We start from the raw sequence: 72,089 nt of genomic DNA, 5'->3' as shown, positions 1-72,089 counted from the left end.
AAAACACAAGAAATGTAGCCTACATGAATCCAAAAATACACTGATGATCGTGCTGCCAAACAATGAAACTGTAGGCTATGGAATTAACAGGTTGTGGGGTCCCTGCTTCATCTCTCTCAACTAAGGGGTCCCTGGTATAGAAAACAGATCTCACCTTATCCAGACAGTTGACTTTCTCCGTCGGATAGACGATCTTCCCACAGCGAGCGCACTGAGGGTTCATTATGTCACTGATTCACCTGCTGTCCTCCCAACACTGTCCTGTTGCTGTTGTCTGTATGGATGTATTATTCCTGTTGTTAATCACAACTCTTTCTGCAAAGAAAACACACACCACACCGCTCTTACGCTGCTACTGCTGAGCTCTACTGAACCTCAATACACACACACTGCACAGAGAGAGAGAGAGAGAGAGAGAGAGAGAGAGAGAGAGAGAGAGAGAGAGAGAGAGACACTACACAGAGAGAGAGAGAGAGAGAGAGAGAGAGAGAGAGAGAGAGAGAGAGAGAGAGAGAGAGAATTATGTAATTCATAAGTGTGGGAGATCAAAGGAATCTGCAAGAGAGTTAGAGACAATATTAAATGTAATATTAAAATATTAATTTGTTGCAATATTGTCTACATTCATTTGCAGTGCATGGTGTAGGCTAAAGTAACTAAGTATTTAAGTACTGTAATTAAGTACAATTTTGAGGTATTTGTACTTTACTTGAGTATTTCCAATTTCCAATACTTTTACTTCTATTCCACTACATTCAAATATTGTGCTTTTACTACACTACATTTATTTGAAAACTTTAGTTACTTCTTTGTAGATTTTGATTACAAAACATATAGGCCTATACATTACCCACTTCAACCTATATTTCGGCCATTTGAGCCGAATCAGATATTTTCAAAAGATTTTTATATATTTGAAAACTTCAAATAGGACATTCTGCATATTGAGTACTTTCTACTTTTGATACTTAAGCCTATTTTGATACCAATACTTCTATGCTTAATTTCAAGTACATTTTTAATTCCAGACGTTTACATTGCGGTATCGATACTTTTACTTAAGTAAAATATTTGAGTACTTTTTTCCAACACTGTTCATTTGCTACCTGAAGTTGAGAGAGAGAGAGGAGAGAGACAGCTGGATGATGATTAACGCAGGACTGGAGTAATGCAATGGCGCTCCCTGCTGGCAGATATATGAATAAAGAATTGTCATTTATTAATTAATTGTATTCAAAACGTTGGTGCAGTTTGTCTTTTGGGTTACAGGCTAAAAGATGTGCGAACCAGCTGAATTAGTTAAGTGTGCCTGCCATGCGACAGGCAAAACACTTATTGTAATCCGCCATACTTAAAGGGGTATTTCACTTTCAAAAAACTTTTGGTCATTGTATCGTCTAATCAGGCTTTTATGAACACCCTGAACAGTTTTTAATTTGCTTGATTCACTATTTAGATATTTGATGTAAATGTTACCAGGCCCTCCAGGCCCAGGGCCTCTCCCCACACACACACATTGTAACTTCAAACTTCATTTTAACCATGATAGATTCATTAAAAACACCCATTATTTTTTCTGGTGACTCATACTACCCTCCTAATATGTGAGCAGGCCGTGTTTTTTCAATAACTTTTTTAATTTATTTTTAATAATTATTTTTGGTATTTCATTTTTTTCCATTTTCCCAAATAATTATTAAAAATACATGAAAACAGTTATGGATAAAACACGGCCTGCTCACGTATTAGGAGGGTAGTATGAGTCACCAGAAAAAAATAATGGGTGTTTTTAATGAATCTATCATGGTTAAAATGAAGTTTGAAGTTACAATGTGTGTGTGTGGGGAGAGGAACCCTTCCACTGTTACCACTGTTTCCCTGTTGAAAGTGGAATATCCCTTTAAGTCATTAAGTAATTAAGTGTGCCTGCCATGCAATGCAATGGCAAAACACTTATTGTAATCTGCCATACTTAAGTAAGTCAGTCAGTAAGTAAGTAATGTTCTTGCAAATTTCTGCACGTAATAACTGCCGCACAATTTACGCCACCCACGCGTCCACTATAGTCTGACCTCTGGACACACACACACACACACACACACACACACACACACACACACACACACACAGTTGAGGGTACATCCCCCTAGTGCTGAGCACAAGAACTCCTGTGGACTCAACTAGAGCAGGGGTCTTCAACGTTTTCAGGCCAAGGACCCCTTAAGGGCCATGTATAGTTACGTATGGTTGATTTTGTGTACGTTTGGGGGCGAGACAGTACGTACGGTAATTGCGTTGACATTCATACTTACCGTACGGTCTCTGTGTACAGGGTTCAATAAAGCCTATATGTACATACTAGAGATGCGCGGATAGCGGTTTTAGCCGCGGTGGACCGCGGTGATCCGTGGTGCAGTCGGATTTGGATCAATCAAATATAATTATTAATTAATTTCGGATATCCGCGGATGAAATAATGCAGGAAATAAATTATGGCCTAATATATCTATCAATAAAAAGCGAAATCTAGGTATGCTTGTGTCTGTGTTAGTGTGTGTTATTTTGTATAATTTGTAAAGTAACCATCATTTTTCATGAGGCAATGTGCAGTCCACGATAAAACTAAACAGCTGTGTCCACTTACGGCATCACGCCACGGCATGCATCGTCGCACTCATTTACCTCTGGTCGCGCTGCTAAAAAGTGAATCTCTCTCAGCTCCATAGTCCATATTGTAAAGTACTGTACAGGTAAGTTAAACTTCCCACTAAGTTGTGTTTGTTAAATTGTTCCTCTCTCTTTCGCTCTCTCCCTCGCTCTCTCTTTCTCTCGTGTGTCTGACTCTGTCTGTCTGCATCGACGCGCAGCACCGACTCCAAAAAAAAAAAAAGAAAGAAAAAAAGACGAACGGAGACATTCCGTAGGCTAGATCAATGCATTTCTGTGATCGCACAACTAAGAAAACTAACAGGGAATAGCCTACCAGAAAATAATATAGCCTAATAATAAGGGTAATAATATTAATACTTTTGAAGTTGCAGATGAGGATGGTGCGGATTTATAAATTGGATGATATAATTAATGCGGTTGGATAATGGGCGGATAATGAATTTGCGCGGATGGATTCGGATGACTTCAGAAGCCTATCCGCGCATCACTAGTACATACTATATCCACTAGATGGCACCCAAATGCATCTTCCCAATGAGCAAATGCTACATGCTACATACATAGCGCCTACATTGTTGACAGAGAGGTTTATAGACACCCTTGGAGGATACACTCAGATTGAACGACACTAACCATCGGCGCTAGTCACTGTGCTGTCTGGGTATAATATAAAAAGGACTGGATAATGGATGAGCGTGGACACATGCCGTTGCGACCGCCCTAGAGCGCAATATCAAGGGGGGGCGCCGCCGACAGTTAATGAGCCACGGTAGCCACCCAAACCGACCCAAAACCGCAAAAATCGCGTGCACGGGAGTGGAGAGAGACGCATTCGAGAGAGCTCAGCTGGTAGAGAGCGCTGATTAGGCTGACATGCGGGTCTGCGTCCGGCCTGTTCACTGTTCAGCGTGTAGTTGTGATTTTTTTGTTTGTTTTTTTACTTCCTCCTACGAAATGGATACAAGAAAAAAAGACGAAACATTTCTCCCTCTACTGCCCCCACGGTTGACACAAGTTCGCCACGGGTAGTTCATGTGTACGTACGTTCTTATCGGTTTTTATCCGTCGGGTTGAGTGTTGTCCGTAAGGTTACGGAGACAATCAATTACGTCCGGACGGCCGGAGGAACCGGATTAAATCACTCTCCCCCTCCGTCTCTTGTGTATTCCTGCGGTCCTTAAGTACTACTATGCATGGTACTTTAGTTGAGAGAGAGATGAAGCAGGGACCCCCACTACCTGTTCATAGATTCCATATAGTTTCATTGTTTGACAACACAATCATCAGTGTATTTTGGATTGATGTCAATTTGTGTTTTCAGATATTCAACCACTTGAACCGTCAATACTTGACCTTTCACTCTGTACATAGTCTGCTCTTTTCCCCCTCTACACCAAACCTCTTGCAGATCTGCTGTTTTTGGCTAATGCTCTCAGAATATGGACGTTAGGGTTCAAGTTGTTAATATAAAAAAAGAGAAAAAGGGTTTCTTATCACACAAAGATTTGGAGGACCCCCCGAAGTAACTCTGAGGACCCCCAAGGGCTCCCGGACCCCCTGTTGAAGACCCTTGAGGGTGCAGCTCCTAACAGGAATGGAAGTGCACTTTAGATGAGGGTTTTATTCATCATGACACTTTAATTAAGAATCACATTTAAAACTCCTTACTGTTCTTATTTACAATAATTGCTTTAAAGGCTGTGAATATATACATTAATCTGTTTATTTTAATTTTTGTTTAGACCAGGACCTGGCCCTTTGATCATCTCAATACGGCCCTTGAACTCCTCAATAAAAATAAAATTACCCCCAAAAAATCTACATCTTAAAAGGCAGCATTATATATTTTTTAGGGATATACTGCATTACATATTCGTATGTACTCAAATGTACATTTTTTATAATTTAACAGTGAAATAGTCTGCCATCATCGATCTATATTTATAAAATAGGCCTAATTCATAAGCCTTAAAGACACCACACTGAATCATCTATATGTTTGTCTATCGTGTCTATCAAATTCATGCCGTTTTAACCTAATTCAGCACTATGTGTTTCAAATGTCCAATGTGTGGCCCTTCACTCACTTTATCAAAGTCAGTATGGCCCCATGGAAAGAGGTGTTGCCCACCCCTGGTTTAGATTATGGGTTGTAATGTTATTCGTTTTAAATTGTATTTCCATACTCTACCTTGCACATGTATTTTCATGTGTCCTGTCCCCTTAATTTTGAAGCAGTGAAAGCCGCTTCCAAGGAGTGGCTTTGTCTGTCCCGTACAGTCTGTCCCATAGGCTTCCAAGGAGTCCCGTGTCCGTGTCATGTCCCGTGCATGCAGTATTGAGGATTGGTCAAGCTTCACATGACAATTTGGCCCTCCAGACAAAATCATTCCTTCATTAAGAATTCATACAAATATAGAACTAAAGCACATAGAATGTATAGATCTAGAACACAGAATGTATAGATCTAGAACACAGATTTCATAGCTCTAGAACACATAGAATAAAAATTCACTGCTTCACTTCGAACCATGCAAGGTTTGATTTTTTTTACAAAATCACTGACTTACTGATTTCAATCAGAACAATCCTCAGGCCCTCAAGGTGAACGAGCACGTTGGCTTAGGCTCAGTCAGTCAGTCATTGGAATTTGGCCTCTGAACCCCTAGTTGATCCTGATGAGCAGGTTGGTGCCTTGCATGGTTTCCTCTGCCATCTGCATAGTCCAGAGCTTGGACTACATCACTGATGATACGTCCCAGGTGTATCCATGGGATGTTTTTTTGTTATGAAATAATGGAACATTTCTTGCAATGGTATCATAGCTTGCAATGGTATCATAACCAGTGCGATTGTGCTCTCTGCTGAATAAACTCTGCTAAATTAGTTTTTCCTCAGTGACCTATTAACAAATGAAACATCTGTCCCAGTTAGTTTTCTCAAGTGTTGTGATGGCTTCTGCCATGTCTTAGGCAGAGGCCGAGGGTTTATCCTTTTACCACCTTTTACCAAGCACTTTGATGTATGGGATACAACAAAGTTCATGCCTTTACTTAACCCTACACTTAGTCCAATCGTTCTTCCAATGCCATTTAAATCCTGCGCGATCTGTACACCATCCTTTTAATTAAACCCCCATTAACCATGGCTCGGCTCTCCCACACTGGCACAACCTGTCAATTGAGGTGCGGCTATCTAACTAGCTGACATTGAACATTGAACTCTGAGTTTAACAGCAGTGATATATCACCAATGTGCCCTGGTAGTGCAGATACTTTTCTAAACCAATGTGCCCTGGTAGTGCAGATACTTTTCTAATCTATCTATGATCAACACTGTTGTATGATGAGGTGTTAAAAGTAGTTCTTTAACATAATCTAAAATAAAATTTCACCAAATCGTCCTTAATGAAGAATACATACATTTCGATGAGACAATGGATCTTTTGAGGATCCAGGGGGCCATCTTGAAAATAGAAATTTCAAGTGGCTGGAAGTGATTTCTTGTCATAAAGACTGTTCTTACCAATTTGCATGCTTGTGTCACTAACTAAACAATTACATTGCTTAATGCTCCATTTAGGTGGTGGCAATCTTGAAAAATGGCTGCCATCTTGAAATTTCAAGTGGCTGTGGGTGTTTTCTTGTCAAATGAGCCTTTGAGACAGCTCATGGCAATTTTCATGCTTGTATCACCAAATAAACCCTTATATCACTTAACTGCTCCACTAGGTGGTAGCCATCTTGAAAAATGGCTGCCATCTTGAAATTTCAAGTAGCTGAGGGTGGCTTATTGTCAAGTGACCCACAGAGACTGCTCATGTCAATTTTCATGCTTGTATCACCAAATAAACCCTTATATCACTTAATTGCTTCACTACGTGGTGGCCATCTTGAATAATGGCCGCCATCTTGAAATTTCAATTGCCTCGGACAATTTTCTTGTCAAGTGACCCATGGAGACTGTTCATGCCAATTTTCACGCTTGTATCATAAATTGAAAGATCGTAGCACCTAGCTGCTCCGCTACTTTAGGACAGACGCTCTACACTTCAATGCATTCCATCTTGGGATGCACCGAAACGCCGGCGTGTCTCCGAACAAGTGTCATTAATGTCATGATTGCTAGATCAGATTGTGTTTATAATATAACGCCGGCGTGCCTCCGTCATCTCCACCGAAAACAAGCGCTCCCCCCTTGTTCTACTGGCCGTACTCTGTTGCTTTTTTGAAACACGCGTGTGTCAGTGGTGTAAAGAAACTAAGTACAGTATTTCCAATATAGTGTAATGTGTAAAGTAACTAAGTACATTTACTCAGTTTTGAGGTATTTTTACTTTTATATTATATTGTAATTTTACAATTATTTGAAAACTTAAATAAGTAACTAGTTACTAGTTACTTAGTGGATTTTGATTATTTGTTTACAAAACATACAGTAATTACTACTTCAGGGCTGTATTTATATTTAGGCCATTAGAAAACTTGGGAAACAGGACATTCTGCATATTGAATACTTTGTACTTTTGGTTCTTCAAGTACATTTTGCCATTACTTTTTACTTTAAGTAAAATTTGAATTTGGGATTTCTACATTGCAGTATTGTTACTTAAAAAATAAAAAATAAAGAAAATCCACCACTGGTGTGTGCATGTGTGTGTGTGTGTGTGTGTGTGTGTGTGTGTGTGTGTGTGTGTGTGGGGGGGGGGGGGGGGGGGGCTGGTGCAGTAGGCGGGCTCTCAGGTGGATCCACAGGTATAGCCAGACTCCTTCAGTCCAGTCCAGTCCAGTCCAGTCCAGTCCAGTTGCAGTCCAGTCCAGTCCAGTCCAGTCCAGTCCAGTCCAGTCCAGTCCAGTTGCAGTCCAGTTGCAGTCCAGTCCAGTCCAGTTGTAGTCCAGTCCAGTCAGTCCATCGTTCCATCAGAGCTGTGAGAGTCCAGTCCAGTGTGTCGACTGATCCAGCAGTGTGCGGGCGGTGAAACCAAAGGTAATTCACTCTTGTTTTCATAGTATGATCTCAGTAGGAGCTTAGATTTTTGATAGTCGTTTCTATTTTGTTGGGTTTTTCCCACGCGTTGTTTTGATGTCTAACGTCTTAATGTTATTGAGCACCTGCTCATTCATTCATTATGTTTACTTCATGTCAGGTTGTGTCTCAGACAGCCAATGGGCATTCAGTGAGTGAAGGGGGGGGGGGGGGGGAGGTGAGCTATAGGCTCAGTATCGTCTGACCGTTTGCATTTACATTTGGCGTTTGCGTTTCTTGCCCTCAGTTTCATTCATCTACAGTTTCACTACACCACTTATCTTATTATTTAGTGTTAATAAATCATCTCAACAGCGAGAGGTTTTCTGGTTTTGTTAGGAGTTGGAAAACGCCTCACACAGACAGTTCCTGCCTCTTAGCGCTGCTTTTAAATGGTTTTAAATAATGTGAAGAATTATTCCACTGAGAATGCAGCTCTCAGAACCTATGAAACAGCATTCCGTAGCTTGGAATGGCTGCCTTGGACATTTTTAAGAACCACTTAAAAACACTGGCGTTTAAACAAGCATTTGTGGAATGTCTTAGATTTGGTTGTTGTTTTTAATCATTTGAATGCTTCGTGTTATGACCTTATTTGACCTTATTTCTACGTAAAGCACTTTGTGAGTTCTCTGTGAGAAGTGCCATGCAGATAAAATGTACATACTGTACTTACTTACTTCACCTCATTGCACAATCATAAGAGTTGATCAGTGTGCGCAGCACACACACTCCCTGCATGCCAGATCAGAACCTCTGACCCAAAGTTTTTCCACATCTGCCTGTTATAGCGCCACCAGGAGGCCAAGTTCTGCTACACAGTTATATTGCTCATACATATTGTGTCCAAACATCAGATAAATCGCTACACAGTATCTCTATAGACTTGTCAGGTTTTTCATATTCCATTCTGATGGTGAATTATTAACATGGCTGGTTCACAATATCCTACCTGACCTGGCGAAGACCTTTTCTCCGAGGAGCACTTTTTCAACTTTTATTTGGAACCTGTGCTGATAATGCTATGAAACAAGCTAAATTGATGTTGTTTTACAGTGCCATGGACACATTGATTGGATATTTCACTCTCATGTTGGGGACAGGTCAGTATTTAGATATTTGATATTAAATGTACGTATTTATGACCCTTATACTTCAACCTCCATTTGAACCATGTTAGATTCATTGAAAACCAGTGGTGTAAATTAACTATTATACTTAAAGGACAACTTTGTTTTTTTACAATGAGGGTTAATATTTTAGATAGTCATTAGAGAAAAGAAACTACGAGTGTCAAAATGTATTAATTTACTTCTTTCTATCGTTTTAGTGATTTTAACGATTTTGATTTGCATGCATGCCCCCAGGTTGGGGGCATGCATGCAAGTGGCAAAATATGTATTTTTAAACACAATAAGCCCATTCCCAAGATGCACCGCAATCTTTCATGGGCAGATGTGACTTATGGGGGCTGGTGTAAATAGTAACAAAGAAATTGCCGGCTTATTGTGTCTAAATATACATATGTATCCACTTGTACGCATGCCCCACCTCACTGAAATCAAAACACTTAAATTGCTAATAGTAAGGGGATTTTATAAGATATTTGACCAATCTGCGAAGTAAATCGTTACCAAGAAATTTCTTCACCAATGTTTTTCTAAAGGTGTGTAATAATATGTACTAAAAGGTTGAAATTCAACTCCTGGGGGAAACCTCATAAAAAACTGATTTGTGTTTGTGTCCCATTAATTTACTATAAAAACACAGAAAATAAATATGCTTTAAGTAGCATGTGAGGGGTCTAACTAGGGGTTTTTCATGATGCTGAATCCATTGCAAGCATTTGTTTTGCATGAAAAACATTCCTTGGGCTAAAAACAGACCCACAAAACGATGGTTTAGTGATGAATCATCACTTTTCACTGTTTTGTAGGGGCCATTTGTAGCCCACGGAATGTTTTTCGTGCAAAACGAATGCTTGCAATGGATTCAGCATCATGAAAAAACCCTAGTTAGACCCCTCACATGCTACTTAAAGCATATTTATTTTCTGTGTTTTTTTCCTGTATAGTAAATTAATGGGACACAAACACAAATCCGTTTTTTTATGAGGTTTCCCCCAGGAGTTGAATTTCAACCTTTTAGTACATATTATTACACACCTTTAGAAACACATTGGTGAAGACATTTCTTGGTAACGATTTACTTTGCAGATTTTCTTATGTTCGCCTTACTATAAAACAATAGAAAGCAGTAAATGAAAACATTTGAACTCTATCAACGCTTTGGACGTTCCCGTTCGCCCCATTTTTCCCGGCGGAGCGATGCCAATAGTACGTTCTTTGGCTCGTTCTTTTGTACCTTGGTTTGATGTCTGTAAACTGATGAAGGGTCGCGCGGGTGTGTACCATAGAGACAGCTCCTGTAAAAGTGCTCTCAAAAACCCACTGGACGTTAGCATCAATGGAGTAACAAAACACTTCCATGTTATTTTCTCTGGGTCTATTGCTCTGTAGCGATTGAGCGGCCTTGACGGACGGCAGCCTACCGCGGCCATTTCACATTAATTCTTGCATGAGAATTCCCTCTACTGCTGGTATAGCGAAAGTACACCTATTTAAGGAGAAAATAAAATAATAATGATAAAATAATATACATCTTTGTCTATAACATCGCAAAGGTAAGGTGCTTTTGCTGGCACAAAACCCAATAAATAAATAACAACATCTGGCAGTAAAACAGTTAACACTCTTTTCTCTAATGACTACTAAATATGAACCCTTGTTGTAAAAAAAACAAAGTTGTCCTTTAAGTACTGTACTTAAGTACAGTTTTAGGGTATTTGTACTTTACTTGAGTATTTCCAATTTTCAGTACTTTTACTTCTACTCCACTACATCTCAGAGGCAAATATTGTACTTTTACTCCACTACAATTATTTGAAAACTTACTAGTTACTTTGCAGATATAAATGATTATATTATAAAACATACATTAATCTATGTTATACCTAGGCTATTTGAAAATAGCCGATCTACAAGCTCACAACGCGTCACGATGTGACGTGTTGTGAGCTTGTAGATCTGCTATTTTCAAACATTTTGTACATTTTCTTTTGGTACTTTAAGTATATTTTGACCCCAATACTTTCGTACTTGTATTAAGTACATTTTGAATTACAGACTTTCACTTGTAATGGAGTATTTCTATATTGCAGTATCGATACTACTTTTAAAACATCTGAGCACTTTTTCCAGAAAAAAGAAACCAAATAAAAATAAAATAAAAAAATAAACACGATTAATCAAACAAAATATTGTTTGAAGTTACAATGGGTTTGTATAGGAAGGGGGCGTGTCTGATTAAAATGCATATCAAATATCTAAATACTGAATCAAGCAACTTAATTAGTAAAACCGGGAAATCATCTGTGTCATTTTAGATTTTCACATTGGCCAATCCGAAATAGCAGATCTACAAGCCCGCAGCGTGGCACAAAGTGACGCGCTGCGAGCTTGTACATCTGCTATTTATTTGTTTGTTTATTTGTTGAAAAATCGTGAGAGTGTGTATTGTTGGGAATCAGAAGGCATTTGTACAATCAGCCTCAGGTCTTTAATGCCTGGGGTTTCTCACTAAAGTCCAGTATTAAAATGACACCTGAAATGTTAAAGTGAAATATACCTTTAATTACAGGGCAGTCAGATTGAATTAGTGTCAGTACAAACATCTAGGTATTTTAATTGATCGTTTACATTTTTTATATCACTTTGGAAACTTAGTTAAAGGTGCAGAAAGTGATATTTCTTCATTAAAATAAGTGTTAAACAGCTCTATATAATGATAGCAGTCATTGTTACATTAGTTATAGAGCAGGGGTCTTCAACAGGGGGTCTGGGACCCCATGGGGGTCCTCAGAGACACTACAGGGGGGTCCGCCACATCTTTGTGTGATGGAGACTTATTAGGACTATATTTGTGTGTTGCATCAGAGAACAGCATCGAGACCACCATGAACCCCAGGCTGACTCCAGACCAGCAGAGGGCGCTGTGCTCCCAGCTTGGTGGAGGGGTGTCTCTGAAGCTCCTCTACAAGGCTTCTGTCCATGGTTTCACTGCAGCAGAGTTCCACGAGAGATGTGACAACCAGAAGCCCACTGTGTCTGTGGGGTACAATACGTCTGGATACGTCTTTGGGGGATACACCACCGTAGCATGGGAAGATGATGGACACTATGGAGAATACCGAAACGATGACAAGGCTTTTCTTTTCACCTTTAAGGGGGCAAATGTTATCAGATATCAGGTCACCCAACCCGCTAGAGCAGTGTACATGGACAGCAGCTGTGGTCCTTGTTTTGGACACTGTAGTTTGATTCTTGTTGATAATAACCAAGCTGTAGCGTCCAGCATTCCTAGTGGACATGGTTATGAATTCCCTGCTGCAGAAATGCATGGCGACGACCTGAAGCTCACTGAATGTGAGGTTTACACAGTGGAAGGTGAGTTCAAAACAAACACTCGCACGCACAAACGCACACACACGCAAGCGCGCGCGCATGCACACATATACACACTAAACACACGCATAGGCATGAAGGGCATGCACGCACACACACACACACACACACACACGCACACACACACACCAACGCCCACACGCAAGAGTGTGCGCGCGTGCACTCACACAGACGCGCGCGCACACACACACACACACACACACACACACACACACACACACACACACACACACACACACACACACACACACACACACACAATGTTTATGTTTTAGTATTTATGTATTTATTAAGTGTGCCTGCCATGCAATGGCAAAATATTTATTACACACACATGCACAGACGCGCACGCACAGACGCGCACAGACGCGCGCACACACACACACACACACACACACACACACACACACACACACACACACACACACACACACACACACACACACACACACACACACACACACACACACAGTGCAAACATGATGTTTAATTGTTTTAGTATTTATTTATATTACTTTTACCGTCTTTCATGTTGTTCTGACTGTGGAGATTTGTGGTGTCAGTCAAATAACAAACATTTAGTTGAGTTCACTAAAACGTTGTATTGTATTTTAGCGGTGCCTTGATGGCGTCATAATGCCAGATTTTACACTTGGTTGCTCTCTGAAAATAGCCGATCTACAAGCTCACAACACTAGTAACGAAATTTGACAGTAGGCCTATATTTAGTCTTATAGTTTTAGTCATCATAGCTTTGTTTTCGTGTAGTTTTCATTTATTAAAACTAGAATTGACATGTCAATATTAAGCTGTGTTGACTTGTCGTTTTCTTTAGCATAACAAATAATATTAATGTTGGCTACACCAATATGTACTTGACTGTTCTGCATTTCTGTCTAATAAATTATTTGATCAATCAATTTACTAAGCTATAATCGCGACCCACCCGTGGGTCAAAGTGTCAAACATCTTGTACTTTTACTTTAGGCGTTCTGTCCTCGGTATTAAAACTACTATTCTCTTCTACGGTATAAAACATTATTGATTACTTAATGGCTGTTGGTTTTTTATATTGTGGCACGTTTAATTGATCATATCTTGTAATAGTGTCTCTACCAGGCGATTGAACACGGCAGTGCATATGCAAACATGTTTATTTTTAACAATATATTTATTGGATTTTCTTTTTCTCATAGATATTACAACAGTTATCATTAGGCTACATTATTTTTTTTATACAACACAAAAACAAAGAAATATACATGCACACACTCCCACATGTTACCATCAATAATAGTAATATCTTAAATATTTCCATCAACCTCCAAATCTTTGTGTGATAGGAACTTTTTTTCCCCCTTTCTTATATCAACCACTTGAACCCTATAGTGTCCATATTCTGAGAACTTTAGACAAAAATAGCAGATCTAAAATGCCTCGCGCTGCAAGGCATTGTGAGCTTGTAGGTCGGCTATTTTCGGCAAAGAGTTTTGGAGGGGGAAAAGAGCAGATTAAGTACAGTGAAAGGTCAAGTTTATTAAGTATTGACCGTTCAAGTGGTTAAATATCTGAAAACACACATTAACATGAATCCAAAATACACGGTTGATCGTGCTGTCAAACAATGAAACTATATCTATGAAAAGGTTGTGGGTTAGGGTTAGGGTCCCAGATTCATCTCGCTCTCAACTAAGGGGTCCTTGGCCTGAAAACGTTGAAGACCCCTGCCGTAAGCACATCTAGTTAAGGATTGCACCCCCACATGTGTGTCCCCCTCAAACCCCACAAGGCTCAGCACAGGAGGGGAGAGAGAGACAGAGAGAGAAAGAGAGAGAGAGAGAGAGAGAGAGAGAGAGAGAGAGAGAGAGAGAGAGAGAGAGAGAGAGAGAGAGAGAGAGAGAGAGAAATTACCCAGACAATCAATAAATAAATCTGGATGCAGTACCGGGGTGTGCCAGCGGCAGCACTCATCCGTCAATAATCCCCTCTATGTTTAACCCCCATCGCCACGCGTGTATCTAATACCCACCAGGCTTCAGTTAAGATCCGCCCAGCGGAAGCTTGTGATTGGCTGAACCGGAGGTAGGAAGCGCTCCATTGTATCCACTTGGTGTGGAAGTCGGGGGGTTGAAGATTTACTATTCTGTCCATAACGGCACATAACTCGGTATCTGCGCTGAGTCGGCTGCATGCGACCGTCGCAATGATTGACACGGCGACTCGCTCGCTACCGCTCGCTCGGCAGTGTCTCACGTGGCTCATGGTCGCCTGAGACACGGCGACTCGCTCGCCGTGTCTCAGCGCTCCTTTACAAGAACCTAACTGAACCCTGGTGGGTTGAGGAATCACGCCATCGCCACAAACCTGGAACCAAACAACAAAATCGGATGTCAAATGCATGATGGGAACTGTAGTTCTGTGCGTGGTGCGCTAAACCTCCCAAAAAATAACCATTTAAGTATAAATCTTTTTTTTTGTCAAAATCAACACTAGCTCAGAATGTATCCCTCTATCCCAGACTACACCCACTTGTTTATCAATAAGTAATATTTTTTTTTCTTTATAATTTTTATCCCAGTATCCCACAATTTGTAACCCATTTTCACCCAGTGCCAATTGCCTATGTAATCCTGGGCTCTGCTCTCAATCTGCCGCGCCTGGGGAGACAACAGACTGACCTCATGCTTCCTTCAATGCATGGGTAGTCCAAGTTGTTTCTTTTCACCTGACAGGGGTGATAATAAGTAATACGGTATTATTTAGTAATGTCTTATTAAGTTATGCCTGTCTAGTCCAGATTAAAACCCCTCATGCATTCATTAATAAAATAACATCACCCTGCAGTCCAAACAGGGTCTTGCATGTTTTACATTTTCACCAAAGTTTTACATCAGGTGAAAATTACATCCTTTATTAATGCATTTAGCTACGACTGTGACTGTGTGTTTGACACTGTGTTGATTGACTTAACAACTTAACTATCAGGTAATATTAGCTAACATGTTTGTTTTGATTTTTACAGCCCAACCCAAAGCAGTGACACCATCTGTCCCAGGTGAGTGCAGTTTAAAGTCAGTCGACTCGTACTGAAATACTTTATTAAACAAACCTTTAAACTAGCTGTTGTATACCGGTATGTGAGCGGTAGCATATATTTGAAAAAGGGCTGAAGTAGGTCATTCATATTTATGCACTTTTTCACTTCCTAGAAATGTAGTGGAGTCAAAAGTTTAATTACAGTTCAAGTACAAGCGAGCCTGCTTGTCATGTGTAGCTGCCTGCAAGTAGCCTGGCATTTCCAGACTGATATCACTGCATAGATAATAGTCTGGGATCTACCTACTGTATGTATGGAACCAAGTGGTCTCTGGTGATAAACTAAATTTGCATACTTGGCCCTGATTGGTTTAGAAGGGAGGGGGTAAGGGTGAGGTGAGGGGGGTTGGAGGGGGGAGGGGTGGAAGGGGTTAGGGGGTGATTGTGTATCTGTGTTTGTACATGATTCCTTGTATTTCTGTGCATCAGGGGAGGGGGGGTTAGGTGTGGGGAGGGGGGGGGGGGGGTGTGGGGGAGGGGGGTTCGGAATGGGGCTTCGGAAGGGGGGTGTTAGAAGTGGGGGTGACTGTGTGTCTGTGTTTTGGCATAATACTGTGTATTTCTGTGCATCTGTGCTTCCGGGTCAAAATGACCCGAACAGCACTAAAGGTTCAAAAAATATGACGGGGGTGTAGCATGGGTGTAGTGCAAAAATATTTTTTTTACATGTTCATCTCAGAAGAATCTTTAAGGCCAGTGAGTTTCAGGTGGAAAAAAATTAAACTTCTACTTTTTTTTCCAAATGAAAATGTAAAACGGGTCAAAATGACCCGAACAGCACTTAAGGGTTAAGCTAATCATCTGGAGACCTCCCCAAGTAATAGTTGAGATAATAATGTTGAGAAACAGTGTCCAAAGGCCAAATGCTATAATATATAAATATGCGATTAATTGTGATTAAAATAATTAATCGCGATTAACATAACTGTGAGTTAATTGCGATTAATAGTGCGACGATTCGTAAGGATCAAAGCTAGTTCAGGGGGCGGTCCCAAGGGAGCGCGCGCGCGGAGGGGGGTGGGTCACTAGGTCCTGCCCCCCCCTTACCATAGTTCATAGGGAAGTCAGATGGTGGGACTCAGTCTTGTTGCATAGCACTGCTGCTGCTACCACGCTGCAGTACACTCACAAGTGCCACACTTGTTGCTTGCAGGTAGCTGTGCTGTTGCCCACCGCTTGGAGAGGGTGCCTAACTTGGCTGAGTATTTCTGGCTGTTTCTGCTATTTTTACTATCGCTCAATTCATGTTCTTAGCTGCCAAACTAAGAAGCTGTGTTCTTGGCCAGGTTGTATGGGAAGTTTGAGATTGTTATTCTGGTAATCGCTGAATTCTAAACTGCTGTTTCAAGGTTCAGATTTCTTGCTATCGTTGCTGGTGCCTAGCTGATTTCTGTACTTTCAGTTGTTTGTTGCTAAAGCTATTTCAAAGGTGCTACAGGCTTGCTAAAGTTGCTAAAGGTAAACTTAGTATCATAGAAGTTGGCTGTGGCTACGGGCTAAATGCTAACTTATTTCGTGCCCTGGTGGGCCTTTACTGGGCTACCATGAGTTAAAGTAATCTCAGTTGTTGGGTTGTCGATAACAATATCAGTACTTTGCAACGGCGCGGGCCGTATCGGCTAGCGCGGAACAACAGGTTTAATGTACAGTCAGCTAGGAGCTAGGTGGCTATTGCTAGCCGGCTATTTCGGTAAGGATGCTGTTAGCTGGTAAATCAATGTGCTAGCCATGTCAAGGCATAGAGCGGCGGCCCGCGTGAAAACATGGCCCCGTAGCAAGTAATGAATCACGCTAGGAGGATTCAGTTTGTAGGTTGCAGGTGTCTGTAAACGGCAGCGTTCACCTAGCTCTGAGCTAGCCGAGTCACGTCAAGCGGTGATTTACGGCATGACGTTCGGCAGCGAATACTAAGCGCTGCGTGTGGGAAATGTAGTTCTCTATCATGCCAAGCCTCGGTGTCGTGCTAGTAGCAAGAGTCGTATGAATTACTAGTCACGTCAGGCCAGGAGGAAGCTTTCGATTCAAGCTTCGCTCGCAGCATGCTTAATCTAGTTAGTATGGGGCCTATATTGCTTCTGCCTCGCCTCGGGTTATGTGTATGTTTTCCTCTTTTTGCACTGTCTGGCCGTCTTAACAGCTGCTGCTTATGAGGTGCTAGGTGCTATACCATAGCAGCTAAATGGTTTCTGTCGCTTCTTGGACCACAGTAGGGCTGCTGCCAGTTATCGTGGCGTAGAAGCCCTCGCGGGATGAATTATTAAAGGATGTCTGTCTGCGTGGGCTCCTGAGAGGAGGAAACCCGCAAGCTCATAGGTGCCACAGTTTACGTGCAAACCATGTTTTGCTTCCGCTAACGCAAGTCGTGCCTGTCTGTCCTGACGTCACCAGTTGAACTCGCTAGTGCATGCAGGGAATCGTAGTCTTCTCCATATGCTCGGTAGCTCCAGCTAAATATTCTCTTCTGCTACGGTAGGAGCCATCGTTCATTCCAGCCACGAGCTGTCTGTTGATGGTCGGCTAGCTTGCAACTCAGAACTCATGTAGCTAAAGAGGTTTGCTAACGTATTTGTTTCAATCTAAGGTGATAGTTCTGGGTCACTGCGTATCGCACTGTATGTCCTTGTGGTGTTTCCGTAGCTGCGGCACTCGAGCTAATAATTACAGCTAAGGCTACTGCTAGTGAAAAATGACGAGTTGTTTATCTTTACAATCACATTAAAGCGGCCACAGGACTGTTGCATCATGTTCACCATTGCAGCTCCAGGATAAATGCTGCTAACGCCATGCTTTCTTTTCAGCTCAGGCTAAAGTGCTACACGTCTGTTGCTGCAGCTCACGCCAAAGCTAATACTTGTTGGTTGCTAACATTAACAGCTAAGGCTACTGCTAGTGAAAATGACGAGTGTTTGTGGCAGCATCATGTTATCATGGCAGCTTCAGGCTAAAGTGCTACAGGTCTGTTGCTAACATTATTATGTCACTACAGATCACGGTAAAGCGGCCACAGGACTGTTGCTATCATGTTCACCATTGCAGCTCCAGGATAAAGGCTGCTAACGCCATGCTTTCTTTTCAGCTTCAGGCTAAAGTGCTACATGCCTGTTGCTAACATTACTTTATCACTACAGATCCATGCCGGAGCTGTGGCAGCATCATGTTATCATGGCAGCTTCAGGCTAAAGTGCTACAGGTCTGTTGCTAACATTATTATGTCACTACAGATCCATGCCGGAGCTGCGGCAGGCCCGCTACTACAGCATCATGTTATCATGGCAGCTGCAGGCTAAGCTGCAACATGTTCCGCTAACAGTGTGTTTTCTTCATAGCTTCGTGCTGCGGCTGCTACATGCCTGCTAACATCATGTTTTTCAGATTCAGGCTGGAGCGGCTGCATGTATGTCTGTGCAGCGTCATGCCGCAGCCGCTGCGTTTTTTCTATTAACATGTCATCTCTATAGCTTCGTCCACGGCTGTATAATACCATGAAGCCAGTCAGGAGTCGATTGGCACTGCAGAGGGCTCTGCTGCTACAGCATCAGCTAACGCAAGCAAGGCGGTCGGCACGCCCGCCAACCCACCGCCTGCCGGCATGCCCGCCAGATCGTGCTGGAAGCTGGCGGGGCGCAGGCCCGTTTTCCGGGGGCGTTGTCATGCTGCAACACGCCGACGCCGGTCACGCCGCCATCATGCCGCGAAGGAACCCGGGAACAGCAGTTCCAGCACCAGCGGCGGGAACTCCATTCCTCTCACCAGCGACGGCTATCCCGGAAGCATTGCGGAGCCAGACTCTAGAAGGTAAATAGCGGCGCATTTGCTTGTTCGGTTCTGTTGGGGTGTCAGTCGCTCTCTAAGCTGGGAAATAATGGGTAGCCATAGTTAGATGGCAGCCCATTCGCTCGTTCTGTTTGTCGGGTTTTAGCCGCTCTCTTGCATTGCTTGACTTAAAAGTCAAGATGTGGTTTGGGTTGAGTTCTTATATTGTGCTTCAGCGGACTCCACAGCAGAACTAACCCACTTTTCCGTCCTTTATTTCCATGCCGAAACACCTGGTCATCCGCCTGATGTCTGCTCCCGACGCCGGGCACCCATGACACGCACCTGGTTCGACATAAAACCGAGAGCTGCGGCCTGCCCACCCAGCTGGCTGCCTGCACGCCGGCCCCCCCGCCCGACAGCCTGTCTCCCAAACCTTTGCACAGCTCTCTCTCTGGACCGGTGCAGCGACAACAGCAGTTCTCCGGGTGCCGTCATCAACCATGAAATCCTTTAGCCATCGGCAGCTATGTCCGTTCATCACACTCTGCATATGAAGTCCGGCGCGCCCAGCTGTCAATGAGCATCAAGCCCACGCAACTCAGGACTGAAGCGGCCGCACCATTAGCACAGGTTTAGAAGGTTACATTATGCGGTTCTGCTTCAGCGTATACCTGTTAAGGTTGTGTGTTTTATTGCTGCCTCTCACATGTATGGGTTTATTGCTGTGTTGCACATGTATGTAAAATGCAAGGCAAGGTGTCCTTTAAGGTTACACCAGTACAGTTGCTGCTCTGCTTCGGCGTATACCTGATATATTTGTGTGTTTTTCGTGCTGCCTATCTGCTGCGCTTCACAGGTCTTAAATTAGTGTTATACTTAGTGGCTCCTGCCCACTATAGCATCGCTAAAAGTAGAGCTACCTTCTTATCACTGGTTGGCTTTAGGGAAGCTGCTAGTATTAATACATTCGGTACTACTGTGCTTTTTCTTTGCTGGCTCATTCTAGTATACAATAGCGCTCTAGAGTCGGTCAGTAGGTATAGTGTAATTGCCTCCGGCTCAGCAGTAATCGCGCATTCATTCGCTGTTGCCTTTAGTATTCCATAGCGCTCTAAAGCATTAGGTTAGGCGGTACATAGTTTAGTTGCCCCCCGCTCCGCAGTAAGGTTAAAAGGTATTTGCTTAGATTACAGCCAAGCTGCCTCCTTCGCCGTTGGCTAGCACTGGCATAAGATTATTATTCTGAATAAACGGTGCTCACCACTGCTTCTGGTTCTGCTGTCAGTTATATAGTTTTCAGTGATGCTGCTCCCGTTATTCACTTGGGCCGTTTAGCAGTACTGCAAGTTAGATAGTTTCAGTATTGCTGCAAGTTAGATATGTCAGTGCTGCCGCACTATAGTAGGCCACTGTGTTGCTGATAGGTTGCTCGTTCTAGGTTAATTGCATCGCTGCACGCTCCAATATTCTATCATGCAAAAGCTAGGTGGTTGCTGGGGTGTTAGTTAGGTAGGATGTGAAGCTGTATGGCGCTGTAGTTATATGAATTAAAGGTTCATCGCTGCTTCTGGTTCTGCTGTCTATATATATATACGTCCATGTTGCTGCTCCCGCTTTTCTCTAGGGTGTTTTAGTATGGCTTCAGTCAGATTGCAGTATATCGTTATAGTCAGCAGTACCACCTTCCTCACCGTTGGTTCGGTCTGCCAGCTGCTAACATTCTTAATTATTAAATTGCTTTAGCAGTACTTATAACGTTTTGGCAAGCTGCCAATATCATTGCTTAGTTTTTGCTTAGTAATATTCGCTCTGCCAGATGCTAATATTCTTAATTATTATTTTGCGTTGGCAGGAAAGGCAGTTCATAGTTTGCCCCGCAGTAATGATAAATTAATCGCTAGAGTCACAGCAGAGCTGCCTTCCTCGCAGTTGGCTAGCACTGGCATGGGATTCTGAGCTTTTGGCGTGCTTTGGGGGTTTGTAGTTTTGGGGGGTATCGGGCCAGGGCTCGCTGTAATAAGATTATGCCCTCGATGCTCATGGTAACATGAGGATCGTGGGTTCAGCGAGCCATGGCCCGAGGCAGAACCCCATGCCAAACCATGCTAACTTAGGCTATAGATTCTATGCTGTCTTATAGTAGAGCTAAGGTAGGCTGCCAATACTATGCGCTTATATATAGGCTTAGATTCTATGCTGTCTCTATAGTAGGGTGCTCAATATGCCATGCTGTGTGATGCTTGCTTTCTGCCTTCATTCTGGTCAATAAAGTATATCTTAACCCAAGTGATCGTCTCCTGAAATAGTGCGACGATTCGTAAGGATCAAAGCTAGTTCAGGGGGCGGTCCCAAGGGAGCGCGCGCGCGGAGGGGGGTGGGTCACTAGGTCCTGCCCCCCCTTACCATAGTTCATAGGGAAGTCAGATGGTGGGACTCAGTCTTGTTGCATAGCACTGCCCCGCCACCACCCCAGCGCCACCTTCAGGTTCTGCCTTAGATCCCCCTCGGGGGGTATCGGGCCAGGGCTCGCTGTAATAAGATTATGCCCTCGATGCTCATGGTAACATGAGGATCGTGGGTTCAGCGAGCCATGGCCCGAGGCAGAACCCCATGCCAAACCATGCTAACTTAGGCTATAGATTCTATGCTGTCTTATAGTAGAGCTAAGGTAGGCTGCCAATACTATGCGCTTATATATAGGCTTAGATTCTATGCTGTCTCTATAGTAGGGTGCTCAATATGCCATGCTGTGTGATGCTTGCTTTCTGCCTTCATTCTGGTCAATAAAGTATATCTTAACCCAAGTGATCGTCTCCTGAAATTTAGTTAACTCGAACAGCACTAAAAATAACATCACCCTGCAGTCCAAACAGGGTCTTGCATGTTTTACATTTTCACCACAGTTTTACATCAGGTGAAAATTACATCCTTTATTAATGCCTTTATTAACTTGTCTAGGTAATATTAGCTCACATGTTTGTGTTTTAATTTCATTTGAATGTGGTTTTATTCTTTTGCAGCCAAACCCAAAGCAGTGACACCATCTGTCCCAGGTGAGTGCAGTTTGAAGTCAGTCGACTCTATGTACTGAAATACTTTATTAAACAAACCTTTAAACTAGCTGTTGTATATGTGAGCGGTAGCAACAAAGTACTCAACTCCAGTACTTGAGTCAAAGTAAATATAGGCCTACTCCTGGTGAAATATTAATTAACTACAAGTGAAAGTTACTCTGTCAAATTTGTGCTACCCGAAAAGGTCAAAGGTTTTCCACAATTTTTTAAATATAGTGAAAATAGCAGCTACTTAGGCAAACAACACATCACAACGTGATGCATTGTGAGCTTGCAGATCTGCTATTTTCAATATATTTGAAAAAGAGCTGCAAGGTTAGTTCACCTTTCTTTTGTTTCCATTCACATTTAATGCCCGGGATTCGAACCCGGTCTCCCACGTGATATTCTAATATCTTAACCACTAGACCCAAGGGACATATAAGTCCCTGTGGACCGGGGGAGATACTAGACTTTTGAAGCCATCAGGCTGAGGCAGCAACTCTGAACGTTTTTACATTTTCGAATATATGTGGTTATTAAATCTAAACTCATATATGTTCATTTATGTATGCTCTATAAAAGACACATCACTGCTCCTGGATACACAAAGAATCACCAAAGAGATGGAGGACAGCAAGAGACGGCAGCATCAGCTGGACCAGGACCATCAGGAGCTGAGAGCCCAGTATCCTGTCCTCGACAGCCAGGTGAAGAGGCTCGCTGCTCAGTTTGAAGAGAGCAGGTCCCAAAGGAAAGAGGAACTGGAGAAGATCCACCAGAGACAGACAGAGGCAGACAAGAAACGTGAGTGAAAGCATGTTCGTCTTTCAAACATCATGCGAACATGATTTTACATCCCTTAATTCTGATGATGCATTCAGCTTCATGACATTATTTTAAATTATGTTAAAAATCAAGCTAAACTAAACAGAACTGAACTACAATTTAGAATTCAGGCATTTAGCCGACGCTCTTAATCTGGAGCAACTCACTGAATTTGTCATTCCTCTAAACTTACGTATACAGTATGTTGTATCTGTTTATTCTATAAAAGAGACCAGACTGTCCCTGACTGTGATGGAGACGAGCAGGACACAGCAGAGGGTGAACCAGGACGTGCAGGAGCAGTTACAGAAGCTCACAGTACAAATGGAAGAACTGCAGTTCAAAAGTGAGTCCATGTTAATATTTCAAACATTGTGTAATCATTTTACTTCAATTCATTCTGATTATATATTGAATCAGTGAATCCGATCTTAAACTGTACAGTGAATCAGATCTTACAGATCTGAGATCTGTTTCCCCTTTACAATCCAAGTTAGTGTAGAGATAATTTTATTTTATTATTTTATCAATGTGACATATCTCACAAATTGGTCTGTGTTATCATGACAAAGTAACTAGACAACCAAACCTCTACCTAAGTGTCCTTATGCTTTAACAGATTTGCCTATCTTGGTTATGATATAATTACACCACTAATAATGAAACAAATCTCTCCTTCTAGGTGCTTCTGCAACTCTGCAACATCCGACCCATGGAGAGGCAGCAAAGAAGCTGAGGTCTGTGAGGGAACAGTTCATTCAGAGAATCTCAGAGGCTACCCTGAAGTCTCTCCTGGACAAACTTCTGGATAAGGATGTCATCTCTGATGATGAAATGGAAGCAGCCAAGGGGGAAATGCTCAGAGCAGACAAAGCGCGCTACGTTATCGACACGGTGCGGAGAAAGGGAGACCAGGCCAGTTCACAAATGATCGACATAATCGATCAGCTGGATCGTAACCTTGGGGATTTTCTGAAGCGCTGAAGCTGCCACTACACTGTCATAAGCCTGTAAGAAAGAATGGGATTTAAACAACAAATCAAGTGTGAAGTAAAGCATTTGAATGATATGTAAGATGAAAATATTGTTTAAACTATGTAACCTTAATGTCCTATCAGGGATTTGAACCCAGGTCTCCTGCACAAGAGCAGATTATTATGATTGTTTTTTACCACTGAGCCAATAGAGCTGCTTGCTCAGGGGAGTCCTGAGAGTTACTGCCTTAACTGCTATTGAACAAGAATTGACACACAGTCAATATAAAATCTGTGGATTGGTGTGTTGACGTTAGTGTAAATTTTTTTTTTGAAAAAAAAAAAAAGTTTGAAAAAAAAAAAATTAGAAAAAAAAAAGTTTAGGTCCAAAAATGTGTTAAAAATCGACCTGATGGTGGCACTATATGGGACAGATCCATGTCGATGAGATAAGTGTAGACATACTGTGTAGCGATTTGTGTGATTTTAGGGCAAAAACTGTAGGAGCAGTATTCAAAAATGTGTTTTAAAAAATTTGGCGGGGGTCCCTGGAAGGGTGGAGGTTGTGGATTGGCAGACAAGGATTGTGTGGAAAATTTCACATGGATAGGGGCAAAAAAGTGTGATGTGACGTGACAGACAGACTGACGGACAGACAGACAGACAGGCGGTGGAGGTTTTCATAGTAACTGCGACCTGACGGTCGCAATTATAATCATTAGTAGACCTATTGTTTATTTTAATTATTATTATTAAGGAACTCTAGAAATCTCAGTTGGAACTGTTACCCCAGTGACCCGATGCTGGATAAGCGGTTGAAGATGGATGGATGGATGGATGGATTATTTTAGAGTAAGCTACTTTATTTACCATTATTGTGTACTCCGCCACATGGGGAGCAATCTTCAATTCAATCTTCAATTCAAAGAAGCTTTATTGGCATGAGAACACAAACGTTTACACAGTGGTGGAAAAAGTACCTACATTTTTATAATTAAGTAAAAGTATCAATTCTGCAATGTAGAATCACTCTGTTACAAGTAAAAGTCCAGAATTAAAAATGTACTTGAGTAAAAGTACAAAAGTATTGGTATCCAAATGTACTTAAAGTACCAAAAGTAAAAGTACAAAATGTTTGAAAATAGCAGATCTACAAGCTCACAACGCGTCGCACCGCAATGCGTTGAGCTTGTAGATCGGCTATTTTCAAAAAGCCTTGGTATAACATAGGGCTAAAGTGGTTTATGTATGTTTTAAACTTTAGTTAAAGTTAGATAAAGTACTATGTTCTATCCGTCTGTCTTTCTTTTCAAATCTTTTTTATTATTAAGGTACAATGTCACAATGAGGCAGGTACACACATAGTGATGGCACCCCAAATCACATTCCAATCACAATAATCATTGGTACAAAATAACACAAGATCTGAGGCGATCACGGTACGTACACATTCAGTTGTAAGGAAGAGAAACCCTGCCCTTAAGAGATAATAAAAGAAAACATTTTTCCCTCCATATACCCAATTTAGTGTCAAGCCAATTCCCCCATCCCCATACTCTACGTTAAGACCTATCCCTGCTAATCCCCACAGTAGTCATTGGGAGGGTAAAGACAACAACGGGTCTCCTCCGATACCCGATCCGTCATGCCACCATCTTCTTTTCACCTGACATTAAGGAGCTTCACCAGGGGGGCGTAACGCATGTGGAGGTACACGCTATCCTCCCCGGTTCCACCCCTCTCTGAACAGGCGCCCTGACCACTGTGGGAACCGTTAATGCAGAGACAAAATCTGTTCCTCCTCCCCAATCGACTTCCCTCCCACGAACACAGCCAATTGTGCTCGTTGGAGCGCCCGGCCAAGCCGAATGCACCATGAAGGTAGTGCTCCATGGTGGTGGACAGGAAGTTTAACCTGCCCACCCAGACGCCCCAATACTGGACTGCCACCGGGTCCCAAAAGGCAGCCCCCAGACATCAGAAATTAAAAAAAACAAAACAAAAACATAATAGGTTATATAATCCCAGAGGGAAGGTGCTATGTGGCGACATATTTATCTAAAAGGTAAAAAAAGAAAAAAAAAACTAATGTCCATGAGTCAGTTGTAAAATAAAGTAAGGCCTGCCAGTCGAGAGAGGCTGCTGTTACAACCAAAAAAGAAAAAGTAACAAAAATAGTAGTGATACCACCTCCCAGCCGGCAGAGGCAGCGTAGAACCATTAACTCTTATACTGCTTTGAACGTTCCTGTTCGCCCCAATTCTTGAGGTCGAGTAGGGCCAATACGGGCGTTCGTTCGTTTGATGTTTTTTATGGATTATGATAAAAGACGTCCTTGCGCAACTTTTGAATGCATAATTGGTCGTGGTGTCGTTTTGAGGACAGCCGGAAACCTTTCATAAAAAAAAAAAGTAAACAGACTGTCCTGGCTCCGCCTGCCCAGAGCGACTCTGCACCAGCCTAGCTGCCAGGGGCGTCAATTGGGTATGGCAGGGGTATGCAGCTGCCATACCTTGACAGGGGGAAATAATAAAAATGTACTTTTCATCGTGCCTGTTGCTAAGGTATGGCAACATGACTGGTGTCTTCACCAGACACCAGTCATGTTGCCATACCTTAGCTTGTTCTGAACTGACGCCACTGCTAGCTGCTAGCAGCATTGAGGGACTATATTGTTTTATGCATCGGGCTGTTAGTAGAGAAAGAGAGAGAGAAACGTTGGTAAAAGCGATCATTTTGTCGGAAATCAGTTGTTTTATAGTATTAGTAGTATAGTAATTGTAGTAGGTAGTAGTATTTAGCAGTACTAGAATATTGAGATGTATTAGGCCAACTCAGCCTCAACTTGCTGGTATCATTCCGCCGAAGTGCGACCCTCCCCCCCTGGCCAGAGCAGCAGCCAGCAGCAGAGCAGATCCACGGATAGAAACAAACTTTGTTAGAATTAGGATTACAAACCTACCCGCGTTGGTGACTCAGGACCAGGCAGCGCCCACGAATGGTGGTGGTGGTCGTGATGATGATCATGATGATGATGATGATGAAGAAGAGAAAAAGATCACTGTAGCCGTTGGTATTGAAGATAAAAAGATTGAAGATGGTGCCAGTCGCGAAGAACCGGGGTCCAGAAGTGGATCAAGAGCCTCGTGATATTGTGGAAACCGATCCCGACAGAGCTCGACCCCCGTGTAGGATGGATCCCCCCGCCCGGGGGCTCACATCGCCGCAGCAGCAGAGACCCATGTACCGCCGCCACCGCCGCGAAGAGACAGACGAACTGGGCGATTTGGCCAATGAAGAATGGCTTCCGCGTAGAGACCCCTCGGAGAACAGAGGCCACGATTCTACTGTCCAAAGTAAGACTTCCAATCCAGTGCATGTATGTATTGTATAGTTGTATACTGTATATAGTTGTATACTGTGTGATAACAGAGCATCCGTGTGGAACTGGAAGCCTGGGATGGGGGGATGGTCAGTGATCAGTGAGATAGGGTAACGGTTTTCCATTGCGACGTGTTGCCACTCCGACATTGGGATCCGGTCTAGAGCCCGCCTACTGCATCCGGCTATTTACACGTACACATACATGCAAGAAATGTTTCCGTATCCGGACCGGATCAGTAACTTGATCCAAGCAGTTAGGATCCACGTGCTTGGTTTGTTTTTGTCGCTACTCAGGACACACGTGGAGTTCCTATCACGCGCGTGCACGTACCGCGTGTAGTGTACGTGCACTGCACAGCCTACTAGGATTATTTGATGGGAATTTAGGATTTATTGGCTTAGTTTGTGTGTGCGTGCGTACGATGTGTGTGAGAGAGAGGGAGAGGTTTCTTTTTATCGTCATCATCATCATCATCATCATCATCATCAGTAGCTGATGATGTAGCTTTTCAGTTCAATTCAAAGGAGCTTTATTGGCATGAGAAAACATACGTTTACATTGCCAAAGCAAGTGTTACAAATAAAAACTGTTGAAAATGGGGAACATATATACAGTTGGAGGGAGTACAGCTTTGTGTAAACAGAGCTATGTTGCATTGTGACATTTTATATAGGTATACAGGGTATAAAGGGAATTTCACTGTGACAGTAAATGCATGGTAACTATTTACTATAACTGCATTTTATGTTATATATGAACTTATTGTAAGTCATTTGCTAAATGTCAAAATTGTAAATTGATTTGTTTAGATATAAACTATTTGATATTTTCCTGGCTATGATTTTAGATGATGAGTCGACGATGATGATGAGCCTACTTCTTCATTTCCACATCGTGGAAAAACAAACTTTTTTCTGTAAATCAGACTTAGCACCATGCACATGCTCACATAGACATCAAAGGGGGCTTGAGCCCCTGCCCTTTTATCCATCTGTAAAAAGTGCCCTCTCCAGACCATGAATGCTGTTTTTACATAATTACTATATATATATATATATATATATATATAGCCTATATATTTGTGTGGTAAGCAGGAAGTGCATAGAATGTTAGAGAGGCAGGGGTTGACATTTCTAAAACGGCCTTTTGATGAAAATAGTAGGCCCCCAACCTCCACGCATTCTGCTGTGACGCGTTGTGAGCTTGAAGGTGTACTATTTTTCATGTATTTTATAGTAATTATGTATTTGTATAATTTACAGATCGACCATGGGCTCGTGTACGAGTTCAGCAGACCCGGTGGAGCCCTTCCGGAGGAGCCTGGCTGGAGTGAAACAGAATGGAGCCCCAGGCCCTGTGCAGGCTGAATGACACACACGCACGCACGCACGCACACACACATATACACTCTGTACTGTAGACATGTAGTGTCACAGTAGTGTCACAGTGAGATAAAGAGAACCCTGAAAGCTGAAGCAGGATTCAGGCTGAAGCTCATGTCACTGTGTCAATGTTCTGCACTGCTCTTACTACTGCTCTTACTTCTCTTACACACTAAAAGTGTGTAAAAAGACACTTTTTCTTGTTTTTATTTTTTTGAATTTGTTTGTAAACAACCACTGATCATAGGTGTGATGTTACTGAAGCCAACAATAAAAGGCTAAAGAGAGATTTCTGCCTGAAAATGTATTCTTCACAAAAATGCATTTTTCTCAGCTTTATGTTCTCAAAGAGCTGTTTTTAGGCCACATTCTGCAGCTTCTAGCTAATGAACAGAACAAGATAAAAACTCAAAATCTTTTTCTGTTGCAAAGTAGACATTCTATTCTTCGTTGCCATATAATTGTTGTCTTTATAGTCGAAACCAAATTTCTCCAGTAGGCCTTCAAAGATGAGCGACAATTCTCAATTTAGCTGGCAGTGGATTGAGCTTTTTGTTCAATTCTGTGGCAGTAAAAGAGTTAATTGTCGAGCGCATAGGTCGAGCGTGGTTCAGAGTTCAGAGTTCACAGTTTGGTCCATCCTGTCAGAGGCACACAATGGCGGCCACCGACCAAAAACAAACAACCAACTCAGGCTATCAGCATATTAGAGCCACATCGTAAGAAGATGAAGTATGAAAACAACAAAAACATGTCGAGAAGTCTCGACTACAATCATGTCATCATAAAGTGCAAAGCATTCGATCGCTCTCTAACACTTAACTAAACCGCCGTAACGTAATCGTCATGTACGGAGAGAAAGAAACAGCGCATATTAGCATACCACAGGCGCAATAGAATTCGCCGTAAACAAAATACCCAATTGAGTAAACAAGTGGTTCGCATTAACCGTTGGAACGGACATGTCTACATACGCCGTTTGATCATATAATATCAGTCAAAAAAGGGTTGCGTATTTTCGTCAGAAAAGGAAATAGGAAAATTAAAGAAAGAAAAAAACCCTGTTAGCATGTACTAGCTAGTTAGCCAACCCCACACACTATCGACCATTCCCATCTGTCTTTCAATGTTATATGAGATACTTAAAGTGTGGTTCCTGTGGAAATAAGCCTCGGCTTTCTAGGATCTCTAGTTGACCTTGTACCAGTGATTTGTACTGTCATGAAACTGTACTTTTTTCTATTGCAAACTTCTAATAAATTCTTCAATCAATCAATCAGTTATTGCTTTGTAGATTAGCATTATTGGGCTAAATGTAAAGACGCTACGCTGCGCCAACCGTGAATTCAACACAATCTGCTGTTGAGCAGTTTAACAAATTTGCTACGTACGTCTACACAAACGGTCAGATTACAAAGATAAATTGCTTAGTGAAGGCTCACGGATGTCACCATAGGGTACGCTCCAGCAGAATGTCCCGTAATGATCGTATTATTTAAAGAGGAGCATTTTAATCCGATCGGTCGTCGTTTCCTTAAAAAGGTATTAATGTATCTAAGTGCAGTACACCTCGCAACCGATGGGGTCGCATGGCTGAAAAACAACAGAAAATGACGTCTGATCGGATTAAAATGCTGTTTATTAAACAATACGAAAGAAGATACGGGTAATTCTGCTTGAGCGTACCATACTGTGACATCTGTGAGACTTCAGTAAGCACTTTATCTTTGAAATAAGAACGTTTTTGTAGACGTACGTAGCAAATAGGTTTAACTGCTCAACACGAGGTTGAAGTGAATGTATTACGTGCGCAACAACGTGACTCTAAATTGGTCGGGCTAACAGTGCTAAATGTAGCATAATCAGTGTTTGTGTAACTTCAGTCAGAAGATAATCTGACGGTTCTGAGTCTGACAGACTTAACCTCCTCGCGTTGTGAGCTTGTAGAAGAGCAAAAATAGAGTTGGGTCGCCGTTTTATTCCATGAGTAATTGTGTATAACATGCCTGCGTTAGCCTGCAGCTAGCGCTAGCTAACGTTAGCGTTAGCCGTTAGCCACACATCCAGAATAGTCTAATTAATAACTCAATTTTCCAACGGCGAGTGAACGATTGCATTCCGTGTCCTTCATGGATTTTTTCCCCCTGGCTGTCAATGTTTTTATTGTCCAAAAAGAAAACGTTCTGAATGTTAAAACTAGATAGTTTTACGATCATGACAATGTTAAGTCAATGCTAAGCAGGGACAACAAAGGACTGCTCGCATCTGGCTCAGGCAGGAAACGGAACGATCCCGGATCCTTTTTTTCCAAACTCGAGAAGAAGAACAGCGCAAGGCCGCTCCCAATCATGAAACTGAGGGGGACGCTGCGTTCCCTTGATGAAACTAGCTTGGTTACCATGTGACATGCGACAGCCAATCGGCAAATAGGTCGCCTAGGTAGCCTGAATGTCTCAGCACAATCGCACGTCTTTAATGAAATCTGTTCCACAGATTTAAAAACCTATAGGTGCACCATGGCCTGAGCAGTTTTTTCCAGACTGGTAAACCAAGAACACACCAGCCTAAGACCCGCTAAAATCTTCATACAATGTGTTATTTCTGAACACATAATGAACTATTAAACATGAGAGATCATCATTACCTTGATGGCCTACCTGCTGAGAGGGTCAACAGCTGTTTCCTTTCACTCTCTCCTGCTCTTTATTGTAATGTCAGTATAAGTTTCATTTCCCAGTAAAGGCTCTGCCAGTATACTTTGTTTCTGAACAAGTTGCGTCACTCCCAGATTAATTATTATGCAAATGCATAATAATCACATTCACCCATGCACACACACATTCATTACATTCACCCATTCACACACACATTCATACACCGATGCCGGAGGAAACCATACAAGGCACCAACCTGCTCACCGGGAGCAACTATAGGGGTTCAAAGTCTTGCCACTGTTTGCAACTGACTCTTTCCATTGTTTTGAACAATGCATCTTACGTAAATATTTTACTCATCTCATATTGGGACAAAATGTGACCTTTCTTGATTTCTTTTTCTTTTTTTCTGTAAATTATTTTCCCCAGCATCCAATTCAGTCCAGCATTCATCACATTCAAATGACATAGCTACACATATACATTCTATACTGTACTTTGTAACCTTGTACTGTACATTTATTACTAAGGTAATAATGGAGGCCAATGACAACATTTCATAATGTATAAAATGTTTATTTATTTTACATATTAAAACAAGTATTCATGTGTGTCAATGGACCTACACATACAGTATATATGGGCACAAATTTTCGCACAAGAGTCCCCCGTTGTCCCCACCCTGAAGTTGCCAGGCCCAGCTTATTTCTCTGTTCTGGCTGTGCCATTAGCCAGTTTAAGCAACGCTACAGCAACGGCAGATGACAACGGTAATCGGAAATGATCCGTGCTCGATAGATAAACCTGCCGCCGCGGCCATCTCTACTACGGCAGAAGGTCCCTTCCCACGTAGCGCCTACTCCGTCTGCTGCGTGTGCGCGTCGCCATGGGAACCAAAGCCTTCAATGAAAGTGGTGGTTTGCTTAACCATTTTGATCACTACGGCGATTACGTCATAGCAGCCGTAGTCCCGCCTCACGTTGCGGTAGCAGAAACGGTCTGCTTAATGACGCTACTGTCTCCCTCTGCCACGCCTGGGAGGACCCCAAACTGAGCTCATGCTTCCTTCAGTGCATGAGGAGAGAGCAAGCTGCTTCTTATCACCTGACAGGGGGAGCTTCCCCGTTTGGACGTAGCGCGTGGAAGGAACACGCTATTCCAACAAGTTCCATTCCCCTCCATCAGGCGCACCGGCTGGCCAGGGGGAGGCAGTATAGAGACCAGGATTACTGCATGTTTTTGTGAGGGTATCTACCCTATAGGAGACACGGGGAGAACATGCAAACTCCACACAGAAAGGCCCTTTTGCTGACCCCACTTAGGGTGTGGGTGCTGATGACACAGAGGAGAGAACACGCCCCCCAGCACCCACAGCGTCCCCCGGCAGGAATCAAACCGAGGACCTTCTAGCTGTGAGGGGACAGCGCTACCGACTACGCCACCATGCGCCCGCTTTTGCGACAGTCTTGTATGATGAAGGACTTTATTTTACGGAAAAAAAAAACATGAAATTTTGAAACTTGGAGATACAAGGTTTCTGCCCCGACAGTGACCTTCAGTGAAACAATACCTGGTAACACTTTAGAACAACTAGTTAATATATCATTCATAAACTGTTAGTTAATGAGTTATTAGTGACTTCTTTAAGAATCTCTGTAACAACATATGAGATGAATGTTCACAATATCCAAAATATGCTGGTTTAAATGTAAAGAAAATAGATGTCTGCATTGCCTGTATTAATTGGTCTTAAATCTGTATGACAAATATATCAACCACATTATTGTATACAGTATACAGTATATAAGAGCATTTCAAAAAGAAAATAATAATAATCAAGCCATCGAGGATCCTGATCAATCATAACCATAAACCATTTTTTGTATCTTTAATGTATGGAAATTAGATAATTTGTATTTTATTTATGATTTACAAAATACTATTTATGATTTTTTTTAAAAAGTAATTGTTTTTAATGTAAGAAACAGAAAAAAGGAGTATAAATTGACCCAAAAATGGGTCCCACTGTGGGAGACAGTGCTGTATAAGATATAGAAAACAACCCTTCAGTGAAACAATATTAATGTGTTGTAACAACATTTGCATGTACTGTATTGTACTGCTTGATTTACAATGCAATCCAAGTGGCTAACATCACAGTTCAGTTCACAGTTCACAAGTTCATGATTATTATGTTCACCATATACTGGTAAGCATGCTGGCTTCAGATTGAGTTTCCGACACTGCCTAAAATGCTGGTATCGTCGAGTGGAGCATGGCAGTCTTACCATTCCTATGCCACGTAATTTATCACATGATATTTAATTTACAGTAATATTTTTGCCATTTTATTTATTCATAGATCCCACTATTTATTATTATTATTCTGCCCTTTTTGACACCTACAGTATATGGTTCTTCCTACTCTCGACTAGAAATCGCTTCCAACTCAAAAACGTTCTGCTTGCTTTGGACACATCGGCTAGACCTTTTTATTTAATTTCGTACTTTTGTTGATATCATTTTTGGGAGGGCTTTTATGTCTTTATTGGTAGGAGATAGACAGTCGGCTGACAGGAAATGGGGAAGAGAGATGGGGAAAGACTTGCAGCAAAGGCCGTCGGATCGGGACTTGAACTCGCGCCACGCTGTTGGGCTACATCAGCCTAGTTGCCTGGACCGCCACGCCAGCGGCCCAGGCCAATATTACACTTTTAATCACAAAGATATCCCATTGGAAATGAACGGGACAAAGTAACCAAACCCACCACAATACTCTGGCATTGTGTTACATAGAAACATGACTCAACCTTTTCGCAAGACATTGTTGTGGACGGCATCAATGCTGCTGGTTCAAATTCAGGTGAGTGAGGAGCTTTAAAGAGGTGGTGCCATAGTTTTGTTCTTTTTCTGGTTTTCATGTGTCTAGGAGGTTGACAGTAGCCTACTTCATTAGACCCCCTGGTGTGGTTGTTATGAGAAAATACATATTCCCTTTGTATTTTGTATGTATTCCTGGAGGCTGACACCTTTTGCCAATCCAAAAACATTGAGTAAATGACATCATTTAATCATCCTCCTCCTAGTATAATCATAATACCTGATAATCGTGTTTTGGGGGGAAATAAATCATGGCACTGCATCTTTAACTGTTCAGATAATTAAGGAAATCCTCACCTTTAACACTTTTAACGTGGGAAAACGAGTCTTCTTTCACACATTATTACTAGCACAGTGACTACCAAAGCACTAACCTCGTATCACCAGACTTTTCACTGCGTTGGAAAGTCTGGTATTCGTTCTAAATCCGAGCTGTGTGATCTGGTTTTGAAAGAAAAAAAACAATGGCGTCTTATTGTTTTTGTCCACATAATAAGTCTCTATTAGTTCAGACCTAGTCGCGCTACGATTTAGAATAAAAGATCAAAATACCAAATGATTATTATACCAAAAGAAACAAAACGATTATACCCATTTAAACTAATTTTAAACTAGGGGAATTATTTTGGAGGCACCGGTTCTCGTCGGTGGTTGAGTTTCTTTTGTTCGTCTCCGATTCTCACCAATTCTTCTTCTTCGTCTTCTTAATCTTCTTATTCCTCTGTGCGTGACATAGAAAAACACAATCGTAAAACAATAATGACTTTCTGTTCATCCCCTCTTTAACCCATGAAGACCTGAGGCCAGTTCGAAATCAATAGTTCTCAACCTTTTTATGATATACCTTTATGATATACTACAGTTGGCCGCGGACCGGCATCTGAAAATGTCTTTCTTGTGCCAGGGACCCCTCGCACCAGAAGAGAAGATTTGTAATATCTTGTAAAATCTTGTGAAATCTTTCAAACAATTTCAAGATTTTTCTAAAATGTTCAAGGTACGTGCTTTGCGAGCTTGTACATGTACAATCGGGTTTATTGGGTTCATTACCTACAACGACATGAACCCCAGCCTCACTATTTTGACATAATAGGCGAACATTCTGCAAGAAATAGGCAACTCAACTCAACAAAAACAGCAGATCTATAAGTTCACAGTGTGAGCCACATAAACTGGCTATTTTCGCTATTTGACGTACAATGAAGTTTATAGGGTTTAAAGGGACAGTTCACCCCAAAAATCTCCCACTGAGCAATAGACGGATATTAGACGTCTAGTTTTTTTCTAGACGCAATTTCAACCGTCTAGTTTATGTCTATATTTAGACCGAAATTAGACTTTGCCTTTTTTCCCCACAATTCAATAACTATTTATCAAAAAAACTACAGTAAGCTGCATAACTGATCTCCTAGTATTGGACTATAATAATAATAACATGCGCTGGTCAATTTAAAGTATAGTTTAGACTTAGCCGTGATTTAGACGTCTAAATCAATACCGCGTATCAACGTCTATATCTAGACCAAATTTAGACGATTAAACTTAAGACATATTTCAATAAATATATAATTAAAAAAATAACTGCACGTTGCAGAATGATCTCCAAATATTGCTTTAAAATTATTTTAACAGTCATTCGTCAATATAAGGTATCCGTCTAGATGTACACGTCTATTATACCGCTTTTCAACGTCTATGTTTAGACCATTATATAAGTCATTTGTTTTCAACCGGTGGTACGTGGACCACTAGTGGTCCGCAGAGGTATAGCAGGTGGTCCGGCTATGCATTCATTAAACAAAAGGTACTTTAACTTTTTTAACTTTCCTTATATTTTAATTTTGAACTCTACTTTCTTTTTTGTATGTGAATATGAAGAAAGGTCTTTGGGAATAATAATCTATCTATAAATGCGAGAAGTCTCTGCGTGTGTGTCTGTCTGTCTGTCTGTGTGTGTGTCTGTAATCCGCGTATCTCGAGAACCGTTCGTCCCACCGGCTTCAGATTCGGCACGCGCGTTCCCCGCCGCGGCACGGTTTTCCCGAACCGGCGCGAAACGTTCGGAATCTCCTTATGCGGGGTTGATTGTTGACATCAGGCTGTTCCGGAGGAAATCGGCGAAAGCTCTGACTCATTGTGACATCACTTCATGAAAGGCTCTGACATCACGTACGCCACATGAGTCAACAAAAAATCTCTGTGAGTGTGTATGTATGTATGTAATCCGCGTATCTCGAGAACCGTTCGTCCCACGGGCACGCGCGTTCTCCATATATGGGCATAAAATGGATTGCAGACAGACAGATACAGATATCTCCATATATGGACATAAATGGACAGAGGCAAACAGATGGTCAAAGATCTCCATATATGGGCATAAAATGGACGCAGACAGACAGATACAGATATCTCCATATATGGGCATAAATGGACACAGGCAAACAGATGTTCAAAACGGGTCCTATGACAACAGGTATAATGAGGTTTGCATTAAAGGGGGAACCGGCACTGTGTCTGCAACACAGTTGGAGGCACAGACAGATACTCCATATATGGGCATAAAATGGACGCAGATAGACAGATATCTCCATATATGGGCATAAAATGGACCCAGAACTATAACTGCAGTGATCTCCACATATGGACATAAAATGGACGCCGACAGACAGACAGACAGATACAGATATCTCCATATATGGGCATAAATGGACACAGGCAGACAGATGGTCAAAACGGATCCTATGAAAACAGGTATAATGGGGTTTGCATTAAAGGGCGGGGCATTCATTCCCTATTTACATTGTTCCGAGTTGGCCAGGTCGCCGACTAGACTTCGGGCGGCCCAGCTTCTGGTAATAATAATAATAATAATAATAAAAAACAAAAAAAAAACTGATAGAATGATATAGGCTTATGCGCCTATCAATACAATTAGTTTCCTCAACAATGCGTACTACCCTAAAATTAACACAGGTGGTGTGAGTCTCATTGATTAAACAAAATAATTGTAATCGATAGGCTTATGCTGCGCCTATCAATACATTTAGTTTCCTCAATATGAGCACAGGTGGACAACGTCACCTTCTAATAGGGCCAGAAAGACAATACTAACATGTCTGCATTGATGGCTCAGTGGACTGTGCTTGGGACTTGTAAGCCAGAGATCGTCTGTTCGAACCCTGCCGAACACCTTGATTTTCACTATTTTCAACAGCCTGTTATGGATCAATATTGATCCATTTACCGTTTACAGTATATTTTTAGACCTCATTTAGACGTTTAATCCACATCTATAATTATACCACGTTAGAATTATTTTAAATAACCTTTTTATTTGTTGTTTTAAGAAAAATAAATGAAGCCGGAAACAGCTCTTGTCTATAAAGTGCTCCTCGTGTGCCTATTCAATATATATTGATTAAATAAAATCATTTTAATAGCTATTCATCAATACAGCTAAAGTGGGTACTCGGGACCAGCCTGGTTCCCCCGGGGGGTCCCTGGAATGCCTGGCCGGGCCCCGGCGCTCGGTTGTCGGCTAGGGACCACTGGAAGGCCCCCCTGGAGGAGCGGCGGCCTAGTTGTGCGCCGGCAGCCGGCTAGAGTGCGTGGAGCCCCCGGCCGGGTCCGGGGCGGCGAGCCGGACGCGTGGGCGCCTGGTTCGAATCCGCACGGCAGTGGAGCTGCGGTCGGAGAAAGCCTGGAGCTCAGAGTGTGTTCAACCGCTACACTTAGGCTCATTTTCCCATGTTTAGAATTTTTTACATTTTCTCCTGGGGCCCGCGAACGGCGTGGCGGGGCACCGGCGCTCCATGGGCTGCCAGGGACCCCCAGAGAACCCCCCCTGAGAAGCGGACCCCTACCCGGCCGGGCCACGCCGCGTGGAGTGGAGCATTGGCTTGTAGATCGGCTACTTTTGGCTATTTTTCCATATTTTTTTCCAGGGGGTCCCCAGAACTCCGGGGGTCCCCGGGGGCCCCGGCGGTGGCCCTGCCCCCGGGGACCCCCTGGGTGCCAGCCCCGTTCCTCCCGGTCACACGGGGGCTGAGTTACGGCCTTTTTAGCTGGCTGCAGTGGCATGCTCTGGGGCGCAGAGGCCAACGCGTGGGTACCACCCCCGGCTCTCCTGGCTGCTCCTAGCCCGAGTTATGCCATTTTATGCGTGCTGCAGTGGCGGGGTTCTGCCAATAGGCGGCGCTCTACACGCGGCCGGCTAAGGGGCGCCGAGGCGGACGTGTGGGTACCGGCCCCGGCTCTCCCGGCCGCTCCTAGCCCGAGTTTTGCCATTTTTTAGCTCTTTGGCGGTGCCGCCAGGGGGTCCCTGGGGGTCCCCGGGGGTCCGGCGGCCCCCAGCCACTCTGCGGCCCCAGGCCGAGGCCCCAAAGTCGGACAGGAGCGGAGCGGCGGCCCGCCTGGTTCTCCATAGCCATATCCCCAGGTCCACGGTCATATCGCCAGGGGTCCCTGGAGGTGGTCCCCGACCGGGGGTCCCTGGAGGTGGTCCCCGAGCGGGGGTCCCCGGACTCTGCGGTCCGAGGCCGAGGCCCTGGAGTCGGATTCGAGTCGAGCAGCGAAGGCCTCTCAAATCCTACTCATGTTGTCAATGATGTCATATTCAACTAGAAAATATTGTTCCTTCGAAACAATTGTGGGCTCGCTTCAAGCCAGAAAACAATGGCTATATATGTACAAAATGTACTATAACAGGCCAATGTAAGAAGGGTGGTATCTGTTCCTTAACCTATTGGGAATGTGCTTGCAAGATTTCATGCACATTGCAGGCTGTGTTCATGATTTGAGGTGTTTTTGGCTTTGGCCACTTTATCGCTGCTTGCAGCTATATTCATTATTATTATTTTTTTGTGTGTGTGCACTTCATAGGCATATTAGATAAAGGTCCTTAGATTGTGTGTAGAATGTTTCATGCAAATTGCAAAAAAAAAATCCTAACAGGTTTAAGCGTTTCACAAACTGCTCAAAATGATATAGCGCCCCCCTTTGGCCAATTGGGGTAAGATTGGTTTTAGTGATATTTGGACTAACACTCTACATCTTTGCCAAATGCCATGAACATGTTACTTTGCATGTATGATTTAGAGGCAGAAGAATAATTTGCATAAAACTGCAATATTCATTGAATTTATTTAAAAAAGCATGTTTCAATTTTAAAGAAATCCGATCTGACAGATCTTTAGATATCGGTCCAAAGTTCACGTAAAAAAAGTTTTGTGCACGTGGAGCGAAAATTCCAGAATAAAAGCGGGTTTACGCGTTTTACAAACTGCTCAAAATGGCGGAAAATCGAAGGGCGGAGCTTACTTAACAACAACACAGATGTCTTCCGCTTGAGTCAAAGCACGCGTGTAACAAGTTGCATGTCTTCAAACAAAACGAGTCATGACTTATGCCCGTTTGAAGTTTGAATTTTCAAACGCTTCGTATAGCGCCCCCTTTGGCCGATTGGAATAAAATTGGTTTCAGTGATACTTTGACTAACCCTCCACATCTTTGCCAAATGCCATGAACGTGTAACTTTGCATGTATGATTTAGAGGCCGAAGAATAATTTGCATAAAACCGCAATATTGATTGAATTATTAAAAAAATATATTTCACTTTAAAAGAAATCCGCCGAGACTAGTTTGACCGTATTGGTCCAAAGTTCATGTGAAAAAAGTTTTGTGCACTTGACGCGAAAATCCCAGGAGGAGATAGATTTTTACTGTTTTTCATATAATTCCGAATTGTGGGAGACCTAAAGGTCAGAGGTCAAAAGTTAGAGGGTAAAAGTTGTTCGGCATGAGGAGACGCATAAGTGTATACAGGTTTCATGGCTGTATGTATAACACAGCATGAGCTATACCTGTTCAAAGATCGCACTTTCGAAGGCTTCCTACAGCGCCACCACTTGGCCGATTGCTATAAAAAATAATAGCACACTTCGCCACTGTAAACTGAACACATTGATGTTTTTATTTTCATTTTCTCACTAAGTATGTAGGAGTAGAAAGGAACCGAAGTTCCCGTCTACTGTCTGACTGACTGACTGATAGAATATAGCTGCAAGCAGCGATAAAGTGTCCAAGGCATAAAAAGCAGGAAAGCAAAAAGGCATCAAGGGAAAGCAAAGAAGAATATAAAAAAAAAACTAGAAAAATATTGTTCCTTCGAAACAATTGTGGGCTCGCTTCAAGCCAGAAAACAATGGCTATAAAAGCACAAAATGTCAAGATCGCAGGCAGTGCTCTCTTTGACGTTACTGACGTCAAAGATTGGTCCATTTTGTTCCAAAAATGTGTTGTGCAAAAGTTGACCCGCTGGTGGCGCTATAACAGGCCAATGTGAGAAGGTTGGTATCTGTTCCTTGACCTATTGGGAATGTGCTTGCAAGATTTCACGCACATCCCAGGCTGTGTTCATGATTTGAGGTGTTTTTGGCTTTGGACACTTTATCGCTGCTTGCAGCTATATTTATTATTATTATTTTATAATTTTTTTGTGTGCACTTCATAGGCATGTTAGATAAAGGTCCTTAGATTGCGTGTAGAATGTTTCATGCAAATTGCAAAAAAAATCCTAGAATAAAAACGGGTTTAAGCGTTTTACAAACTGCTCAAAATTATATAGCGCCCCCCTTTGGCCATTTGGGGTAAGATTGGTTTCAGTGATATTTGAACTAACCCTCTACACTATTTTGTCATGAAAATGTGACTTTGCTTGTATGTTTTAGAGGCAGAAGAATAATTTGCATAAAAATGCAATATTGTTTGAATTATTTAAAAAAGCATGTTTCAATGTTAAAGAAATCCGATCTGACAGATCTTTAGATATCGGTCCAAAGTTCACGTAAAAAAAGTTTTGTGCACGTGATGCGAAAATTCCAGAATAAAAGCGGGTTTACGCGTTTTACAAACTGCTCAAAGTGGCGGAAAATCGAAGGGCGGAGCTTACTTAACAACGACACAGATGTCTTCCGCTTGAGTCAAAGCACGCGTGTAACAAGTTGCATGTCTTCAAACGAAACGAGTCATGACTTATGCCCGTTTGAAGTTTGAATTTTCAGACGCTTCGTATAGCGCCCCCCTTTGGCCGATTGGAATAAAATTGGTTTCAGTGATACTTTGACTAACCCTCCACATCTTTGCCAAATGCCATGAACGTGTACCTTTGCATGTATGATTTAGAGGCAGAAGAATAATTTGCATAAAACCGCAATATTGATAGAATTATTAAAAAATTATATTTCACTTTAAAAGAAATCCGCCGAGATTAGTTTGACCGTATTGGTCCAAAGTTCATGTGAAAGAAGTTTTGTGCACTTGACGCGAAAATCCCAGGAGGAGATAGATTTTTACTGTTTTTCATATAATTCCGAATTGTGGGAGACCTAAAGGTCAGAGGTCAAAAGTTAGAGGGTAAAAGTTGTTCGGCATGAGGAGACGCATAAGTGTATACAGGTTTCATGGCTGTATGTATAACACAGCATGAGCTATACCTGTTCAAAGATCGCACTTTCGAAGGCTTCCTACAGCGCCACCATTTGGCCGATTGCTATAAAAAATAATAGCACACTTCGCCACTGTAAACTGAACACATTGATGTTTTTATTTTCATTTTCTCACTAAGTATGTAGGAGTAGAAAGGAACCGAAGTTTTTTGATACTTGCACTGACTAGTATGACTAGTATAGAAATAATGACAATATCTAAAGTGTGCTCGCCAGGTACTGGCGAGCCCACAACTAGAAGCAGTGTTCTTCCGAACAGGACTCCAACAGGTAGGTTTTTTTTGGCCTAGTGGTGACTCTATAATAGGCCAAAGTGAAAAGGGTGCCACGTGTTCTTGGGCCTTTCACGGCAATTGGACGTTGCATGCGGGATTATAAGCATTTTGTTCCAAAAATGTGTTTTGCAAAAATTGACCCGCTGGTGGCGCTATAACAGGCCAATGTGAGAAGGGTGGCATCTGTTCCTTGGCCTAGTGGGAATGTGTGTGCAGAATCTCACACACATAGCAGGCTGCGTTTGAGACATTTTGTTCAAAAAGGAGCAATCCTGCAAACCTTGGAATTCAATGTTAGCCAATTAGATAGAATATGATATCTGACAAATCCTTCATGATTACATCACTGTAGAGATACTGTGTACTGATTTGTGTGATTTTCTGATAAAATCTGAAGGAGTAATATCGAAGAATGTGTTTTACATACTGTAAGTCGGCCTTCTGGTGGCTATAAATGGCAGATGTGAAAAATGCAGGGCACAGGTTTTTCCTTGGCCTCTGGGAAGTGTGCATACAAAGTTTTACACTAATCGGTGGTTATAGGTAAAAGCACAAATTGGCCTCTACACAACATGTATGCAATAGACTGTAGGCCTATATGCAACAGACATAAAAAACTGTGATACTATGCACCTGGACAGTGGGATGATGTACATAGTAAGCCTTGCCACAACATGTATGCAAAAGACTGTAGGCCTATATGCAACAGACATAAAAAACTGTGATACTATGCACCTGGACAGTTGGATGATGTACATAGTAAGCCTTGCTGAGCTATGAAGACCATATGAATCGGCCGAGCCATGAATCTCATAGGGCAGGAGCCTATCTCCTGTTTCTGTAGCGTAAGGCAGCTTGATGTACAAGTACACCCCCTGGACATGACGCTAGTATGTCGCAGGGAGTTACCCCCAATCCAACCCTTGATGCTGAGTTTCAAGCAGGGAGGCACTGGGTCCCATTTTTTAGAATCTTTGGTATGACGCGACCTGGGTTTGAACCCGGATCTCCCAGTCTCAGGGCAGACACTCAAACCACTAGGCCACTGAGCTGGTACATGATATCATTGCAATCCTTGGAAAACACAATCACAACATAGGTGTAGACATGACAGTTTGTATTATAATGCTTGTTTCAGGAGTTATGATGCAAAATACATTATTTAGTAATGGCGGATATTAAAATACGCATCAAGGGGGGTTGGGGGACATTTTTAGGAAGGCTCCATATCAGACATTGTTCAAGGAACCAAACTGTAAAGTCTACCAAATGTCATGGTTTTATGCTTATATAAATCCCAGGCGGAATTCGATCCAACACCCTTCTACATGAAAGGCACATGCCCTGACCACTACACTAGGCAGCCACAGGATCTGTGAACCATGTTTGTTTAAAAAAAAAGTTCTATGTAGGCTGAGTGCCTTGATTTTATTGATTTCTTTTTTATATTTTGGAGGCTTGGGGTGAAATCAATGTAAAGTAAATGTAAATGTAATCTGAGTATTTCTGACATTTTCGAGTGATCATATTTTCTTTCACTCAGAACAGAAAAATCACACCTTGTGAACTGAGTGGTGGTCAAATAAAAATAGTCAAATAAAAAGAGTCAAATACATGGATTGCAAGGTTGCTCATGCTCAACAGTGGCGGGAGACAGACGGACGGCCGGACGGACGCATTGTGAGCTTAAATCCAACTATTTCCAACTATTATTTGTTTATTATTATTTTGACCTGCTTTAAGAAACTCGGCTAATGATGGACGAGTGGACGCATTGTGAGCTTGTAGATTAGAGCTGGGATCGGGCCCATTTTTTCTGTCCGTTCCGAACCCGTGTGGGCCGTGTCCGACAGTTTTTTGTCCGACCCGAATCGACATCCGAGCATTAATCATTAAAATGCGTCCGACCCGTGCCGAGGCCCGAACCTTATGTTTCCAACGTTTTTTCCCCTCCTTTCTTTTTCTTTGAGGAAGCCACTGATTTACACTCACAAGCAAACTTGTTCTAATGTGCAGTGCATTCAGCGTGCCTGCTTGTTACCCTTAATGTGAATATTAAGCCACACTGTGGCTTGTGAAAGTGTTTAAATAGTAGGCTATGTTAGATTATTAAATCATACAAATAATAACGTGCGCTGCGCTGCAAGTTTCTGCGCCTGGAAAATAGCAGATCTACAAGCTCACAACGCGTCGCGGATGCGAGGCGTTGTGAGCTTGTAGATCAGACACATTTTGTCACGGAACACGCCATGATGAAGAAGTATAAGCCAGGATTTACTTGGGTGATGTGATGTGTGTTGAACGGACGGACGAGGCTGCAGTGCAGAGTGCACACAACAGCGCCGAAAAATAAACATCCAATGCAAGGTAAAGTAGTGGGAACACAAGCAGGGAGCTCCATTCAGCGGCACGCCACTTCCAATGAAACCACAACATTGCGTATACCTCAGCGTGGGACTTTTCTCCATGCTCAGAGTTATGTCTCCGGCTGCAACATTAGCGCGAGCAGCCCCACACACACACACACACACACACACACACACACACACACACACACACACACACACACACACACACACACACACACACACACACACACACACACACACACACACACACACACGTTCGTGCTGTTGCAGCCACCCAGTCGCGGACATGTGTGTGTGTGTGTGTGTGTGTGTGTGTGTGTGTGTGTGTGTGTGTGTGTGTTTGTGTGTGTGTGTGTGTGTGTGTGTGTGTGTGTGTGTGTGTGTGTGTGTACACACACACACACACACACACACACACAACGTTTGTGCTGTTGCAGCCACCCAGTCGCGGACATGTGTGTGTGTGTGTGTGTGTGTGTGTGTGTGTGTGTGTGTGTGTGTGTGTGTGTGTGTGTGTGTGTGTGTGTGTGTGTGTGCGCGCGCGCGCGTGCCCTCCTTGCTACGTGTGTGTGTGTGTGTGAGAGAGAGAGTGTTGAGTCTGCCTGCTCAATAGCGCCCCTCCTTTAACGTGTGTGTGTGTTTGTGGTCTGTGTGTGTGGTCAGGAGAGGTATGACAGGCGACAGACATACACGGCCAGTAACATCGTGAAACCTGATTACAGGAGTGGCGGTGAGACCACCACTCAAAAATAACGGCCGGTAGAGAAGGGCTCATTTTAAACATGAACGTGATCTGGAGTTAGATCAGACGTGTCAACATTAAAGAGTTTGACATACGCACATGCCATGGGCATCCAGGATGTTTACATCAACTCAACCCGATGTGGGGTTTGAACTCACAACCGTCCGTATATCAGGCACAGGCACTGACCACTACACTACGGCAGTCACACGTGACATAATGGACCTGTAATTTAAAAAAAAAAAAAAGTTTTATGTAATGTACTTGATGCCTTCTTTCAAAATTATATAGCGCCCCCCTTTGGCCAATTGGGGTAAGATTGGTTTCAGTGATATTTGGACTAACCCTCTATAGTAGTTTTACTTTGCATGTATGTTTTAGAGGCAGAAGAATAATTTGCATAAAACTTGCAATATTGATTGAATTATTAAAAAAGCATGTTTCAGTTTTTTTTAAATCCGATCTGACAGATCTTTAGATATTGGTCCAAAGTTAATGTAAAAAAAGTTCCATGCACGTGATGCAAAGATTCCGGAATAAAAGCGGGTTTAAGCGTTTTACAAACTGCTCAAAATGGCGGAAAATCAAAAGGAGGAGCTTACTTAACAAAGACACAGATGTCTTCTGCTTGAGTCAAGGCACGCGTGTAAACAAGTTGCAAGTCTTCAAACGAAACGAGGCATGACTTATGCCCCTTTAAAGTTTGAGTTTTCAAACGCTTCGTATAGCTCCCCCCTTTGGCCAATTGGAGTAAGATTGCTTTCAGTGATATTTGGACTAACCCTCTACATATTTGCCAAATGCCTTGAACGTGTCACTTTGCATGTATGATTTAGAGGCAGAAGAATAATTTGCATGAAACTGCAATATACAGTGAATTATTAAAAAATAATGTTTCACTTTAAAACAAATCCGCCGAGACAGATCTGACCGTATTGGTCCAAAGTTCATGTAAAAAAAGTTTCGCGCACGTTATGCGAAAATCCCAGGAGGAGATAGATTTTGACTGTTTGTCATATAATTCAAAATGGTGGGAGAAGTACAGAGGTCAAAAGTCAGAGCGTAAAAGTTGTTCGGCATGAGGAGACGCATAAGTGTATACAGGTTTCATGGCACCTGGTTCGAATGATATCAACGCACTTAATGCGAAATATTCACGTGCTTTCAGACTCTTCAATGCAGAAAGTATCCAGGATACTTGGATATCCAGTATCCAATAACTCACCAATGCAGAGATATTAGTAGTAAAATGTCGACATCTAGTGGTCAACCTCAGAGGAGCGCAAAAATAAAACCTGAGGTGAATCCCAGCCTCGAACCAGATGCCAAGTATGCTCTGTTCCCCGGTGTAACGCTCCACGCCACAGACCCCGACGGAGCAGCGCGGTATTGGCGCGGTAATCCCACTCAGCGGCGTTACCGAGTTATGTGCCGTTATGGACAGAATAGTAAATATTCAGTCCCTCACTATCCACGCCTACCCCACTATCCACGTCAAAGATAAATGCACAAAAAAGGAGTCACATCATCCGTTCATTAGCTCAGTCAGTAGAGCACGGATGCAACAAACCCACGGTTTGGGTTCGATTCCCCTGAGGGGAATAATATTCAAGGCGAGAGATATCGGCGCATGCGTACTTCAAAGTGCACGGAGAACAGGATACCGTGGATACTCCTCCGTGGATACCCAGTGCATACTCTCTGCATTCAAACGTCTGAGAAATGGTGAAAAAGTCGGATTGAATGCGAAGAGAGCAGTCGAAGCCGGTGTTCATGGCTGGACCTGAAACAGAGCATGAGCTTTACCTGTTCAAAGTTGGCATTTTTCAAAGGCTTCCTACAGCGCCACCCTTTGGCCGATTGTTGCGAGCTTCGCGTTTTAGCCGTTTGGCATAGTCCTCTGCCATACTGCCGAGTTTCGTAAAAAGCGACTGCACGGTCTAGCCGCTAGAGAAAAAGTGGCGGAAGAATAATAATAATCATAATGATGAAGTCCAATATCAATGAGTGGCCATTTGCCACTTCGTGGCCTTGGCCACTAATAAATAATGACAATATCTAAAGTGTGCTCGCCTTATAGGCGAGCCCACAAATAGGACGAAACACCCATTTTAACTAACAGGTTCTAGTGGAGCAGAGGATGAGTACAGGACTAAAGCACCAGAGGTAGTAAGTTCGAATCCCACTGACAATGTCAATGATAATGTCACAATCTGATAAGGTCAAATACCCATGGAGCAGAGCATCAGAACAGAACTAAAGCACCCGAGGTAGTGAGACAATCAGTTTTTCACTACTTTTGAAGGCCGTTAAGGTCAGTTTTTCACTAATTTTGCTGGCCGTTAAGGTCTAAATATAGACGTCTATTAGACGTCTAAATTTAGACCCAGGTATAAACTTAGACGTCTATTAGACGTTTATTAGACGTCTAGTCTAAATATAGTCGTCTAATAAATTTCCATTTCTAGACCATTTTTAAACCATTTCTAGACGCGTCGTCTAGGTGACATATAGACGTCTAATAGACGTCTAATAGACCTAAAAATGCTCGGTGGGCTATTACTCACCCCATGGGGATTTGAATTCATTTATATATCTTTTTGTTTTTGTCGCATTCTTAAGCCAATCATTTGATGACCAGCAATGGTTCCCTGTGGAGACACAAAGAGCCTGCTTTTTCCCTATACAGACACAGAGTCTCCTCAGATTATTGGCTTGAATGCCAAAAAAAAAAAACAATATCCATGAATTCAAGTCTCCACAGTAATCGCTTGGGGGAAAAAAGTAATTTTCAGGTGAAATATCCTTTTAACCCATTCAGGCCAGGAACACATTTTAGTGTATTACAGTACATGTTGTGTTTTGTAGGCACATTTTTGAATAATATTGTTTTTCAGAAAACTTAGGTCAGGCATAAATAAGTGGCTAACTCTGCATGTACCATACAAAGAAGAAAAAGAAGTCCAGTTATATAAACACAATTCAAATTCATCAGATTCTTTACTGTAATTCTAAATGATTTAATAAAATCTCTGAACTTACCGACAGAAGTGAACTTTCCCAGTTTCTGTTGAATCCTCTTCATCTTTCTCTCAGCGAGGGGGACCTTAGCCTGAAACATTTTGAAGACCCCAGCATTATACCAGTGTTTCTCAAACGTACAAATCTCAGGGTCTCCCCTTAACTCAGTGTACAAATGGAGACAAATGGACCCGTCAGGGTTCATTTGGTTCCATTTGTAACCAAATGAAGAATGTATTTTAACTAAGGCTGGGACTTTAACTGATTAATTGTGATTAATTAATTACAGAAAATTAACGCGATTCATAATTTTTACACATTTTAATCGCACTTAGTTTTTGCACCACAGAACCTTCAGTTTCTGGCATACCGATCATAGCGATGCACCAACCAAGAAGAGACAACAAACGCAAAGGGAGAAGTAGCCGATCAGAGCGATTTGCTTGGCCAGTGGATGTGAAATTTTGATTTAAAAAACTCACTTGTTACGCTCATACAACAAAATGTGTTTTACTTGCTTCTCAGGTCAAATATCGATGTGCGATTAAAATGTGATTAATTGTGATTAATTAATCACAGAGCCTGTAATTAATTCGATTAAAATGTTTAATCGCATCCCAGCCCTAATTTTAACACAAAGACAGGTAAATGGTGTCAAGAAAATGGCTTGAACGTGTTCGACCCAAGAGACATCTCAGTAGGGAAAACAAACATGCTTTAGAGCAGTTCAGTGGCCTTGTGGTTAGAGTGTCTGCCCAGAGACTGGGAGGTCGGGGTTTGATCCCCGGTCGGGTCATACCAATGACTGTAAAAATGGGACCCAATGCCTGGGTGGGTTAGATCACCACTACTGATTTTCCAAGCACTGTAAAAATGGGACCCAATGCCTGGGTGGGTTAGATCACCACTACTGATTTTCCAAGCACGGCACGGCTGCGGCTCACCGCTCCAAGAGATGGGTCAAATGTGGAGAACAAATCTTGCATACAGCAATGCATGTGGCAAACAGTAGGAATCTTAAAAGGTGTGCTACCTGGATGGATATACTAGGTACAAACACACACACACACACACACATCGATAATTAGATCTCACAAAAGAAAAACAGTCAGAAGTAATGAGATAAAAATGGTAAGGAAAGCAAACAAAACAGGGCAAAACAATAAAACTGGACAAATACAAGATTTCAATCAGAAATGATTAAAAGGTAACACTGGATTTACACATATAACAATCTCAGCCAGGGAACTTCAAAGCAGAGCAGGGGTCATAAGTCCGCACAAGGACAAACGTGACTGTGGCAAGACTTGGTCTTTCTATTTTAACTTTTTTTTTTTTTTAGTTTTGCACACCGTTATAATGTTCTTATTTTGATCATAATACACAATTGATGAATGTCAAATCCCCAGGATTTCCTCAGAATATGTATGACACTACTACTGTAGGCTCATTGGCGAGAGCCAACGCAGCACCCTAGGAGCCTACAGTAGTACAGTAGTGTCATACATATTCTGAGGAAATCCTGGGGATTTGACATTCAGTGGCTCTTTGGCTGACTGGTTAACGTACGTGCCCCGTTATAGTAGCAGCCCGGGTTTGCCTCAGGGTTTGTTACCTCGCGGTCACGCTACATTGGTGGCAGTGCTCCCTATGGTCGCCGGACAGTGCCGTGAACCCCTAACCCTAACCCTGTTATAGTAGCAGCCTGGGTTTGCCTCGCGGTTTGTAAAAAATAGCAGCTCTATGAGCTTGCAGCGCGGCACTCGGTGCCGCACTGTGAGCTTGTATATCTGCTATTTTTCAATAGTTAAAGTTATACCATGTAACTTTTTTTATAAAACAAATCTTAAAATTGTCCTAACTGTTAAATCGCTAAAGTTTTAGAACCCCCACTCCGTTATTTTCAGCTTCTAAAGCCTTCTCTTTATATGTTTTCTATGATCCCTACTGGGGACCGTTTTTCGCTGCAAAATTGCGTCATCACACTATCACAGCGAGGGTTATACACTGCCGGCCAATCACAGCGCATCTTGGAGTGGGGTCGCTAGGGCGGCCATATTTGTAGTCTCCCGTGTGTCTCTATACTCGGGTGCACGGTGAAGCATGGGTGAAGGAGTGTATCTCCGGAATGGCTGGAACGCACAGCAACCAGGGACCCCTCAAAAGATAGATCTCGGCGAGGTGGAGGCAGACGTGGGGGTGTGAGAACCGAAAAACGGCCGAAAGACGCGGACGCGACCGAGGTTTGCTATAGAGCTACTGACCACAAGTTGAGCAACTTACACAGTATAGCTTTAAAGCATACATGGGCAACTGGCGGCCCGTGGGCCTTCAGCTGTTACAATTCCAACATGAACATTTAATTCCGTCAGTCTATATTAGTAGCCTAATGACTAGTATAGTAGTATTAAAATGTCTTTTTTTTAATGTCTTTGTATTTAGGTTCATGAAGTTAACATGAGTATATAACTAAATGTGTTTGAAATTAAATCAAAATATTACATTTCAGGATTCCAATAAAAAAAAAGAACAAAATATAATTCAGGATTCCAATTAGTCGGGGGCCTAAGGGAGATGACATGGTAATCTTGCGCTAATCGTCTAAAAGCGCGAAATTTTGCACAGATGTAGCCCAGGGTATGCTCTAATGATTTGGCTAGGGCGCCCGAGTCGGCGACCTTCGGGGTCGCCACAGCGGCCAAATCAAGTTGGGCTCCCATCGACTTTCTATACAGGAGGAAAATACCCAGAAAAACACGTTTTTTTCTGTGTATTTAAGTAGGATGTGAGGGGTCTAACTAGGGGTTTGTCATGATGCTGAATCCATTGCAAGCATTTGTTTTGCACAAAAAACATTCCTTGGGCTACAAATGGCCCCAGAAAACGATGGTTTAGTGATGAAAAGTGATGAGTCATCACTTTTCAGAGTTTTGTGGGTGTTTTCTGGAGCTGTGGTGACCCCGAAGGTCGCCGACTTGGGCGCCCTAGCTAAATCATTAGAGCATGCCCTGGGCTACATCTGTGCAAAATTTGGCACTTTTAGACTGATTAGCGCCAAAACAAAAACCCTAAGGCCTCCGACTAACATGAATGCTCACCCATACATGCATCATTTTCTGAGGCCATTTCTAGCCCAAGGAATGTTTTTTGTGCAAAACAAAGGCTTGCAATGGATTCAGCATCATGACAAACCCCTAGTTAGACCCCTCAGATCCTACTTAAATACCCCCCCCAAAAAAAAAGAATCTGGGTATTTTCCTCCTGTATAGAAAGTCAATGGGAGCCCAACTTGATTTGGCCGCTGTGGCGACCCCGAAGGTCGCCGACTCGGGCGCCCTAGCTAAATCATTAGAGCATGCCCTGAGCAACATCTGTGCAAAATTTTGCGCTTTTAGACTGATTAGCGCGAGATATCCCTAAGAACCCCGACTATACAACATAACTATACAAAAGTATAGACTATATCTATAATCTATAAAGTTATAATATAGGAGGTGATTTCAGAGAATTTGGTACTGGTTGCTGAAAAGGACAGAGTAAATTCAAACAGCAGTCTACAAGTAAACAAACATGCATACAACTGGTCAACCATGGAACATGAGGCAGACTATATACACACACACACACACACAGAATTCTTATATATTCTTATAGCAGAAACTAATTTGTGCTAGACTTTGACTTTACCCAAAAGCTAAACTATAACCATAATTCTGACAGATTCAGATTTATGTAAATGATGTCTGTGACCTTCATCCTCATGGAGGCAAGAAGAAATTGATTTAATTTTGCCATTATTAAGGTCAGTTTATTCCAAGTTCTCAAGAGCTGACACACACTGACACACACACACACACACACACACACACACACACACACACACACACACACACACACACACACACACACACACACACACACACACACACACACACACACACACACACACACGATGACCCACCTGTTCCCAGAGCGTTTTCGAGTACTTGACGTAGGCCCAGGCGCAGAGAGAAAGCAGCGCCACGCCCATGACCAGGTTGGCGAGCACTGCCAGCCCGGTGAGGCCAATGAAGCCCATCACGCCAGACACCACATAGGTGACGAACATGACGGCAAAGAGTGTGGCGGGCGTGCGCGCCGCGTAGAAGATGTTCTTGCCGTCGTTGTGTTTGGAGAAGTTAGCGAAAGCCTCGTCAAGCTCCACTTCCAGCTGGTTCTGGTAGCGCTGGCAGAACTCATCCCCGCCCATCTTCTTCACCGAGCGGAAGTGGCGCACGGAACACTCGCGGGCCTCGTCGTGGCAGCGCTCCAGATCGGCCGGCGCGATGTACGGCTTGTCTCCACCGCAGATCTGAAGTTGGGGGTGAGGAGTAGACAGAACTTCATTTAGCTTTCAGGAAATGGCTTCATAATTGCTTCAAAAAAGAACAGAAACTAATTCCCTTAAAAACACGCGCACACACACACACACACACACACACACACACACACACACACACACACACACACACACACACACACACACAATGAGTATAATAATACATATTAAGTGACAATAGGTAAAATTACAGATAACAATAACGTTGTCTGAGGTGTCTTGCATTTGGTCATCTAACAAGAGAGGAGGGGGGGGAACAGCTTTATGGTCGGTGTTTATTGCTGTGATACAACAGGGAGTACAGTACAGTGCATTTAACTTCATGCAGTGGGATGCTGTAGAGTCTACCAATTATTATCTCCTGCTGAAAATAGCCGATTTACAAGCTCACAATGTGTTATTGTGGCGAGGTTAAAAAGTATAAAAGTGGACAGTCGCCGACAACGCCACCTGGAGGCTATGAGCCCAGGAACTCACTTAACCACTTCTCTATGAGCACACAGGTTCTTATTATACAGGGTTGAGCAGAGAAATAATCAAAACAAGGGGTGCAATAAAGCATATTTATTGCTACAAAGTACAAAACACATTAAAACAAAATGAACCAGTTTTCTTTGACTTCTACTAGTGTAAATATCCCATGCAGTCCGTTTGCGCAGAAAACAGTCCTTCAGTCCCTTTTGTGGCAAATGTCTCTCCTTCTTCAGGTCTCCTTTAAGGGTCAAACAAAACTCAAATCAATTGCCATGTCCACAACTCAATTCAAAATACATGCACTGTACAACGAAGCATAAGAACGAATAAAACTATTACAGTTTAAAGGAAATAAAATCATGCAATAATTTATACAAAGCAGTGAGGACTATAGCAAACAATTAAATAGTTAAAATGACCCAAACGGAGGCTTTTCAGTGAGCGATGATACCAATAAAAGGAAATAAAACTAAAATGACTAAAATAAGGGGGTTAGGGAGGGGTCGTTTTTTATTGAGGGGTGTTACTGGAGAAATTGTATAAGCCCTGATATAAAATGCCATGACCCTCCCTCTCAATTGGGGGAAAAATCAATGACCCTCCCCAAGCATTAAAATAAAAGAGATTGACCCTCCCCTAACAACATGACATTTACCACAGTAAAGTTATGCCTAAAACCTTAACTTATAGTTAGGGCTGTCGAGACGATTAATCATACAAAATAATTGCAATTGACAAATAATTAATTATATAATTCCAGTTCACTGCAATGTAGGTCATTTCAATTAAGTTCTCACTCCAGTCAGCTGGTCTGAAAGATAAAATGACAATAGGCTATAGAATGGATCTTTCCAAGCAGTGAATGAAAACTGTGCTTTCTTATTGTCATCACCTCAAATGAAACCCTGGATTATTTACTTTTCTTCAAATTGACTGGATCCAACACACAAGGTAACATCTAGGTCTTTATCCATCACAATGTTTTCACATCAAACAAAGTAGCCTAATCACTCAAACCTATGTGTGACCAAGTTTAACATCTTAATGAAGAAGGTAGAGTGCACTGTGAGACAGATGAGACCTTTCTCCTTGCTCTCTCCCTCTATTTTTGCTTTTTGAGAGAGAGCGACTCTAGCTCTCTAGCGATAGCGATTCTAGCCTCTTGGCGATCTCGGAGGGAATCTTTTTATTCCTCAAGAGGAATAAAATCAAGAGTTGGGGGTGTATAATATCTTTATTATATTTATATAAGATAGGCTAATAATATATTTGGCTTGGAATTGGCTGTCGAATCATCTTTTACAGCATCACAACGGCGAGGTTTGGTTTGACAGTTAATTACCTTGAGTGCGCTGCATCTGTGATGTAGTCCACATTTTGAAGAATGAATCCGGTTTTTAGGTGAAACAAGGGGAATGCATTAGGGTGGGATGAGGCGGTGGGAAAGTCAGACTGACAGAGTTCAAGTTTAACCTCTCTCTCTTTTTTTTTACTTGGCCTATTGAGCGCGGAGAAAGGCTCACAACACATCTTTGATGTGGTGCAGACACACCTGAAAGCATTCTCACTGATTAATGGCCACTTTTAGAGCGGAGAGACATTGGGTGCGTTTATATGCACAGATGTATTCCACTTATATTCGGAATGACTGCTCATTCAGAATAGAAATGCTCATATAAACGTTTAGGAATGGCCATTCCGGTCTGACCCGAATGAATTTTCATTCGGGTCTGAAGGGGTGGTATATGCCGTTTCAATCGGGATACATTTGTCATATAAACGCTCCATTCAGAATGAGCTGCTGTCTGGAATAAATGAATTCTGTTGCGCATGTCTGTGCTTTGCGCGGTGACGTAATGTGCGCAGACGTAACTCGTAAACAGGAAGAGCAGCAACACAGCGTCGCGCAGCACCAAGGCAACGCACGCTGGATCAGAGAGCAGACCATGGAGCAGACCAAGTGAAATCATATCGAGCGCGTCACCATAAAAGAAAGCACAATATAACTATGAAACTGGTGGTCGGAGGGTGAGATTAACTTCAAATCTGTGGCTGACTTGTGCAGTGCACCGAACATTCGGGCGTTTGTGTAAAGGAGTATTCTGCTGAGCTGAGCCTGTCGCCTTTCAACGAGAGACTTCACAATACGCAAGAGGAGTTCATCTAGTAGAGACATATGCACGTTATTAATATTTTATCTACAGAGGTGTGTAGGTCTACTGTGCTGGCTCTGGAGTTGTATTCAGTTTTCGCACCTCGCCAACAAAAGCTGCCTTGCGCCCATTGTCAACAACGTGAATTAACAGGAATTATTTACCTGCATGCATATGAATGGACTAATGTGTGACCCATTAAATACCATTAAGTAGCCTAGTAAAAGAGAATGTTTGGATCAGAGCCCTAGAATGGTTTGGATAATGGGTTCATGAACTAATTAAATTATAGCAGTGACGTCTGCAAGTAAATGTACATGACAACACAATATTACCTAGCCTACATTATGCAACTAAATGGAATAACATCGATATGCATTGTATTGTGTTAATATATAAGCCTACATAGACTATTAAAGAGGTTATACCAATCCACATAGCACGCCCGTTTGTCAGCCATTTTATACAAAATCATTCATGTATTCCATCAACTTCATTCTTTCTGGTTTAATTTTGGAAATAAAATGTGAGGTCCACAAATGTTTGCGTGTGATATTGCCTGTTTTTAGGACACTTATTGACCTTTGTGTGTGAATGTATGTTTTAACTTATTTTGATGTGCAGAATACAATTGTTAATTAGCCTATATTGCCTACTTGTGCCATTTAATTTGAACATACTGTAGACTATATTACACAATAACAGTAACCAGCCTATAATATTTTCAAATGTGTTATACATTATGCTATGTTTATGTGTTTAGTTTATTCTATAACATACCACTTAATACCTGGGAGAAACAATGTAGACTATATTAAGTTAATAGCCTAATGTTTAGGCGATCATAAAAGCCAGAGAGCCATTACATCACGTTGCATCACAGCCTCATCCTGATCAACTATAACGGGTATGCTAATGGTCCAGTCAGTGCTCCCAGACCCCCCAACAAGACAAAGGCTTCTCAGTTCTCTCAGGTATGAAGTATGCAAACGGTTACTGCAGGTGGACAATAGGGACATCTGCACCGCGATTGGCTATTTTACATGTTAAATGAAATATTTGAATATTGGTCTTAATGTAAAGCAATACTACTACTAATAATAAACAATTTATATAGTGCTTAAGAACAAATTCACAAAGTGCTTGACAGGAATATAGACCTAAACTAGGCCTACTACATGATGTGAACATGCACAATAGCCTACATGGATATCATTATCAAACTTAATTTTATCCTTCAACTTCTTGTTTATGCCCCCAATGACTGGGAAGAGAAAACAGAGACTGATAATTTAGACTAAATACGTTTAGATGATCTGAATAATGTCGCATGTCGGTTTCAGACAATTGAGACATATGGGCATTATAAATAAATACAAAATTCATTTGGAGTTAATTGTTATCCAATCGGGCAGTAGCCTATATAGGCTACATTATTTATTAAATGAATATCAAGTGGCATGCTACAACTACAAGCCAGGATATAAAACAACGTTTTCACACTCACGTTTTTTTTTAATATAATATTATGTTGTACAAATGAACGTTTTATGCCTACCCATTTTATACTCTGTTTGTACAACAATGCAGATTTACACGCATCGCATTTGACCCGTTGTAAGCTACTGTAGATCTGCTCTGAGCTTATCCACGGTGGACGAGCTGAGGTCGTTACGTCACTGAGTACCTCCCCCCCTCCCCCTCCGACCTGAAGTGGGCCTACTTTGCGCATGCCCAAAGTTCTATTCCGAATGAATCCTTTGATCATGTAAACGGTAGTGGTATGAGGGATACTTGTATTCAGGTCCCATGTAAACGTTTGGGTATGAAGCTCTATTCAGAATAAGTTCATTCTGAATGCCATTTTGAATGACCATAGGCCTATAAACGCACCCACTGAGGAGGATGCCGTGTGTGTAAAAGAAAAAGGTTCACGACTCAGCCTATTGAGCCTAATATATTAATTAATTAAAAGGGTTCTAAATCGACCTATAGGCCTACAAGTGCAACTCTGACAGTGTTGGTTGAAGGCTTTGATTGATTGAAGACTTTATTAGAAGTTTGCATAGGAAAAGGTACAGTTTCATGACGGTACAGTTCACTGGTACAAGGTCTACTAAAAGGAGATCCATGAAAAGACTAAGCTTATTTCCACTGGAAACCATTGAAGTATCTCATATAACATTGAATGACAGACAAATAGAACACAGTACTATGCAGTAGATATGTAAAGAAAAACAAAATAGAAGACAGTAAGTCAGAACAAACAGTATACAAAGAAGGGGCAGGGGAGGGTAGGGTTGGGCTAGATTCTTTTTTACCAGTTGCGAACGGCTGCTGCCTGTAAGTGGTTTTTCAGGGCAATTTTAAAGGATGCTAGTGATCCACACTCCTTTGTGGCCTTCGGTAAGGCTTTCCACATTTTGGTGGTATAGCAGAAAAAAGAGTTTGACCCTTTGTTGGTTTTGACTCTGGGTTGAAAGTGATCTGTGGCGCTGCCTCTGGTGTTGTAATTATGGACATCCTTAATGTTCATAAAGTATTTTGACAGGTACTTGGGTATCATAGTGGTGTAGTGTATCTTGTACACCAGGCCCATTGCAAGTTGCTGTACTCTGTCAACTACTCTGAGCCACCCCACTCTTAACTGGTGAGTAGCGGTGAGGTGAGTCTGATAGGGAAGTCTAAGCAGGACCCTAATTAGTTTATTTTGGGCTGTTTGTAGTTTAGTTTTCAGGGCTTGTGGGGCGTCACAATACCATACGTGGACTCCGTAGTCAAAGAGGGGCTGGATTATTGCACCAGCTATGGTCTTCAGTGTGTTGGAATTGACCATCGGGGCGATCCTCTGTAGGAAACGAGTTCGTTGGTTGATTTTATTTATTACTTTAGAAGTCATCTTTTCACTGGAAAGATTAGCTTCAAGGATACATCCTAAGTAAGAGATTTCGTTTTTTCGTGTTATGACCTTGTCACCCACTTTGATTGTGAAGTTATCAACTTTTTTGAGGTTATGATTTGATCCAAAGAGGATGGACTCTGTTTTACCCAGGTGAATTGATAATTTGTTGTCGTTAAGCCATGTGCAGATCTTACTTAGTTCAGAGTTAAGTGTCTTCTCAACCTGCAAGTGGTCCTTGCCCGAGACTAGGAGAGCCGAGTCATCCGCGAACAGGAACAGGTTGCAGTCACAAGCAGATGCCATGTCGTTCACGTATATTAGGAACAACAGAGGTCCCAGTATGCTACCTTGAGGAACACCACAGTTTACCGGGAGGGGGGGGGACAGGGTACCGTTAATCTCCACCACCTGTTCCCTCCCCACCAGGTAAGACTGCATCCACCTCACTGCTGCGCTGTCAAGACCGATGGCTTTTAGTTTCTCAATCAGAATAGAATGATTTACGGTGTCAAATGCCTTCTGGAGGTCCATCATGACCATGCCGCTATATTTGCCGTCATCCGCTTCGCGTTTGATTTGGTCAGTCAAATAGAGAAGGCATGTGTCAGTGGAATGAGATTTTCTGAATCCAGATTGGAACTCGTAAATCAGATTATTCTCATCGAGATATCTTGCTATCTGTTCGTAGACTATTTTCTCCATGACTTTGGATATGGAGCTAAGAATGGAAACGGGACGGTAGTTTCCAGGGTCTAGTTTGCTACCTTTTTTATGCAGGGGGGTTACTTTTGCTAGTTTGAAGTCCTGTGGGACATGACCCTGTTCGATGGAAAGGTTAATTATGTGGGTAATTATTGGAGCAATGGTGGCGGCTGAATCTCTGAGAAATCTAGCTGGAATTTTATCAAGGCCAGTGGCCTTGTGTTGAGGTAGGGCACTCAGTTTTTTAAACACTTCATCAGTTGTCACTGTGGCAAGTTTAAAACTGTCTTTTCTGACGCCCAGTTTATTGTAGAATTTCTTAACAAATTTTACACCATACCGCCCAGATGGGGCGACCAGTTTTTCAACCAGCGAACGGGCCACGGTGGTAAAGGTTTCGTTAAGATGGGTAGCCACTTCACATTTGTCAGAAATGAGAGCGGTGTCCGTTTTGATGTTTATGCTGTGGCCTATGGTTTTAGGTTTTAAGCCTAATGTGTTGTTAAGCAACTTCCATAGGTCTCGTGGTTTGTTTTTGAATTCGTCGATTTTTTCATCAATGTAGTTTTTTTGGGCGGCTCTAATATAGGCAGTTGTCTGGTTTCTAAGCTTCTTGCACTGAGCAGTAAGATGCTTGATTTGGATATTGAGGTCAGGGTTGAATTTTTTTTTAAGTTTTTTGCAGCACTTACGTTTTTCATCGTACTTTTTGTCTCTGAGTTTAGCTGATTCAGCAATATCTGAGTTATACCATGGCTCTTGGCGGGCTTTAACCCTGGTGGTATTCAAGGGGGCCACGATGTCTAGAGCATCGGTCAATTTGGTTTTAAAACCACACCATGCTCCTTCGACATTTGTACACTGCAGTTCAGAGGAAAAGTCTGTATTCGCTAGAGTGTTATTTAAAGCCTCACTGGAGTAGTTTTTGAGGCTTCTGCTTGAGGTTGGACAGTCACCGTCCGACAGAGTTCAAGTTTAACATCTCTCTTTTTTTGGCCTATTGAGTGCGGAGAAAGGCTCACTTTGATGTAATGGGCAATTTCCTATATTGAACAGATGTGCACATGCACCTCAGCACCTGCAAGCATTCACAATGATTAGCAGCTTATTAATGACCACTTTTGAGAGCGGAGAGACACTTGGATGCCGACGCTGTGTGTGTGTGTGTGTGTGTGTGTGTGTGTGTGTGTGTCGCTCTCTCTCTCAAAAAGAAAAAAGAGAGGGAGTGTGCACGCGACAACGCAAGAGAGGTTTCTTCATCAATAAGTTGTTAAACTTGGTCACACATGATAGGTTTGAGTGATTACTTGATGCGAAAGCATTGTGATGGATAAGCCCTGGATGTTACCTCTGTGATCCAGCATTTATTTGAGGTGAGGAGAAAGAAAAGCACATGCACACTCGATGCGCGCACAGCACTGAACGGGACAATACAAACCAAGGGAGTGCGGGAGCACAGTTTATTTCAGCCGTAGTAAATTAGAAGGTAGAAGAGAGGCATTCCTCTCACATTTGGAAAACATTAACGCTATAACGTTTTTGAACAAGTGTAGATCAACTCTCGGTGCGCACAGAACTGCTCTGGCCAATACAAGAGTGCGCTCCATCGTGATTGATTACATAATACAATTAATTAAAAAGGGAAGAAACACGCAAATCCAGAAATATTCTCCATATAGCCTAAATGACGTTCCAACCTACATCTTCCAGGTGGCTTGTTTCGGAGTTTCACCTTGCCATTAATATATAGTCTGCATGACTAGATATTAAGTAACTAAATAAGATATTGCATCTGTGATTAAGTGGAAAGGATCCCTGCGCGCTAAATTCAGTCTCATTTAAATTTCGTTAAACATGCTTGTCGCTCCTCTGGTAGGTGTAAATGTAGGCTCTACCTTTACGCATAGTTTATAAGAAGGGCATAATAATGCAGCCGTCCAGTATGATTTCAGTCACTTCTAACCAATGGTTTGTACCCAAACTTTCGCAGTGTGCAATGTGATCCAAGACATGGCTGAGAGTGTCGCATCTCCAATTTAATAAAATCCATTGGCTCATCCAAGCCTTCAACCAACTGTCCAAAAAGGAAAATAGACCTGTAGGGTTCATTTGGTTCCATTACACTGTCAAGCTGCACATACGATCCGATTAATTCATCTTGAAATCTGGTCGTGTACAAACTTTTGAGAGGGTCTCTCCCCTCCGTGCTCATTCAAGCACTGATTGAGAGACGTAAGTTGCGCACTTCTGTGAAGCACGTCAGTGATAGCTCGGCTGTACCATTGAAGAGAAAGCAGAGGGGGGTATCATTGACTATTGTATTTTACTTCAGTGTTTCTTAATTAAATAATAGTATTACTGAAAGGAACGCTGTAGTAAAATATATATAGGGCTATAAAAACCCGGACTATGTTTAATTCAAAATCGCATGACCCTCCCCGAGACTCAAATTAAAATAGCATCACCCTCCCTGAGAGTAAAATCAAAATAGCATCACCCTCCCCTAAAATCCTCCAGGGGGGAGGGGGTAATATTTAACGACACGTCCCTTAAAACAGCACAACATTCGCAACGCAGGTATCATGAGAGTCGTAGAGGGGACTTAGCTTTAGAGAGGGGTAAGTCGTGACTTAGCCCCTCTGTTGCGTGTATGCGGCCTCCCCTCTGTCACTCTGGCCTTGTGTGGAAACGGCCCCACCACTGCCGTCTGGCCAGCGCGGCTGCTGCCTCCATTCCTTGGAACTGCACCGCTGTACTGCTGACCATTTCAGGACGTTTCATCAGTGTTTCGTTGTGGTTCCGGCTTCCCCGTTCTCGCCTTCATGCTCTGCGTCGCTGTGTGCTGGCTCAGGGCTCATCTCCAGTCATGTCCTTCAGCACCCCACAGACGGGTCCGCTCACGGGTGACACGGCCCCGGCACCCGTCCATGGCTGCTCTCCTTTGCTCCCTGTTTCAAATGTGCAGCCTACTCCCTCTCTCTGCACTGCAGCCTGCTTTTTAAAGGGCCACACCCAAATATGCAGGTGCAGGCCATTTCCCCAATCAGCTACACCAGACTTACAAAACCAACCCTGCAACATTATGAGCTTATAGATCCATTTTCACTGAGTGCTTGGCCAAGATAAGGAGGGTCATATGGTCAATAGATTATTTAAAAATAAAGGGTTTTGAAGTGTAGTGTAAAATAATTATGTAGATATCGCCAGCCGTTATGTGTAGCAGTTACCCGGCTTATGTCTGTGGTGGGCAATAGAAAATATTAATGTCACTCTGCCAGGGGCGTGCACAGACATTTTGAAGGGGGGGTGCTCAAGTGAAAAAAAAGGGCACCTTGTGCAGCGCGTGGAACCGTCGACTGCCAGTAGTTAGGGATGGGAAGTGTTGCATTGGTGATTCAATGTTTGGGGGACGTGATTTGAATGATGTCACGTGGACGGCGCTTACACATACATTACAGGAGTTAACAGGTACAGACAATGGTCTATTGATATGCATACATGCCCTGCTGTGACATATCTAGGCTATATCTATTGATATGCATGCATCAATTAAATGTGTATTTGGCTGCGGACCCCTATCTCAAAATATTTTGTTCCAGGGACCCCCAGAAGCAAATACTTTAGTTAATGTGGGTCTTGCCTCAAGCTAGATGCAGAATAGATACATGCTGTTTTGATTACAGATAGCCTACACATGTGGCAAGATTCCAGAGCATTTTGGGGCATAAATATATTAGAACCTTTTAATCCAGAATTGACCAATGTCACCATGGTCCATGCAAACTGCACAAAACAACAAAACAAACACTGTACAAAAACATGGGGTCTGTCTGGGGGGCGTCCCAGATGAGTAAAGACCCCATCCAAAAGTAAAACAGGTTATTCTGTCTGCTTTCAAATTGTAGTAAATTAACTCAGGTTGTTTTAAAACCTACAAAACAACTCTAATATTATGAAAATCGGACATTAACTGGCTGGTGTACTGTTCTGGGAGGTCCCAAAATAGATAACCCCCAGGGGCGGGGGTCTAGAACATTTTACACTAGAGGTCTTCACGGGTCCAATTTGAACTACCCGAACCCAAAAGGACCCGGGGGAAATGGACCCGGACCCATATGGCCCCGTCTATCATTTGGAATTTGAGAACCGTTACCCGATCAGCCCCGAGACGTGATGGATCCGATCCGAACGGCCCCGCCTGTTATTAGAAAAATTGGATCCGAAACCCGAGCAGAACGGGAGATCCGAGACCCGAACCTGTCGCCCCGAAATGAAAGAATGCCAACGTTATTATATTAAGAGTTGTATCAGACATATTTCTTACCTAACGTCGCCACGGTGCTGCTGTTGCTGTCAGCGGCGCTGTGCCTCTCACCAAAAGATGATCTTTTCCCAGACCAGTAAGTCAATGCGGACAGTTTGTAAATACAAATAAATCCATGTTTTTATTCCTTCTTCTTTGCCTAGCCAATGCTAATGCTATCGTTTTCTGTCGCATGTGTTGTTCATTATATCTTTCTGCTTTGAGTGTCCATTTTGCTCTGCAGAGCATGACAACACGCAATGACAACTCCATTGTAAACCGTTAACCAAAACGTTACGTTAATATCTTTGATAATAATAACAATCCAACTGATACAGTCAGTGTTGTTGTGACTGAGTGAGTTATACTTCTCAGTTCTCACAACCAATGCAACAGATTACATGCTGCATCTTTAGTGCCATCGTGTGGCGTTATCTATTTGGTGCAGTTGTTGCGTTCGCTTTCACTTCAATCTCGGCCTGTCTCGGCTCCACTCGGGTAACAGGAGATACCCGGGGAACCGGGGCAGACGGCCCCGGCCCCGGCCCCGGCCCGCCCCGCGGTAAAAGCGCGAAAACGGCCCCGTTACCCGGCTCGGGGCGGTTCGGATCGCGGGTAATTTCGGATCTCGGGCAGGTCCGAAGACCTCTATTTTACACCCATCATTTACTCATTTGATTCCTTGACCCAGAACACATAGGATTGGCATGTTTAATTACATTTCTAGGTTGTCTAGAAGCCAAGATAGCACAAATTATGTATTTTATGTCGGCCATTTTGCATTTGGATTTTTGGATTCCCCATGCTCTGAAGATTCCAAAAATGTATAGTTTTACTAATCTTCAAAACTTTTGAACAAAAGTACACAGTGAACCTGACTAAAAAAGGGCACTTTCCAGGAAGGAAGGCAAAAGGGCAGGTGCTCTGGCACCCCCTAGTGTCTACCTGTGCACGTCCCTGCACTCTGCCACCTATACAAATCCACTTTCATTAGAGTGTTAAGCCTCTATCAGAGTCGGTACCGCGGTGGTAAGCTATCCACCGCGGTGTAGTGCGGTGTAGTCTTTTTGAGCGTTAACGTTGTAGTTTTATGACTCAAAAAGACTACACCGCACTGCGGTGGATAGCTTACCACCGCGGTACCGACTCTGATAGAGGCTTTAGTCCTTACCTGCTCCATGTTCTTGCTGTACACGTCTTTGGCTCCTGCCACAGCAGTTAGGTTATTGGCTTCTGCTGTCGCCTGGAAACAAAGGAAAGCTGTTCAGGCTTACAAAGCAGAATGGGAGGAAATAGAACGTGAAATCTTAGAAAAGTAGCCTTTTAAAAAAAAAATCTTGAAAGCGTTTGTGGCCCACCCATCTGAAGTATTCAAATGGGTGGGCCACATGCATTTCCAGTGCATGTTTATTTAAACATTCTAAGAAACGAGCAAAACAAAACATAAACGGCTGAGCTACACCAGAAAAAGCTCTGTCTGTGCGTGTGCAAAAAGCCCATGGCTACACCAAGGAGGGAGTATATGTGCGGGAGACCAGAGAGTCTGTGTACAAAACGCTTACGCGCATGTACAAAATATAGAACATGAAAGGTTCATTCACATTTTCGGGGATTATGAAAACTATATATTTTTGGAAACTTCAGAGTATAACAAATCAGAAAACCCATGATTCAATTTGCAAAATCCGTAGGGGAATTTTTGGCAGCTGCTGAAAGTTTGTCTCATTCACTTAATATACACTATACTATAAAGGAAAAAAATAGCCCCAAAAAATCTGCTTTAAGTAGCATGTGAGGGGTCAAACTAGGGGCTTTTAATGATTCTGAATCGAATGCAAGCATTTGTTTTGCATGAAAAAACATTCCTTGGGCTAAAAACGAGTGATGAGTCATCACTTTTCAGAGTTTCGTGGGGGCTGTTTTTAGCCCAAGGAATGTTTTTCATGCAAAACAAATGCTTGCAATGGATTCAGAATCATTAAAAGCCTAACCCATAAAGCAGATTTTTTGGGGGTATTTTTTTCCTTTATAGTATAGTAGTGTATAGTAAGTGAATGAGACACACACTTTCAGCAGTTGTCAAAAATTCCCCTATGGATTTTGCAAATGGAATCATGGATTTTCTGATTTGTTATACTCTGAAGTTTCCAAAAAGATATAGTTTTCATAATCCCCCGAAAAAATTAACGAAATTACACAAGCGACTTGACTAACAGAACCGATCCTATTTTTACAGCATGATATCTGTGAGCCTGGTGTAGCCGATATCACAGCATGATGCTAGCGCTATCTTAGACTGACAGTAGGGCGAGATCATTTAGCGACCTACAACTGGGTTGCAACCCGGTCTGTAGTTTTCACCGACGGGGTCGCTAAAGCTACCGACGGGGTCGCTAAAGCTACCGACGGGGTCGCTAAATCTACCGACTGGGTCGCTAAATCTACCGACTGGGTCGCTAAATCATCACCGACTGGGTTGCTAAATCTACCGACTGGGTCGCTAAATCACTGACTGGGTCGCTAAATCATCACCGACTGGGTTGCTAAATCTACCGACTGGGTCGCTAAATCACCGACTGGGTCGCTAAATCACCGACCGGGTCGCTAATTATCAACCGCCGGTACGGGTCGCGTCCTGGGCTGCTAAATCACCGACCGGGTCGCTAAATCTACCGACCGGGTCGCTAAATCACCGACTGGGTTGCTAAATCTACCAACTGGGTTGCTAAATCTACCGACCGGGCCGGTAAATCACAGACTGGGTCACTAAATCTACCGACTGGGTCGCTAAGTCGTGGATTTAGCGACCAGGTCGGTGATGTAGCAACCCAGTCTGTATATCTAGCAACCCAGTCGGTAGATTTAGCAACCCAGTCGGTGATTTAGCGACCCGGTCGGTAGATTTAGCAACCCAGTCGGTAGATTTAGCAACCCAGTCGGAAGATTTAGCAACCCAGTCGGTAGATTTAGCAACCCAGTCGGTAGACTTAGCAACCCAGTCGGTAGATTTAGCAACCCAGTCGGTGATGTAACAACCCAGTCGGTAGATTTAGCGACCCGGTCGGTGATTTAGGGTTAGGCTTAGGGTTAGGGTTAGGGTTAGGGTTTGGGTTAGGGTTAGGGTTAGGGTTTGGGTTAGGATTAGTAGCCCGGTCGGTGGATAAGCGACCCAGCCGGTCGATTTAGCGACCTGGTCGGTAGATTTAGTGACCTGGTCGGTAGATTTAGCGACCCGGTCGGTAGATTTAGCAACCCAGTCGGTAGATTTAGCGACCTGGTCGATAGATTTAGCGACCCGGTCGGTAGATTTAGCGACCCAGTCGGTAGATTTAGCGACCCAGTCGCGACCCAGTCGGTAGATTTAGCGACCCGGTCGGTAGATTTTGCGACCCAGTCGGTAGATTTAGCGATCCAGTCGGTAGATTTAGCGACCCAGTCGGTAGATTTAGCGACCCAGTCGGTAGATTTAGCGACCCGGTTGCTGAAAACTACCGACCAGGTTGCAACCCAGTTGTAGGTCGCTAAATGATCTCGCCTTCTCTCCTGACGGAACTACTGTTGTATTGACTTTGACCTCTAAGGACCATCCAGGTAGAGTGCTCATGTGCGTCTTGCGGTGACACGCTTCCTAGTTTCTTCTTCTCTGAGCTGTTTTTAGTTTTTTCGCACAGATTTTTGACATTGCACTATTAGGTTGTGATGGTAGTTTCTGAGTATTTTGCTTTGTTTAACAATGACAGTGAGATACTTGTTGCACTAACTAGCATTACTGCTATGGTCTCTTTTTGTAAGACACTTTATGTATATATACTTATATATTATTCGCCCCCTCTATTGATGCACCTTCTCTTTATTGGTACTGTACTGCTCTTGTTTTTTCCTATTATCTATCTTTTTTCTTACTTCTCTGTAACTTTGTAAATAACTGTATACTGCTGTGCTACAACTGGACAACTGCATTTCCCCCTTGGGATAATAAAGGTATCTATCTGAGCCTGGTGTAGCCGATATCATTGATACATATTGGATCTTTCCAAACGCTCAGACGCGCGTACACACTGACGCGCGTGAAAAGCCTTGGTGTAGCCCGGCCGAAAACAGGACCAACAAGGCACGTGCCATACTGTACCTGATCGTCATTGTCGACGAACAGTTTCCTTCGAACTGTCTCTGATGGTCTTCCTGTGGCTCCCTGGACGTAATGGTGCGGAGATCGAAAAGGTGCTTTCGGGTCTTCTCCTGCTGCAAGAGAAGAGTTGTCGAAAATCTCTTCTTTCAGAACATCCTTCATCATACTTCATCCTTCAACATACTTCAGTGGTATAAAGTGACTCAGTACCATTACTCAAGTACTGTACTTACAGTACGTAGAATTCTGAGGTATTTTTACTTTGCTTGAGCATTTTCAATTTTCTGTACTTTTACTGAGGTACATATTGTACTTTTATTTGAAAACTTAAGTAACTTTTAGGTGTAGCAGTATTCATTTGGGCCATTTGAAAAAAAAGCTTTTTTTTAAACAATTACAAGCACCCCCACAGTGGCACGTTTGGAGACACATTTTTTGAACTGTGTAAGAAGAGGATAATTCAGTAATAAAAAAAAAAGGCAAACAGGAATGAGTAAAAAAAAAATGTCATAACCAAGTTAGAATTAAATAAAAATCATGTTCTGCATTAGGCCTCCTCAAAGTGGAGTTATAGGTAAAATCACAAATCGGCCTGTTATAGCGCCACCATGAGGCTGATTTAACAAATGTGAAGTGGCATAATTGCATTCTGTGTTTGTGATTTGAGGCATTTAGTTCAAAACGGCCCAATCCTACAAACTTTGGAAGCCAATATTAGCCAATCAGGATGGAATACGGAAAATCAGACAGATCCATGTCGATCACATGACTGTAGAGATACTGTCTACCGATATGCGGGATTTTTGGACAAAATCTGTAGGAGTACTGTCAAAAGATTTGTTTGACAAAAAACAGCCTCATGGTGGTGCTATAAAAGGCTGATGTGAAAAATGCAGGGAAAGGGTTTTTCCTTGGCCTCTAGGGAGTGCGCTTACAAAGTTTGAAACTGGTAAAACCACAAATCAGCCTTTTATAGTGCCACCATGAGGCTGATTTGAAAAAGTTGACGTGGCATTTCTTCCTCGGCTTAGTGGGAACATGTGTGCGCGATTTCATGATAATTGCACTTTGTGTTTGGGATTTGAGGCATTTTGTTCAAAACGGCTAAATCCTACAAACTTTGGAAGCCAATCTTAGCCAATCAGGATGGAATATGTAAAATCGGACAGATCCGTGTCGACCACATGCCTATCGAGATACTGCCTACCGATTTGTAAGATTTTCGGACAAAATCTGTAAGTGTAGTGTACAGAAATGTGTTTTGCAAACATCGGCCTCATGGTGGCGCTAGAACAGGCCCATTTGAAAAATGTGGGTCAGAGGTTCTGAATTGGCACCCAGGGAGAGTATGTGCTCATTTTGACAGCGACCGGGCCAACGGCGACTGAGATTAGGTGGTAACAAACTGCGAGGATGCACGCACACACGCACGCACGGACAGACGCACAGAGAGGAAAACATACTCTTCCCCCATGCCTTCGGCTGGTGGAGACAAATATTCTAGAGAATTTGATAGGCTTATTGCGCAATGACATCATCTTTTAAAAAAAGGCTGATGCACACCTCAAGGTTGGTTACCAGGTGCGTAGGACAAAAATGCATTTATCGAAAAGGTTTCTCTGATGTTGGAATCAAAGAAGTGGACCCGCACACTGTAGAACTTGCAAAAAAGTAGAAAAGTAGCTTTATTTTGACGTTTTGTCATCAGAACAGATTGTCTGTTCTGATGAAGGTCGAAATGACCGAAACGTCAAAATAAAGCTACTTTTCTACTTTTTTGCAAGTTCTGTGTGCAGTGACATCATCAAAATATTAGCAAATAAAAGGGCAATTTTCCCTCCTTTTTTTAGATATCAGCGGCCGTTTAAAGTAAAACATTTGAGTACTTTTTCCCACCACTGCCGTATACTTGTAACATATAAGAGACACACACTCACCATCCCTCGCAGGCGTGCGGATATCACAGACATTTTCCACCACAACGGCTGCCTTCTCGACCTTGGGCGTGCATCCCATCTTCCGCTGGTGGATTCTCAGCCCATGGTAGGTCGTCACCTTAGACCATCCACAGTGGCATGTCCGCTCAATTCTTTCTGAAAATACAGAATGAAAAACAAAAGTAACTAGAAGCAGTGCTCTTCCGAGCACAGGTCTCCACCAGGCCGTGCGTCCTGGTGGTGCTACTGTATTATAGGCCAATGTAAAATGTGTTCTTCACCTTAGATCTTTCATGGCAATCGGACGCTGCATGCATGATTTGAAGCATTGTTCCAAAAATATTTTTTGCTAAAGTCTACCTGCTGGTGGCGCTATAACAAGCCAATGTGAAAAAGGTAGCATTTGTTCCTTGACCTAGTGGGAATATGTGTGGCAAATTTCACGGTAATCGCAAGCATGGTTGATGATTTGAGGCATTTTGTTCAAAAACGGAGCAATCCTGCAAACTTTGGAAGCTAATATTAGCCAATCAGGATGGAATATGAAATATCAGACGGATCGTACTTGATCACATGACTATAGAGATACTGTGTACCGATTTGCGTGATTTTTGGATAAAATCTCAAGGAGTAATATCCAAAAATGTGTTTTACATAAGTCGGCCCAAAGGTGGTGCTATAAAAGGCTGATGTGAAAAATGCAGGGCAAAGGTTTATCCTTAGCCTCTAGGGAGTGCGCTTACAAAGTTTGAAACTGATCGGTGGAGTTATAGGTAAAACCACAAATCGGCCTGTTATAGCGCCACCATGAGGCTGATTTAAAAAAAAATAAGTGGCATTTCTTCCTCGGCCTAGTGGGAATGTGTGTGTGCGATTTCATGATAATTGCACTTTGCGTTTGTGATTTGAGGCATTTTGTTCAAAACGGCTCAATCCTACAAACTTTGGAAGCCAATTTTAGCCAATCAGGATGGAATATGCAAATTCGGATAGATCCGTGTCGATCACATGACTGTCGAGATACTGCCTACCGATTTTTAGGATTTTTGGACAAAATCTGTAAGAGTAGTGCACAGAAATGTGTTTTGCGAACATCGGCCACTAGGTGGCGCTAGAAAAGGCCCATTTGAAAAATTTAGGGCAGAGGTTCTAGATTGGCATCCAGGGAATGTGTGTGCTCACTTTGGCAGCGACCGGGCCAACGGCGACTGAGATTAGGTGCTCACAAACTGCGAGGACGCGCGGACGGACGGACGGACGGACGGACGCACGCACGGACGGACACACGGACGGACGGAGGGGAAAACATACTAGACAATAAACACCCACACACACACACACACACACACACACACACACACACACACACACACACACACACACACACACACACACACACACACACACACACACACACACACAGAGATTGATCAACACGAAAATGCCATGGCTAAACTGGACGCAACTAGAAGTGGGACGTTCGTGAATGAATCAAGTCTTTTGAACAGCTCTTTGAAATGAACGATGGGATCCGGTTAGCAGGAGGGAGCCGTTCCTTTCAGTTGTGGGAAAAGTACTTCATTTCTTTAATTAAGTAAAAATATCAATACTGCAATCAATGTGCAAATACTCTGCCAAAAGTAGAGTTCTGGAATGTTTGAGTTACAAATGGCTTGAAAACTTTAGTTACTAGTTACTTTGAAGATTTGTATTATTATTACAAAACATACATGAATCACTTCCGCCCTAAATACATTTCGGACATTTGAAAATAGAGGAGGAAGATCTACAAGCTCAATGTGTGAAATGGGACATTCTGCATTGTGCATAATTGTACTACTACTTAAGTCAATTTAGAATTCCGGACTTTTACTTGTAAGGGCACAATCACACTGGAAAACTAGAAGCAGTGCTCTTCTGAGCATAGGTCTCCACCAGGCCAGGCGTCCTGGTGGTGCTATAATAGCCGGGCAATGCAAAAAGGGTTGCATGTGTTCTTCACCAATCTTAGACCTTTCATGGCGCCACCATGAGGCTGATTTGAACATTTTGTAGTGTAATTTCTTCCTTGGCCTTTTGCGAATGTGCGTGCACAATTTCATTACAATTGCACGCTGTGTTCATGATTTGAGGCATTTTGTTCGAAACGGATCAATCCTGCAAAATTTGGAGGCCAATCTTAGCCAATCAGGATGGAATATTTAATATGTGACAGATCCGTCTTGATCATACTGTAGAGATACTGTGTACTGATTTGTGTTAATTTTGGATAAAATCTGAACGAGTAAAATCCAAATATGTGTTTTACATAAGTCGGCCTCCTGGTGGCGCTAGGGAGTGCGCTTACAAAGTTTGAAACTGATCGGTGGAGTTATAGGTAAAACCACAAATTGGCCTGTTATTGCGCCACCAAGAGGCTGATTTCAAAAAATTGAAGTGGCATTTCTTCCTGCCTAGTGGGAACGTGTGTGTGCGATTTCATGTTAATTGCACTCTGTGTTTGTGATTTGAGGCATTTTGTCCAAAACGGACCAATCTTACAAACTTTGAAAGACAATCTTAGACAATCAGGATGGAATATGGACAATCAGACAGATCCATGTCGATCACATGACTGTAGAGATACTGTCTACAGATTTGCGTGATTTTTGGACAAAATCTATTGGCCAAACACAGTACTGGCCAAAAGGTAGTTATGCACAAATTGGCCTCCTGGTGGCGCTAGAACAGGCCTATGTGAAAAATATGGGGCAGAGGTTCTGAATTGGCATCCAGGGAGTGTGTGTGCTCAGTTTGGCAGCGACCGGGCCTACGCCTCCGGAGATTAGCTGGTAACAAACTTTGTGGACGGACGCACGCACGCATGCACGCACGCACGCACGCACGCACGCACGCACGGACGGACGGACAGACAGACAGACGGAGGCGAAAACATAGTCTATGGCTAAAATGGTTCATGTATGTTTTTATAA

At 42.6% G+C, this 72,089-nt stretch overlaps 4 protein-coding genes across 4 annotated transcripts in view; 1 reads left to right on the top strand and 3 right to left on the bottom strand.

The window, feature by feature from the left end:
- Positions 1–223, bottom strand: part of nebl (nebulette) — a gene marked incomplete at both ends in the record, with an annotated part of 261,471 nt that extends 261,248 nt beyond the window's left edge. The window contains one exon of the mRNA XM_080751658.1: positions 155–223. Coding sequence (XP_080607784.1) covers positions 155–223 — 69 coding nt within the window. The remainder of the gene's footprint in view (positions 1–154) is intronic.
- Positions 224–11,881: 11,658 nt separating this feature from the next.
- On the top strand, positions 11,882–24,141 carry LOC308307156 (uncharacterized protein). Its single transcript, XM_080752322.1, has 6 exons — positions 11,882–12,200; positions 15,241–15,273; positions 22,091–22,123; positions 22,709–22,930; positions 23,181–23,297; positions 23,634–24,141. The coding sequence occupies exons 1-6, from the start codon at positions 12,032–12,034 to the stop codon at positions 23,933–23,935; spliced, it is 876 nt and encodes a 291-aa protein (XP_080608448.1). The 5' UTR covers positions 11,882–12,031; the 3' UTR covers positions 23,936–24,141.
- A 13,662-nt stretch (positions 24,142–37,803) lies between these two features.
- On the bottom strand, positions 37,804–69,244 carry LOC308306618 (atlastin-2-like; the record flags this gene model as incomplete). Its single annotated transcript, XM_080751657.1, has 6 exons — positions 69,118–69,244; positions 67,181–67,293; positions 64,223–64,294; positions 52,101–52,490; positions 48,165–48,230; positions 37,804–37,926 (listed from the first exon to the last, which is right to left on the bottom strand). Exons 1-6 carry the CDS (start codon positions 69,194–69,196, stop codon positions 37,804–37,806), a joined length of 843 nt encoding a protein of 280 aa, XP_080607783.1. The 5' UTR covers positions 69,197–69,244.
- A 1,323-nt stretch (positions 69,245–70,567) lies between these two features.
- The window catches only part of LOC308306617 (uncharacterized protein), a gene marked incomplete at its 3' end in the record, with an annotated part of 17,536 nt that continues 16,014 nt past the window's right edge, over positions 70,568–72,089 (bottom strand). The window contains exon 7 of the mRNA XM_080751656.1: positions 70,568–70,582. Coding sequence (XP_080607782.1) covers positions 70,568–70,582 — 15 coding nt within the window. The remainder of the gene's footprint in view (positions 70,583–72,089) is intronic.

The sequence above is a fragment of the Nannobrachium achirus genome, assembly GCF_963921795.1.
Source record: "Nannobrachium achirus genome assembly, chromosome: 21".
NCBI lineage: Eukaryota > Metazoa > Chordata > Actinopteri > Myctophiformes > Myctophidae > Nannobrachium > Nannobrachium achirus.
This window is presented reverse-complemented; position numbering and strand designations above follow the sequence as displayed.

What these genes read in the sequence shown, in the direction of transcription:
- LOC308307156 (XM_080752322.1), top strand. Translation starts at nt 12,032, where the DNA reads ATGGACAGCAGCTGTGGTCCTTGTTTTGGACACTGTAGTTTGATTCTT. An exon ending in GACAGAGGCAGACAAGAAAC is followed by an intron (nt 22,931 to 23,180) that starts GTGAGTGAAAGC and finishes ATTCTATAAAAG; the next exon opens with AGACCAGACTGTCCCTGACT. An exon ending in GGAAGAACTGCAGTTCAAAA is followed by an intron (nt 23,298 to 23,633) that starts GTGAGTCCATGT and finishes CTCTCCTTCTAG; the next exon opens with GTGCTTCTGCAACTCTGCAA.